The sequence below is a fragment of the Cololabis saira genome, chromosome 10 (genome assembly GCF_033807715.1).
Source record: "Cololabis saira isolate AMF1-May2022 chromosome 10, fColSai1.1, whole genome shotgun sequence".
Lineage (NCBI taxonomy): Eukaryota > Metazoa > Chordata > Actinopteri > Beloniformes > Belonidae > Cololabis > Cololabis saira.
In genome coordinates this window covers 47,148,668-47,220,756 of record NC_084596.1, presented here as the reverse complement: position 1 = coordinate 47,220,756, position 72,089 = coordinate 47,148,668, and the positions used below count along the sequence as shown (strand labels likewise).

General features: G+C 44.4%; 1 protein-coding gene across 1 annotated transcript; it reads left to right on the top strand.

The window, feature by feature from the left end:
* The first annotated feature begins 14,766 nt into the window (after positions 1-14,766).
* On the top strand, positions 14,767-42,135 carry LOC133453162 (dnaJ homolog subfamily B member 6-like). The gene is made up of 8 exons (XM_061733056.1): positions 14,767-14,966; positions 16,609-16,711; positions 17,642-17,751; positions 22,843-22,908; positions 27,357-27,467; positions 37,095-37,235; positions 37,307-37,589; positions 41,067-42,135. Exons 2-8 carry the CDS (start codon positions 16,647-16,649, stop codon positions 41,170-41,172), a joined length of 882 nt encoding a protein of 293 aa, XP_061589040.1. The 5' UTR covers positions 14,767-14,966; positions 16,609-16,646; the 3' UTR covers positions 41,173-42,135.
* The last annotated feature ends 29,954 nt before the right edge of the window (positions 42,136-72,089 follow it).

The window sequence follows — 72,089 nt, the reverse complement described above, 5'->3', positions numbered from 1 at the left end:
CAGAGACCAGAGTCCTCACTGAGACCAGAGTCCTCACTGAGACCAGAGTCCTCACTGAGACCAGAGTCCTAATGAGACCAGAGTCCTCACTGAGACCAGAGTCCTCACTGAGACCAGAGTCCTCACTGAGACCAGAGTCCTCACTGAGACCAGAGTCCTCACTGAGACCAGAGTCCTCACTGAGACCAGGAGACCAGAGTCCTCACTGAGACCAGAGTCCTCACTGAGACCAGAGTCCTCACTGAGACCAGAGTCCTCACTGAGACCAGAGTCCTCACTGAGACCAGAGACCAGAGTCCTCACTGAGACCAGAGTCCTCACTGAGACCAGAGTCCTCACTGAGACCAGGAGACCAGAGTCCTCACTGAGACCAGAGTCCTCACTGAGACCAGGAGACTGGACCACATAAGTCCAGGTCTTAGATCTAAAGGCTCAGTTATGCTTCTGCGTCAAAATGACGCCGTGCCTACGGCGTGTGGTTTGGATCGACGCAGAGGACACGCCGTCACCTGCGCCGTCAGTGACGTGCACCTCCCGAAAATTGTAACTGCGCGTCGAGGAGACGCCGTCCACTCGCAGACCGAGAGGGCTGTGATTGGTTCGTTTGAAAGCGAAGCATTTCCGGTTTCCGGTTTGAATCAGTAGTGAACTTCCAGGGCTCTTTTCTTCATTTATATGTGATTTTTTTTGTTTTTGTTTTTTGCACAATAGTTGTCCTTATTTCTTTGATTTACTGTGACCGGAAAAAGTCGGATAAACCATTCAGAAAAAGATCGCTAACTAGTGGCCGCGGGGGGTACTGCACCGCGACCAAACGGAGAGACGGAGAAGTCAGAAGGGTTCAGCACGGCGTCACGGCTGCGGCGTGTGCTCTGCGTTGGTGTGACGCAGAACCATGCCTCAGCCTTTAGGCTTCCTGTCTCTCCCAGAACAGATGCTAAAGTCCATCTGCTGGTTTATAAATGTCTGAATGGTCTCGGGCCTAAACCCATCTCTGATCTGGTCCCTGATGACCCGACCAGAACCTTCAGGTGGTCTGGGCCACGCCCACTTCCTGTCCCCGACCAGAACCTTCAGGTCATCCGGGCCACGCCCACTTCCTGTCCCCGACCAGAACCTTCAGGTCGCCTGGGCCACGCCCACTTCCTGTCCCCGACCAGAACCTTCAGGTGGTCTGGGCCACGCCCACTTCCTGTCCCCGACCAGAACCTTCAGGTCATCCGGGCCACGCCCACTTCCTGTCCCCGACCAGAACCTTCAGGTCATCCGGGCCACGCCCACTTCCTGTCCCTGACCAGAACCTTCAGGTGGTCTGGGCCACGCCCACTTCCTGTCCCCAGAGCTGGAACCAGAACCAGAACCTGAAGACCAAAGCGTTCAGCTTTTCTGCTCCTCAAAAGCAATAATGTTCATGAACAACCACACGAGTGTTAACATTAATATTAGTAGTGTAACAGCAGTAATAGATAATCACATTATCACCTTAATTGTGATTACTTAAGTACAGGGATATTTAGCGCGTTATGTTTTTAAATCGCTAAATCTATTTTTTAATCACTAACTTTACTTTTTCTGTTTGCGAGTTGCATTTATTATGAAATCTGTATTTGTACGATGGACTTCTTGTGCTTGGGTTGTTGTGGGTGGAAAACAACGGTCAGTCCCTTGAAGTGGACACTGATTGTCCCTGAGTTTGGCTTGTTTAACTACACTGGTAGTTCCTGCTGTAAAACCTGATCAGTTAGTTGAACTCAAACTGTTGGAGGAAACCGATCGCCTAAAACCATTTAAGTTTATTAACTCAAACAATTCAAGTGTAAAAAAATATTCCATTTCCTATTCCATAGGTTCAAGTAACTCAAATATTTATTGTTAAGGTAACTTGGTTAAATACATTTGATAGTACCATTTCATTCAGTAAACTGAACTTAAAACTAATACATATTATACACTCATATGTAGTATTTCCTTCAGACGTATTTAAAAAGTGTTGATTGTATTCATTTGCCTCAAGCCAGACTAATTTAATTGAATCTTCTTTACATAAATATTAGCACTTAAAGGAGCTGTATGTAAGAGCAATAATAAAACGAATCATAAAATGACCCCGATATGTCAACAGACATTTAAAAATCATGTTCATTTCAAATACTTATGTCACTGACAACAGCACTCAAGCCAGGATATTCCAGTTTAAAAAGAGGAGTTGCAGCCCTCAACTGATGTTTATGTTGAAGCTCCACCCTCCACCTATCTCCCAATCACCAAGTCAGTATTGTTTCTGAAGCTCCACCCTCCACCTATCTCCCAATCACCAAGTCAGTATTGTTTCTGAAGCTCCACCCTCCACCTATCTCCCAATCACGAAGTCAGTATTGTTTCTGAAGCTCCACCCTCCACCTATCTCCCAATCACCAAGTCAGTATTGTTTCTGAAGCTCCACCCTCCACCTATCTCCCAATCACCAAGTCAGTATTGTTTCTGAAGCTCCACCCTCCACCTATCTCCCAATCACGAAGTCAGTATTGTTTCTGAAGCTCCACCCTCCACCTATCTCCCAATCACCAAGTCAGTATTGTTTCTGAAGCTCCACCCTCCACCTATCTCCCAATCACCAAGTCAGTATTGTTTCTGAAGCTCCACCCTCCACCTATCTCCCAATCACCAAGTCAGTATTGTTTCTGAAGCTCCACCCTCCACCTATCTCCCAATCACCAAGTCAGTATTGTTTCTGAAGCTCCACCCTCCACCTATCTCCCAATCACCAAGTCAGTATTGTTTCTGAAGCTCCACCCTCCACCTATCTCCCAATCACGAAGTCAGTATTGTTTCTGAAGCTCCACCCTCCACCTATCTCCCAATCACCAAGTCAGTATTGTTTCTGAAGCTCCACCCTCCACCTATCTCCCAATCACCAAGTCAGTATTGTTTCTGAAGCTCCACCCTCCACCTATCTCCCAATCACGAAGTCAGTATTGTTTCTGAAGCTCCACCCTCCACCTATCTCCCAATCACCAAGTCAGTATTGTTTCTGAAGCTCCACCCTCCACCTATCTCCCAATCACCAAGTCAGTATTGTTTCTGAAGCTCCACCCTCCACCTATCTCCCAATCACCAAGTCAGTATTGTTTCTGAAGCTCCACCCTCCACCTATCTCCCAATCACCAAGTCAGTATTGTTTCTGAAGCTCCACCCTCCACCTATCTCCCAATCACCAAGTCAGTATTGTTTCTGAAGCTCCACCCTCCACCTATCTCCCAATCACCAAGTCAGTATTGTTTCTGAAGCTCCACCCTCCACCTATCTCCCAATCACCAAGTCAGTATTGTTTCTGAAGCTCCACCCTCCACCTATCTCCCAATCACCAAGTCAGTATTGTTTCGGCATTGCCAGCTCGGCTCTAATTATGGCAGCCATGGCAGCCTACGTTCCTGCTGCATTCTGCAGCCTACCTGGCAACCTCTGGTCGGGGGGAGGAGGGGGAGGGTACACGCCGCTCAACAATATTTGGAAAGTGACTGCAGTACCAGTTTTGGACATTTCTTACAGACGGCTCCTTTAAGTTCAAGTTACTCAGTTTTATTCCTCTAAATTAAATTATCACATTCTAGTGGGCACAACTTCTAGCTCCTCAATTCATTTTAGGAAACCGATTGCCTTAAACCATTTTAGTTGTCATAACTTAAATAACTCAACTTTAGGATGCTTTAACACAGTACAAAAACAGACATCTTATACCAGCTTCAAACATGTATTTAATTCATTTTTGAGTTATCTTAACTGATGGCAATGAGTGACCACAAGTTTTTCCAAAGTTCAAGTTATTTCAACTTACTTCTGTTATTAAAATGTACTGTTAGGTTTTACAGGGACTGTAGCTGCACAGACTGAATTTACATTTCTAAAACTCAACATTGATAAAGGTATGTGTCTTTCTGGAAGGGAATTTGCTCACCACCGAACCGAACCAGTTCAGCCTACCACATAAATCCAAAGCACAACCCTACCTAACGTTAGCAGCAAAGATGTTACCACAGCAACGCTCTTCCCCAAACTAAACTCCAGGAGAGCATGAGACTGCACACGTCCACGGCCCAGAGGCTGAAATCCCCTGCCAAGTGGAGGTACATGGCTAGGACTGCATCTGTTCAAGTCTGTTAAAAAATAATAATAAATGACTTTATAAGGCCACTTTTTTGTTATATACCAATCTTTTGATCTGCCACAATAATGTGATGAATTTAAAGGAAATCACCTCAACTTGAGGGCTTTTCTCACCAATTCTTTGGTGAGATTAAAAAAGAAATGAATTATATTAATTAATCAGAGATCTTCATTAATTAATCTCTCAATTTTTTAAATCGCTTGACAGCACTAGTTTTAGTAGTTGTTGTAGAAAGTCAAACAGAATATTCTTCTGACATTATGGAGATTTTTCCCCTAAACCCGTAAAACAGATTAGTAATCAACCTCCTCCAACAGTGATGGTTCTATTCTCTCTTTCTTTTTTTAAAAGTATAACATACTGTTACTGACCTCTTGTGTGGCGTCGCGACCAGAGGTGGTAGTAACCAGTTACATTTACTCCGTTACATTTACTTGAGTACGTTTTGGGAAATGTTGTACTTTTAGGAGTAGTTTTGAATCACTATACTTTTTACTTTTACTTGAGTAGATTTGTGAAGAAGAAACTGTTCCTCTTACTCCGCTACATTAGGCTACGTTGAGCTGTTACTTTTCTTTTATCCCTTTTATCCGCGTACGCGTCAATCTCATGACATCACTGAGTGATTCTTTGGGAAAAATGTTAGTTTTTGCATGTTTTGTCACATTTACACAGACTCAAACACACACAGAGTTTCTATGAGTTCATGTTTGTTCTAGTTCTGCCTGGTTAAAAAAGAAAAGTACAAAGGCTGGAAATGTTGTGCTACTTGTGCTTAATTAATTTTTTTATTCTGTTATTATTTTATTTATTTTATTATTTATTAAAGTACTTGAATTTACTTTAAGATTATTTTAATTGAATCTATTTTATATATTTTATTAATTTTAATTTATTTTATTATTTTATTGATTTAATTTGCCTGAAGATGATTATTTTGTACTTTTGTCTGTTTGAATGGTTGTGTTAAAAAAATAAATCAGACGTTACTCAACAGTTACTCAGTACTTGAGTAGTTTTTTCACCACGTACTTTTTTACTTTTACTCAAGTAATTATTAGGATGACTACTTTTTACTTCTACTTGAGTCACATTATTCTGAAGTAACAGTACTTTTACTGGGGTACAATTTTTGGCTACTCTACCAGCTCTGGTGGCGGCGCCACGTCTTTGAACATTGCGTGTCTTTGAGCGCCCTCTCCTGGAAACTTTGGAGCAACGCATCACTCCCTGCTTCCTCTGTCACCTCTCTGGGGTCTCCACCAGGGTTTCCCAGTCCTGGTCCTGCATGTCTCAGATCAGGGCTCACCAGTCCTGGTCCTGCATGTCTCAGATCAGGGCTCACCAGTCCTGGTCCTGCATGTCTCAGATCAGGGCTCACCAGTCCTGGTCCTGCATGGTTCACCAGTCCTGGTCCTGCATGTCTCAGATCAGCGTTCACCAGTCCTGGTCCTGCATGTCTCAGATCAGCGTTCACCAGTCCTGGTCCTGCATGTCTCAGATCAGGGCTCACCAGTCCTGGTCCTGCATGTCTCAGATCAGGGCTCACCAGTCCTGGTCCTGCATGTCTCAGATCAGGGCTCACCAGTCCTGGTCCTGCATGTCTCAGATCAGGGCTCACCAGTCCTGGTCCTGCATGTCTCAGATCAGGGCTCACCAGTCCTGGTCCTGCATGTCTCAGATCAGGGCTCACCAGTCCTGGTCCTGCATGTCTCAGATCAGGGCTCACCAGTCCTGGTCCTGCATGTCTCAGATCAGGGCTCACCAGTCCTGGTCCTGCATGTCTCAGATCAGGGCTCACCAACCCCGGTCCTCGTGTTTAGATCTGTCCCTGCTGCAGCAGGGTCATACAAGGAGCTGTGGCATCAACAACACAGTGCAGACCTTGATTTTCATTTCATTTATTGATTAATTCCAGACATATGAAAACCACTGTAGAGCAAGCCAATGTTAACACCAGTAGGAATCTATCTATCTATATACAAATAGATATACATATACACATGGGCAAACACACACATTTGGAACATATAGAACCCCTTGTAAATAAATCTACAGGACTGTCTCAGAAAATTAGAATATTGTGATTTTCTGTAATGCAATTACAAAAACAAAAATGTCATACATTCTGGATTCATTACAAATCAACTGAAATATTGCAAGCCTTTTATTATTTTAATATTGCTGATCATGGCTCACAGCTTAAGAAAACTTAAATATCCTATCTCAAAAAATTAGAATAGTCTGGGAATTTTAATCTTAAACTGTAAGCCATAACCAGCAATATTAAAATAATAAAAGGCTTGCAATATTTCAGTTGATTTGTAATGAATCCAGAATGTACGAGATTTTTGTTTTTTAATTGCATTACAGAAAATAAAGAACTTTATCACAATATTCTAATTTTCTGAGACAGTCTTGTATATCAATAAGTGAATCTGTTTTCGATATTCAATAAATAAATATTTACCCAACGTGCACACACGGATGACAATGAATGATTTCATATTAAATTAAATGTGAGGTTACTGGCTACTATCTATCTATCTATCTATCTATCTATCTATCTATCTATCTATCTATCTATCTATCTATCTATCTATCTATCTATCTATCTATCTATCTATCTATCTATCTATCTATCTATCTATCTATCTATCTATCTATCTATCTATCTATCTATCTATCTATCTATCTATCTATCTATCTATCTATCTATGTATGTGGTTTTGTTGTAAAACAGAGACTTATTGAGGCTGCTTCAGGCCCCGCTGGCTGAGAACAATAGGCCATCTGTGAGCAGAACAATTGTAATGTCAGCCTGGTTTAGGGAGATGGACACATGCACACATGCACACTGGCACCGTCACCACGGTTTCATTGTGCTTCCCCGGCAGCAGCATCAGTCCACAGCACCAACATCTCTGTTTCAGACCAGAGCGGGAGCCTGACATTCTGCACCTGCATAGAATATGACATGAAATCATTTGTCATAAATTGAGTGACTTTAAAAGAAGTTGGGGCATATTGTAAATGACCTTTACAGTTTTTTTACAATTGTTTAAACACATTTCCTGATAGACTACCTCACTTTCTCAAAACTCTAAATACAAATTACAAAACTCACACACAAAATGCAAAATCCTACACTTTTCTTGCAAAAGCACACTCTACCCTCAAAACAGTGTTAACTCTTCACTAAATGGTATTTCCTTCTCAAATGCCAAACACATACATCATTTGAGTAGACATTTCTAAGCACCCACTGAACACTGATGTGCAGAATGGAACACACTATAGTATGAATGGAAAACACTATATGAATGCTCAGTAGAATCCTGCATTTGTATGTTCAGTGTTACACCTTCAGCTGTTGGATGTAATTTATCACCATATAGTATTCTTATCTATAGGCTACTCAAATAGAAAACAACACACAATTCTTTACTGTAAGAACAAATACGGAATATTTTACAGTATGAGTAGGAATTGTTTATGTAATAACTGCTCGGGGGTCATGTTCTGGGTATGGGTCTCTGGAAAGCGTTTAGAGACAACTCTGTTGTATTAGACGCTGTATAAATAAAAATTGAATTGAATTGAATTGAATGCTAGAAGAAGTGCAGTGTTGTAGGGGCCAAGGTGATGGAGGACGCCGTGGTGATTGAGTCCAGTTTGTATATGAGTCCAATATGTGTATGTATATATATTTTTCTTCTCATGTAGTTGTTTTGTTTTTTCAAATCTTGCACTATAGTGGTTACATTGTGTTATTGTAAACGGGTAGACAAAATAAGCTTTGGCTTCAGTCTACACCTTTTGGTCCTTGTTTGATATACATGCAAAAAAAACAACTTTGTATTGACTACTGACTTCTATAACGTGACCAAATAAACATATCAAATCAAATCAATCAAATTGATGGCAGCACACATTGTTATGTTCCCTCCACGTTGACCAGGGATCTCTATAATGGCACGCTGGCCAATGATATTCCTCCCTCAGCGCCTTCTTTTTACAAGGTTGAACCCGCTTCATCAATGAATATGAATTCAATGGCAAATTGCTGATTGCATATTGCACAACAGCCTTTGGAGTTTAGAAATGTGATTGACTGTGTGTTCTGTGTGAACAGCAAGAGAGGGAATTCAGGAAGAGTGTGCAGAGTATTGGGAATTGTGTGTAGTGTTGTGAGAAATGTGTGGTATGGAATGTGAATTTGAGTCTAGAGCAGTAAATGTGCTTGGAGTTCAGCAGGATTGGTTCAGCCAACTGAAACATGAGTTTCAGGTTGTGCACATTGTGTCTGATGTTCCAATAAAACTGTTTAAACAATTGTGAAAAACTGTAATATGAGCAGAATATTTCTATAAATGTGTTTTTACCGGTATGTTTGTTTTCTCATTAAAGTTCTTTAAAGCCAGGCTTTTATTTTATTTGTTATATATTAAGCAGATATTTTGCTTTTAATTTGAAGGCGTCTCGCCGAGACCTCGTAAACATCCAGCGCTTCGGACTTTAACGGTAAAGGTTTACCGGCAGCAGCAAAGTGGCCATGGTTACATTCAATTCAATTCAATTCAATTCAATTTTATTTATATAGCGTCTAATACAACAGAGTTGTCTCCAGACGCTTTACAGAGACCCATACCCAGAACATGATGTTTTTTAATTCGGAATTAATTAATCCGAATTAGATAATTCAGAATTAAACTATTTTCCTTCGAGTTTACATGGAAATAGTAATTCTTTACAAGGTTTACATGGAAAACACGTTTGATGGTCTTTCTCCAATTCCTCTACAGGTCTGGGGGTTGGGAAGGTTCTGATTGGATAGGGGGGCGGACGAAGAAAAACTAACTTAGCCGCTACAACTTTGAAAAGATCACAATTTTGATGTTTCCTGTTTCCATCTGTTCTTTTAATGATTTCTATGTATTAAATAAATGGTCTCTGCTCTTGACCAGCGTTTACTGCTGCTGCATCTTGAAACTTTGTTAGGAAAACCAGCCCAGCGCGGAGTATAAGCGTCATGGAGACAGACGGGCGAGGGAACGAGCAGAAAGAAAGACCAGGATTAATTTAATGCTGTGGAGTCACAATATAAGCTGCAAATCACTTCAGCAAATCTCTCGTTATAGTCCGACTCATGGTTGCTCTTTAAGGGAATGTCCGGAGGGAGGGTGCCCATATTTACAGTTTTTGAGTTTTTCTCGATCGTTTTGGCCCATTTTTCCATTCACAGTTTACTTTTTCAAAACAGCTCACACAAAGCCCTTAACAGAAGCTGAAATAACCAAAACACTTTATGATGTTTGCAGAATGACACCACTTTCTCAAAACTTGTCACACATCCATCAAAACCAAACTTTTGCATCAAAACCTAGAATTTTTTCTCAATTGAACATGTGTGTTTTCTCATTTATTTAACAATGGATAACAAAATTGAAACCACAGCTATCAATATCAACTTTTGTTCAACACCCTCATAGTATTGACTATTTTACAACTGAGAACATACTACAATTTGGGTTTTGTATTGAGCACTCTAACTTAGTTATATAACTTAGAAATATACTGTCACAGAGTATTTACAGTAAAATCCGAAAATGTGTATACAGTAAAATATTGTAGATCTGTTTTTGTATTGCTGAAGTTCCTGTCAACACCATTGATTTACATTTGTTCTACTGTGTACAAAATGGCAAGATTCTGACAGAAAAATATTTATTGCAGTACTTATCACATGCACATACTGTAAGCAATCAAAATGACAGGGTTCAATATGCACTACAACAAAGGTCATCTCTCAAAGAAAGTACTGTAAATGAAACACAATGAAATGAAACCCTGTAAATATGAAAAAAAATAAAAATACAGGAAAATTATGCATTGTCGACACGGGCCTGACGATCAGGCCACATGTTCTCGTCCACGTCCTCCTCCATCCATGCTTGGTGTCAACTTCAAGCTATTGACCTCTTTGATAGGTTGAGGACTACTTGCTTTGTTTTGCAAAGAGAGTTCACACAGGTGCTGATATTTTTAGAATTGAGAGAGCAGTTCCAATCGGCTGCTACAAAGTGTCTGCAATGTGTTGCCATGGTAAATCAGTTATGTTTTGTGTCTCTTTGTGAGAAGTGTGTTAACTGTTTTGAAAAGTGTATTAAAAGTCAAAGAAAATTGTGTGAAAGCAATGAGAAATAGTTAACTGATTCGCCAGAGAGGACTCTTGCTGTGCAAAGAAGGTGTGAGCATTAGATAAAGTTGACCCATGATGTGCAAAATGTGTCAAAGCAATCGAGAAAAACTGTCATTCTTTTTTCCTTTGTTGCATCCCTCTCTGTTTATGTCTCTGACTCTGTTTGTCCTTCATTATGTTTTTTCTGTTTTTCCATCATATTTTTCTTAAATGATAGTTTATACTTGTAAATCATTATTCTTCCATTATTTTGTCATGGCCTTTAAACAGTTGACAAGTTGTTAAACTTTTGGTGCACCTGTCTCCAAAACACAACCAGTTCATTGTTATGTCCTGATGGTGTGCATATATTTACAGAATGTTTAGTAGTGATAATATGACAAAATAGTTGTTCTTAAATTGCATATCTTTATTTCTAATCAAAGTTGTTTAATGTGATTGAGCAAACTCCTGTGTTATTGTAATTGCTGTGTAATTGCTGTTTATGGTGATGCAATTATTAGAGATATGTCAGGTGATTGTCACCCTTTCACATCTTTTCCATTAGAATCTCTGATGTCAAAATAATAAAACATATTCAATTATAAACCTGACTGAGAGTAGTTTCAGAGAGGAATCATAAGCATTTACAGTTTTTCACAATTGTTTAAACACATTCATTGGAACATCAGGCACAATGTGCACAACCTGAAACTCATGTTTCAGTTGGCTGAACCAATCCTGCTGAACTCCAAGCACATTTACTGCTCTAGACTCAAATTCCCATTCCATACCACACATTTCTCACAACACTACACACAATTCCCAATACACTGCACACTGTTCCTGAATTCCCTCTCTTGCTGTTCACACAGAACATACAGTCAATCACATTTCTAAACTCCAAAGGCTGTTGTGCAATATGCAATCAGCAATTTGCCATTGAATTCATATTCATTGATGAAGCGGGGTTCAACCTTGTAAAAAGAAGGCGCCGAGGGAGGAATATCAATGTGTCAATATCAACAATGTGTGCTGCCATCAATTTGTTATTTTTTTTTTGCATGTATATCAAACAAGGACCAAAAGGTGTAGACCGAGCAAAGCGGTTCAGCAACTTTAGCCATGAAGCTGACAGTACTGTTAATTATGAAGAAGTTGTCATACACTAACATTGCTACTGGTATTTTGATGAGGCAGTTGATGGTTTTGAGATGGAAACAAACAATGCGTGTGTGTGTGTGTGTGTGTGTGTGTGTGTGTGTGTGTGTGTGTGTGTGTGTGTGTGTGTGTGTGTGTGTGTGTGTGCCTGCGTGTGAAAAAATCTGACAGTGGAACAAGATTTTTTTGCTTGTAATGACAAGATAAATCTTGTCCCACTGGCAGATTTTTCTACTTATTTCAAGTGAAAATGTACTGGAAACAGGTGAAAATTGTCAAATAAGTTATTTTTTTTGGTAAATACTCTTGTTTTGAGTGTAATGAGATTTTTTGACTAAAAATGAGACATTTTAACTATAAATAAGACAAATATTCCTGGTAAGATTTTGAGTTTTTGCAGTGCAACATAAATATAATGCAATTTGGCAGGCTGTTGTGATGATTGCGTGTGTGTGAGTACAATGTACAACACAAACACAAATGGTACAATTTTTACCATTGTGATGTTTGTAGTGAGATGACTCTATGCCTGCATTAATTTTGCTCCATCCATGTTTTCTCATCCCCTTTTTAGACGGTCCTGATGAAACCAGTCAGCCTGCCTGAGGCCGAGCCTGCTACACAAGTGATGTTGTTCATTAAATAAAGATAAACAACAAATACTGTATGCATTGTATTTTTTAATATTATATATGAATAGTTTTTATAGTGATGTAATTGTGTGGGATGCTTTTGTATTTTACTATGAGATAAGGGAACTGTTAATTGAATTTGTGCACATAAATCAAATGTGTGCATATTCTACAGTTGTGCATAAATAAATAGAAATGTAAACATTTAAGTCAAATCATACATATAATATGTAGTGTATTTTCTCTGTGAGAATACAACTCAAAGTTACAACTTTACAAGATTATGAACACGGATTACAGAGAAAATACACACTATATGTATGATTTGACTTAAACAAATATTAGATTTTTTTATTTATGCATAACTGTAGAATAATATGCACACATTTGATTTATGTGCACAAATTCGATTGACAGTTCCCTTACCCCATATTTTACTTTTTTATTCCTGTTAAGATGAAGCAAGGCAGAAAGATAAAACTGATTCTATAAAAGTACAATAAAACAAGATCAGCATGGTCCTGGCAATGTTAAAAGTAGAAGGTTTTCTCAGACAAAATAGGTGCTGGTGTCCCTTTTTGTACACCGCTTGACAGTTTGCCTCAAAGTTCAGTTTGTTGTCGATGACAGTTCCCAGATATTTCTATGTGCTGACACACTCCACTGTCTGACCTTTTAAAACTGTAGCCTCTTGGTTGGGAGCACTGTTTTTTGCGAAAGTCAATGATCATGTCTTTTGTTTTAGAAATATTCATTTCAAGAAAAGACCAGTCAAGGAAATCATTGACAACTGGGCCGTGGCTCGTCTCATTGTTTTTCAGCAGGCTGACAATAACCGTATTGTTAGCATACTTTAAAATAGTTCTATCCTCTCTGCTGCTACGGCACATATCCGTATAGAGGATGAACAAGAGAGGAGAGAGCACACATCCTTGTGGGGAGCCAGTGGAGGATGAAACCTGCTCTGAAACAGTTCCATTCACTCTCACATTCTGTGTCCTGTCGGTTAAAAAGTTCAGAATCCAGCCCACAAGATTGTTGCTTATGTTAAAATGTTCTAAAAGCCTCAAAGCTAAAACATGGGGTTGAATTGTATTAAAAGCAGATGAAAAATCAATAAATAACAGTCTCGCAAGTGTTCCTTTCCCCTACAGATGTTTAAAAAGCTAATTTAATAAATTTCTGATCTTACAAGTTTCTCAAAAGATTTCATTACAATCGATGTCAGTGCGATTGGTCTGAAGTCATTGAGGCTTTTGGGAGAGCTGATTTTTGGGGCAGGGATAACCACAGCATTCTTCCAGACTACTGGCACGTGCTGCATCTTTAGAGACTGATTTAAAATAAAGTGAAAAATAGAGCTCAGCTCTACTGCACAAGATTTTAGCAAGCAGCCACAGATGTTATCAGGACCATGGCTTTTATTTGGTTTAAGGGAACAGAAAGATTTTTCAACGTCCTTCCTGGAGATAAAAAAGTTCTGATCGTCAATCACTATCTGATTCACTTCCTGTGTTTCCTGACTAAAATCAAAAGCATCAAAGCGAGTATAAAAACAGTTAAGAGCATTCGCAAGTTCAATGATTTCCACGTCCTTAGTGGCTGTGTGCAGCTCGGAGGCTGCTCCATGTTTAAAAGCAAGTCTCTTATTCTGTATGCAGGTCTTAACTGACCTAGTGACCCAAGGCTTATTGGGAAATATTTTTACACACCTACAAGGAATGATCATGTCCCTGCAGAAAGCGACATATGAACAAGAAACATCAGCAAGTTCATCAAGATCATCAGCACACGCTTCTTTAAACATGTCCCAATCCGTGCAGTCGTAGCACTCCTGCAAGCAAAGCCCCGCCTCCTCTGTCCAGTCCTTAATGTCTCTTGTGTGGACCTTTTCCCTCTTTAACACAGTTGTGTATGTCGGCAGGAGATGCACACAGTTGTGATCCCTGAGCCCAGGGGAGGTAATGGGAGGGATTTATATGCATCCTTAACGGACCCATAGCAGAGATCAATCATTTTATCCCGTCTAGTTGGACAGGTTACATATTGATGAAAGTCAGGGAGTAAAAGAAAGTTGTAGCCTACTGTAAATCCCTCAAGAATATGAACTTCAAATCTGCGAACAAACTGCTGAATTATATTCAGTGTTATAAATTAAAAGATTCTGATTGAAATTATGTATAACCCTACCAGAAGGAAATTACAGCTGCAAAATTTATTTTGTTCTCGTTTTCTTTTAAGCTACATTTATCTATTTTATCTGTCATTATTTTGTCATAACATTTATGATGTTTAGAAAATGTATTTGTTTAATTTAAAGGGGACCTATTATGGCATCTAATACCTATTTTAAACAGGCCTTGAATGTCTTAAAAACAAGCTCGAGTTCGGCAGTCTTCGGCAGTGTTCGGCAGTGTTCGGCAGTGCTCGGTAGTGTTCGGCAGTGCTCGGCAGTGTTCGGCAGTATTCGGCAGTATTCGGCTATACTCGGCAGTGTTCGGCTATACTCGGCAGTGTTCGGCAGTGTTCGGCCATGTTCGGCTATACTCGGCAGTGTTCGGCTCTGCTCGGGTCAGCACTCCTCCCTGAGGCCACCAGGCGGCGCTGCGGCGCCTGTGAGCTGCAGTAGCTGCTGTCAGGATGAGCGTGAAGAAGACGCCATGGAGACGGTAGCTGCGTTTGAGGGGGATCTGCGGTTAATATAAAACATCCATGGATCTGCGGGCGGTCGGGGACGAATAAAGCTTTCTAGCTGCTGCCAGGACCGCTGTCTGCCTGCGCGCCTGTCCTGCGCATCTCCCGAGACCACGGACGGGGACGGAGCTGGGTAAGACCCGCCGCATGAGCGTAATGTCCGGAACATTTCCTGCCGAGTCAAGCTGCCGCCGCAGCCGCCTCACCGGGCTCTTCCTCCAGAACCGGGATCTGGCGGGGATCTTCCTCCAGAACCGGGATCTGGCGGGGATCTTCCTCCAGAACCTGCGGGGATCTTCCTCCCCGTCATGATGGTGCTGGTAATCAATAGTACTGGTTCCAGCTCTGGTCCGTTTCTGTCAGCAGGTACAAGTTTTCACCAGGGCTTCATTAGCTCATTAGCTCGGGATTAGACACGAATCTACAGCAGTGGCGCCCCCTGGGGGGAGCCAGGGGCAGCCAGGGCCCCCCCAGTGGCGCCCCCTGGGGGGGGCAGGGGTGGCCAGGGCCCCCACCAGAGGGGGCGGCAGGGGTGGCCAGGGCCCCCACCAGAGGGGGCGGCAGGGGTGGCCAGGGCCCCCACCAGGGGGGGAGGCCAGTTGGGGCCCCAGAGAAAAAAAAACAACAAACAGTCACATGGTTTCATCCCAAATAATTTGGACAAAATGCATATCAGTAGGTGTTTCTTTAAGTATTTCTGAGCCTAAATATATACACAAAAAAACACACACACAGACACACACACAGGACTGTCTCAGAAAATTAGAATATTTTGATAAATATTGTGTCTTTACCTTTATTTTGATAAAGTTCTTTATTTTCTGTAATGCAATTAAAAAAACAAAAATGTCATACATTCTGGATTCATTACAAATCAACCAAAATATTGCAAGCCTTTTATTATTTTAATATTGCTGATTATGGTTTACAGTTTAAGATTAAGATTCCCAGAATATTCTAATTTTTTGAGATAGGATATTTGAATTTCTTAAGCTTCTTCTATAAAATTTGATGGCAGTAACGTGGCTTAAAGACACATAGTAAGGCTGCTGTTAAACTCTGCACCACAAACGTCTAAACTGAAGACGGCGCCAGAGTTTTAAAAAGACTTCGCAACAACGGGAAAGCAAGTGATAATATACATTCACTGAGTGAATATTATGAAAGTAAGATATATATTTCTCGCTAAAAATGTAATCAAAATGCATTTTTATGCAGAAACTAACTCAAAATATTGATTTTATTCACAAAAAAATAAGAAATGTCCGCCATGTTTTTTTTTTGATTCAGTCCGCAAATGACGACGAAAAGCATTCTGGGAAATTCTGGGAACAGCCAATCACAGAGTGAGCTGTTTGACCGACCGCCAACGCCGATTTGACATGTCGAACCGGCTGAAAAGCTGGCGACGGGCGCCCGACCTGTGGCGCGTGCGACACACCGGGGAAACTAGGCCGACAGACGCGCTTCGACGGCCCGACGGCCGACAGTCGGCTTGGTGTGTCAGGGCCTTAACACTGAGGCCATGGTAGATTTAGGTGATGCAGCACTGTGACTTGTTTTCCCTGCCGGCTCTGCTTTTCCCGCTCTGCTCACTCGCACATTACGTGACCAGATCACGTGACTGGTCAAATCGCAGCCTTTGCCGTTAGAAAATCTCATTTTTTCACATTGCGATATTATCGCAAATGCAATAAATGGTTCAGCCCTAGTCAGTAGTGTGTTGGTGCTCGGTGGTGGTTCCCACGTGTCAGCAGCTCTCTCTCCTCCTCCAGGCGGATTGAGTTTCCTGAAGCGTCTCCATCCACTGATCATGGTGGACTACTACCAGATTCTGGGAGTACGGAGGGATGCGGCCGCCGACGACATCAAGAAAGCGTGAGTAGATGTTTTAAAATATTCCCACACTTGGAAAATATGTTTACATCATTTGAAAACGTAGAGCATCAGCTCTACGCTCACTGCTGCAACAAGGAAGCCTTCGGAGAAGAGAGCGCACTGGAATGTGGAGGGGGCTCGGTTCTGCTCTTGAGCTGCTCTGCTGCGTCGGGTACCAGGGGTCCTGAATCTGTGCTGCTACCTCCTGCAAAGGCTGAAATACTCCCCAACAGCTCCAAATCACCCCAAACCAAAAGCTATTCATTATTTCCAATTCTGATTCTGAGGAAGTACTTGTTCCATTCATTCCACATGAACTTGTTGTCTGAGTCAGATATTTGAATCCTGCAGGCAGGTTATTCACTCAGCCTTTATATTCTTTAGAATGAGGATATGTCATAAAGAGCTCAAATCTAGCAGAGTCTAACAGTCAACTCTTTTTAAAGCATAGATCGGCAGTAGCTCAGGTGGTAAAGCGGGTCGTCCAATGATCGGAAGGTCGCCGGTTCGAATCCCGCTCTGTCCCAGTTTGCTGTCGTAGTGTCCTTGGGCAAGACACCTTACCCACCTTGCCCCGTGTGAATGTGTGTGAATGTGTATGAATGTTGGTGGTGGTCGGAAACGTAGCAGCCGTGGCTACAGACGTAGCAGCCGTGGCTACAGACGTAGCAGCCGTGGCTACAGACGTAGCAGCCGTGGCTCCAAGCGTAGCAGCCGTGGCTCCAAGCGTAGCAGCCGTGGCTACAAACGTAGCTACTACCACCGGTTAGAATGTGTATGAATGAATAATGATCTCTGTAAAGCTCTGGGTGCCTTCAAGGACGCTATATAAAAGTCATTATTATTATTATTATTATTATTATTATTATTATTATTATTATTATTATTATTATTATTATTATTATTATCATCATCTTCTCCCTGCTGCAGATACAGAAAGCTGGCTCTGCGGTGGCACCCGGACAAAAATCCCGACAACAAGGAGGACGCTGAGAGGAAGTTCAAGGAGCTGTCGGAGGCTTATGAAGTCCTATCTGACGGTTCGTATGACGACTAGGGCTGCAGATATCCAATACTTTAGTAATCCAGTATTCTACTGTATTCTACTGAAAATTCCATCCATTCATCGGATAAAACATTTTTTTTCTTAGTTAAAAAGCAATTATAAATATACATAAGAAAATAAGACATTTCACCTAATAATGAACCACTGGTTTCCTTTTTTTAGACAAACCATGTCTTTATTTTTAGATGCACATTGTTTAAAAAAGCCAACAGCAATTGCATCTCAGGAAATGTGACTAGATAAAATAAATAAATCAAACACAACTGTTTTCTTGTAAGTACCAAAAACATTTGGCATTAATAAAAAAAATAAATAAATACTTTGGCCACAAGTAACAGAATTTACAGGCATAGCAGTCTTCTTCTCTGGGATTCTTTGCGGCATATAGGAGGCAAAAACATCTGAACTAGAACGAGTCCATGCATCAGTAGTTGTTTAAAATGCTTTTTGTAAGCTCAGCTGCTCGGGGCTGCATAATGGAGCTTTGGAGATGAATTTGCGACACTGTGAGGATTTACTGAAAAAGAAGAAAAATAATAATTTGTTAATTGACATTACTAAGACTAAATGATATAATCCAGTAGGTTCATGGCTGTGCATTTAAAAACCCTGAACTTACACCAGTCGACCAAATTCACTGCCTTCACTCAAAAAACTAAGGATCTTACCAAGAAATCTTATTTCTAACCTAAAAATGCCATTACACCTGATAACACACATCACTTTAAAGGTTAGGTGTTTTTCCCACGTGTTTCAATTAAACTTTCATTTGTGTCAAGCACATTTTAAGTTCTCGTTAAGTTTTAAGTTAAAGTCTTGATAGGATTTTGAGTTTTGGCAGTGTTCAAAATATAATTCTGAGACCTGCTGTATTGGAGCAGATTAGGCTCCAGTGCTACTTGATGTTTTATCCATCAATGCTTAGAGATAAAACTGAAAACTACCCAGTTAGTTTTATTACGTTTTTATTTTTCACCCTCATCTCTCTACAGCTCTGTGTTTTTACAGATTAAATGCGTTAGCCGCATGGACAGTCGTCATAATGAATAGAAACCTGTTAGCAAGGTACCGTAACGTTAGTGTCATTAATTAGTGCTACGTTAACTTAATTTTCCCGTGTCTGGGTGCCGGTCCTCCCTCTGGGAGTAACAGGGTGTTGGTGGAGAAGCTGCAGCGTTGAGGACGTACTGTTGTATCAGCTCTGTCTTACAGTGAAACAGCAACAGTGTTGCCTTGGTGTCCAGCTGGAAATGACCCACACTTTTGACATTTTCTGCTTTTCTTTTAGTTAAAACCAAACATATCCGCCGCCTCTTCTACCTTTACGTGCGTCGCGTCAGAGCATTGTGCTTTGAGCTGCAAAATGAAACGATTCCTCGACAATTTTAAGGGAATTAAAGAAACAGCAACATAAGACTGTAATAACCAGTGACTTATTTTGTAATAATAATTGATGTTGCTGTGATTGTGACAGTCATGTGGTGTTCTAACTAATCATGACGGTGTCAGAGGTCTGTCAGAGTTCTGTCAGAGTTCTGTCAGAGTTCTGTCAGAGTTCTGTCAGAGTTCTGTCAGAGTTCTGTCGGAGGTCTGTCGGAGTTCTGTCGGAGTTCTGTCGGAGTTCTGTCGGAGGTCTGTCGGAGTTCTGTCGGAGTTCTGTCGGAGGTCTGTCGGAGGTCTGTCGGAGGTCTGTCGGAGGTCTGTCGGAGGTCTGTCGGAGGTCTGTCGGAGGTCTGTCGGAGTTCTGTCGGAGTTCTGTCGGAGTTCTGTCGGAGTTCTGTCGGAGTTCTGTCGGAGTTCTGTCGGAGGTCTGTCGGAGGTCTGTCGGAGGTCTGTCGGAGGTCTGTCGGAGGTCTGTCGGAGGTCTGTCGGAGGTCTGTCAGAGGTCTGTCAGAGGTCTGTCAGAGGTCTGTCATACCCCTTTTACACCAAGCTGGTTCCAGGGCTGGTTCTGGTTCCAGGGCTGGTTCTGGTTCCAGGGCTGGTTCTGGTTCCAGGGCTGGTTCTGGGCTAGAGCCAGACTTAGCACCAGTTCTTTGGTTTTACACAGCCTAAGCACCGGCTCCTGGCTCTCAAAACGGGTGCTACGCCAGCCCCTTTGAGCTGCTGGGCCAGCTCAAAGAACCGCTTTACGTCGGGGGCTGGGGGCGGTGTTACTGAACAACCAAAGCAGAATAAACACGGAAACGCGCCGTTTTTAAACAACGGAGCGTGGAAAGACGGTGGTTAAGCAGACTCTTTTATTACTACATCCATTTATTTAATAATGGATGTAAAACAGAAGCAGCAGTGGTCTATGGTACAATCCACCAACAGTAACGTCAGCCTCGCGTCCAAGCCCCCGGGGGAGCGTTCCAGCCCTGGCTGGGACGCTTCCCCGGGGGCTTGGACGCGATGCTGCCGCTGCCTCGGCGGGCTCCGTGCCCGCCGAGGCAGCGCAGCTCGATCCATTTATTTAATAAAAATGCCTGGCCCGCGGGGACGCCTCCCAGCCCGCGGTTCTGGTACACCAACGCAGAGCCTACGGCGTATGTTACGTAGGAGGAGAGGAGAGGAGAGGAGCTCCTGTCCCCCGGGGCTGCCGGCTGTGACGATCGACGCAGAGCCTACGGCGTAAGTTACGCGGCGACGGGCGCCGTACGCCGTACCCTACGCCGTAGTCTCTGCGTCGATTTAACGCGGAACCATAAATCAGCTCCGGAGCCGGCAGGCAGGCAGAAATCCAGAAATTTTCAGAGCAAATTTCTTAACAGGCGTTATTTGGATAAACTGAGCCCAGGTTGGGGATCTTAAAGGTTACTTTACCTGAAAAAATATTACCGTATTTTCGCGACCATAAGGCGCACATTTTTTTTTTTTTTTTTTTTTTTTTTAATGTGCCGGGCGCCTTAAGAAACGGTGCGCCGTGTCTATTACCTGAATTACGGTAATGTGAGGCCGGCCACCATGAGAACGGTAAAGGGAGAAGGGGGCGGGTGAATGAGACTCCACTGAGCTGTTTAATGCGTAAACAGATGATAAAGACTTTTAAGGATTTGCTTGATGTGTAAAGTGAAATAAAATACAATCAAACTAAGTTTTGCTCCGCTCTATTTAAATAAGCACACGTTAAAGGTTAAAGCCTCGTGATGGGCGCTGCTGCAGCCGACTTCCTGGTTCCCAAAGCGGTCCGATCGACCTGGTTCCCGGCAGCTTTGCGAGCAGAGATTTCTGGGGTCTGTCTCAGGTCAGATCAGCTTCACACTCCGAGATTTGCAGCCAAATCTGTCGGTTACAAACCCGGTACCGGATCCCGACATGCGCGGGTGTGTATTCGCGGCGCGACACACAGATTCTCATGTATGTGGTGCTGGACTGGCGCAGCTGATGGACAGAAACCTATGGGGATTTTTAAAATAAAAACTTTGCATAAGACGTTTCCAGCCGGAGTCATTATAAGGACGAATGAAAAGGGGGGGCTGGATGAAGGGATGATGATCAAGAAGCTGATTCCAGGTCTGGAAATTCGGACTGGCGCAGCTGAATCAGCGGAGCTCGTGTCGGATACAAACCCCGGTACCGGCTCCCCGACAGTGCGTGTGTGAGCGGGTCCAGCGCGGCGGAGCGGAGGAGGACCAGCGCGGCGGTCCCGGGACGCGGGACCCGGGACCGCCGCGGGACCAGCGCGGGGTAGGGGGGGCGGACCGGGGCCGGGACCGGGAGCCGGTCCAGCGCGAGGGAGAAGACGGGGAGCGGACCTGGTCCAGCGCGGGGGGGGGGGGACGGAGCGGAGCGGGACCGGGGACCCGGGACCGCCGCGGTCGGGATCCGCAGCACAACGGGGTATGAAAAGTTTATTTAGTCTTGTGCTTGGCTGCCACGCTGATGGACAGAAACTGCCGGCTATGGTGATTTTTAAAAGAAAGGCATTGCCTAAACAGACTTTTCCAGCCAGAGTGAAATGAAAAGGGCTGGATGGATGAGGAGATGATCGGGTGGCTGAGACAGGTTTATGTGCAGCAACCCGGTGTTTTTTTTTAATTCTTTAATGCAGAAACAGAATATGAACCTTTGAAGGGTTTGATTGATGTGAAAAGTGAAATAAAATATCAAACTAAGTTTTGCTTCCGCTCTGTTTTTAGCGCGTGTGTGTTCTGCAGCGCGCGTGTGTGCAGCTCCGTCTACAGAGACGGCGCCTTTTGGGTCGGTGCGCCGTATGTGTGTTTTAAAACCAAAAATGACACACAAAACTGAGGGTGCGCCTTTCCACACAGTGCGCCATATGGTCGCGAAAATACGGTAAAACTTAATAAAGTGCCATATTAACAGCGCTACAGCTGAAATTAAAACAGCTTTTGGCTCTCAGCTTCCTGATCAGGGTGGGGATGGAAACGAGGGGGAGTGGTGACGTGGTGACGTGATGACGTGGCTCTCTGGCCAGCTGCTGGCTAGCACCAGCTGTGTAAAAGCAAACGGTTCTTACTTAGAACCAACCGCGAACCGGCTCTAGCACTAGCACCAGCCCTGGAACCAGCTTGGTGTAAAAGGGGTATCAGAGGTCTGTCAGAGGTCTGTCAGAGGTCTGTCAGAGGTCTGTCAGAGGTCTGTCAGAGGTCTGTCAGAGGTCTGTCAGAGGTCTGTCAGAGGTCTGTCAGAGGTCTGTCAGAGGTCTGTCAGAGGTCTGTGAGTGTGAACAGTCGTAGGGCAAACGTAAAAGATAAACCAGTACCATGATCGATATATACAGCAGGAACATTCATCACGGACCTTGTTGCTGCTTTGGTGTAACAACAAGAGTGTTAACTACAACAACCAAACAAAAACAGACTTTTACTTTGAAAGGGTCTGAGTATGAGTGGAAGGGGAAAAAACCGGAGGGATGGGAGTCGAGGGTTGATCCAGGCCACGCCTTAGTGGTGAACAGCAAAATAGAGCTTTTCATCTTTTTTAAGAACAATTCAGTTTTTTTTTACAGTTTTATCAATCATAGCTCCAGGGAAACGCTGAACCCTTGTTCAGAATTTCAAAGTAACCAGTCACTGTCATCTTGATTTATTCTCATAGACATGTCACTTTCACCCTCCAGCCAGCAAGAGGAGCATCTACGACCGCTATGGCAAGGAGGGGCTGACGGCGGGCAGCGCAGGGCGAGGTAGGTCCAGACCGGTTCCTGACTTAAGGCAACACGCGCTTTTTACGAGCAAAGTAACCCCCGAAATGTGAAGCACAGCACTCTTATGCTGGATTCACACTGATTCATGCAGGCAAGAATCGCCTGCATCACGCTGCTTGGTGGATTCACACTGAAGCCTGCAGTGGGTGGGGCCTGCAGTGGGTGGGGCCTGTAATGGGCGGGGCCTGCAGGGACGGGGCTTTCAAGCTGCGCTGCAGAACTGGAGGAACAAAGTGCATATAGTCTACATATATCTATATATAGCTGCTAGGGATGGGAATCGAGAACCGGTTCTTTTTGAGAACCGGTTCCCAGTGTTTCAATTCCTTGGAATCGTTTGCCTTTTTCCCAAACGATTACCTTATCGATTCCAGTGGGCGTGAATGACGTCACCAAGCACGTTGCGCCACGTGCGCATTCGCGCCCAGCAGGAAAACACGGGGACAAAGCGGCATAAACGCTCGAAAGTTTGGTTACATTTGACCAAAAAGGATGACAACAGGGCGACAATTCTTGCAATGTGGACATTTCAACAAAGGGGGGAAACTGTTAGGACTCGGCCGGCTGATACACTGGGAGCGCGGAGTCAGCCGGCGTGCGGTAAGGCTGATTTATGGTTCCGCGTTACACCTACGCAGAGCCTACGGCGTAGGCTACGTGGCACACGCACCGTACGGCGCGCGTCGATTTAACGCGGAACCATGCGCGTCGCCACCATATATTTTAGGGGGGACGCGTCCCCCCCACTCTTGAAAAAAAGTCGTTCGGACCCCCCACATTTGCTAGTCCAGCGTGTTTTCATTGCTTCATAATCAAATCCGTTCCACTTTATGAGTAGGAGATTACCCATATCTACAGAAATCCACTCCGCGTTTTACTTCTGTTTTTAACACGGCAGCAGCAGCAGCAGCATTCAAAACATTCAGTCAGTCTGAGGCAAGCCGATGTGGAGATGCCGAGATGGACATAAGACATTCAGTAAGTTACCAAGTTTTACCTTGAGTGGCCAAACAGCAAAATTGCGTTGTTCCATGGTCAAACACAGCCAGCTTATATATATATATCGACGCAGAGCCTACGGCGTAGGGTACGGCGTACGTTGCGCGTCACCGCGTAGGTGTAACGCAGGACCATAAATCAGCTCCGGAGCCGGCAGCAGACAGAAATCAGCCTTTATTCTGGCGAGGTTGCAAAAAACGTGCAAAAAAGTGATTATGTACATTCACTGAGTGAATATTATGAAAGTAAAATATATATTTCTCGCTGTATGACGACTAAAAGCATTCTGGGAATTTTTTTTGTCCCTAGAAAACTAGTTTTTTCTTTTTAAATCAGGGGGTGTTGTGTAAAATTCCCACTGTGATGTTCTGGGTGCCTTCACAGGTGTTGAAAACTGGCCTGCTTCTTGTTACACCTCACATCCTTGATAAATACTGTAGTAGGCCTGTATGGTTCATCTGGAAACAACAGAATTGAATAAAATGATGTTGTTGTTAAGAAATCTTGTAAGCCATTCTTTTACTTTTTGTTGAATATAAGAAAATAGGGATAAGTAGTCAACTAATATAAAATAACATGACGCCGTGGGTTGGTTTTCCTCCCAACCTCCCCAATTTTTTCAGTCACCAGCCGCCACTGATATATAAAGTGTTAATAACTGGAAAGGTGGAGGATGTGGATGTGGTCAGTTCGTACCCAGAACTAAACCGCCATTCGTTGGAGGTACAGCTGGCCATGTTCAAACTTCAGTATCCCTGCAGCACAGTCAGTGAAGTGGTGGATACATTGAGAGCTATGCTGCCAGAGGTTCCAGGTCTGTTCACTCAAGTAGAAGTGTTGGTCAGGCTTCTTCTTGTTGTGCCATGCTCCTCAGCAGAGGCAGAGATAAGTTTTAGTGCCTTAAGAAGGCTCAAGACCTGGCTGCGCTCTTCAATGACTCAAAAGCGCTTGAACAATGTGGCTGTTTGCCACATCCACCAAGAGCATCTTGACAAACTCGACTAGAGGAGATTTGCCAGTCATTTGTGTCTGCAAATGACAAAAGAGGTCACACTTTTGGAGCCTTTGTATGATGGTTATGTTCTATTTGTAGAAATCCTAATGTAAGCATGTACAGATAAAAGAGGAGATGGGTGAAGATATGGAACATTTAACAGGTTGTATTGAGTATTGAGTTATAGTTGTATGTTCTGCAGGTCACTGAATATTTTGTATTTCCTCATTACTTTTTTTTCAAGAGATTTTTTGTTGCATGACATTAATCCTCATTTAGTAAAGTGCCTAAAAAGTGCCAAAAAAGTTGTCAGTGTCAGTCCTCTATGAATTAAACCAAAACATAATAGTAGTCAGTAATTGCAGACCATGCCAGCTCCAAGGAAAAACAAAGAGAGAGGGAGATTATTTTGAGTGTAAAATGCACCAGAATGCGGGAAATTGAATCTACTATTTTCAAAATTTTCTGGGGGAGGACCCCCAGACCCCCCCCCAAAAAGTGTCCCCCCCACATTACAAAAGCTGCTGACGCCCATGCGCGGAACCATAAATCATGCTTTAGAAGAGCTGCGCCACGCGGATGAGCCGGGCGCTCCGGCGGACAGCGGAGCTCTCCTGACACAGCTGCAGCTCGTCAGCTCATCTATGGAGAAGTTAAAGAGCATCTACCACTAGCTTCTCCTTTCATCAGCAGGGAAGAGTATCAGGCCAGAATAGATGAATGTCACCAGCAGTGACTAAGTTTGTAGTCTACAAACTTAGTCACTGCTGGTGACATTCATCTATTAATTACTAACTACAATGTAGTGTTGAACATGTTACTGGACATTCTTGTGTAATTGCTACAAAATAATTTGTTGTTTTTCGTTAATTTCTACAGAAGAATATTTATTTTATTATTATTATTTTATATTAAATACATATTTTACTGTATATTACAAATCATTTTGTGGGGACCCCCTGGCACCATGGAGGAGCCCAAGGCTGGGGGCATCTTAAGACCTCATTATATTTTTTTTGTTCAAAGATATAAAGGTTTTATATCTTTGAACAAAAAAGATCGGAGAAACAAAGAAATTGAAACAAAGAAACAATTTTAGTATCAACTTTGTTTTATTAAAACAAAGTTGATACTAAAATTGTTTCTTTTTAGTATTTTAGTATCAACTTTGTTTTATTAAAACAAAGTTGATACTAAAATTGTTTCTTTTTAGTATTTTAGTATCAACTTTGTTTTATTAAAACAAAGTTGATACTAAAATTGTTTCTTCTCCTTTTTTCCAAATGAGAATCGATAAGAGAATCGATAAAAAATCGAATCGATAAGAGAATCGGAATCGAAAAAATCTTATCAATTCCCATCCCTAATAGCTGCACATCTTCAGTTTCCTATTTCACCGTAGATCACACTTTGGGAAGCCTTCTTCATATTTCAGCGTTATTTTCGCATAAATAAGAGTGAGTTTGATGCTCCTTAACAAGGTTGGTCCTGGATCAACAGCAACCAGTCCATGGTCCCGTTGAAGCTGCAGTCTGTCTGTGGTGAACACTGACACACCGGGTCGGAGCAGATTTGGTCATATTGTTTAAACTGTGTTTTGTGATTAATAAGCACGGTTTTTAATCAATTTGCGTTGGATCGATGTAGCAAATAAAATCGTTGGGACCATCCAGCTCCTCAACCATCAGTTACGTGTTTCACAGGAGCAGTTAAAAACGGCAGTTAAATCAGCAAAAATGTCAGTTTGCTGGATGAAATATATTAATTCCTGATAAAATAACTTGTTAGTGCACAGCTCTGCTCATGTGTGCATGTGACTGAGTGTACGTTTGTGTGAACCTGAAAGTACAATCTGCATTGAGGGTTCTCGCTTCGGGAATCCCGGTCTGTGATTGGACGCTGCCTCGGCATCGCCGCTGCTCATTTGTATAAAGTTGAGATTTTTCAACTTCAAATTGACGCTCTGGACGCTCTGGACGCTCTGCTCCCGACGGCTCCGACGCCTCTCGCAGTGAGCATTCATAGAAAATGATTGGCAGTCTGTGACGCCTGTGAAGCCTGTGACGCTTTCAGTGTGAATGCAGGGTTAATGAGCCGGCGCCGGTCCGGCGCCCGTGAGACTGGTGGCGGTCAGACTTCCTGCTGTTCCCCTTTCATCCCAGGTATCAGCTGGTAACTACCGTACGTTCTTGGGCAGGTCCGTGGGCTCCACTTCTGGAGCTGGAGCTGTATTCTTTGTCCTGCACTAACTTGGACTTGAGCCCACTTTGTCTGCGTGTGAAAGTTCTCATGTCAACAGTGGCTGGTAAACGGGGGCCGGTCTGTTCCTGTTCCTGCGGTTTATCATCGCAGGGTCAGGCTCGTTCAGGACAGCACAGTGTTGTGGCTTTGGTCTGGGTTTGCAGCGCTAACGTCGGGTTTCATTCTGTTTCAGGGGGACATTACCACAACGGAAACCATTTCCATGAACCATTCACATTCCGTAACCCAGAGGATGTTTTCCGGGAATTCTTCGATGGCAGAGATCCATTTGCAGATTTTTTTGGTAAGACGTACCGGCAAGGTAAGGAAACGGGTACAGCGTTGTAGCTGGCAGGGGGGTCTCCCTGTGCTTGGATGGGCCTGAGTTTCAGTCTGCACTACCATTTTCCTCACCCCTTCCATGTTCCACCATGTTACATGTTCACCACAGATAACAAGACGAAACTTAATTGATCCCACAAGGGGAAATGTATGCCTTACCACGGCTCAGAAGAGTTAGCAAAAACGTATACACAGTATGTATTATGGATGGAGGGTTTAGTGAAATGCAAATAATATCCAGCTCTAAATAGGACTTGCATATACAGGACTCTCTCAGAAAATTAGAATATTGTGATTTTCACAGCAATATTAAAATAATAAAAGGCTTGCAATATTTCAGTTGATTTGTAATGAATCCAGAATGTATGACATTTTTGTTTTTGTAATTGCATTACAGTCCAAGGACGGTTATTATCCAATCAGAACCTTCCCAACCCCCAGACCTTAAGAGGAATTGGATAAAGCCGAACGCGTTTTCCATGTAAACCTCAATCCGGAATTACTATTTCCATTATTTCCATGTAAACTCGAAGGAAATTTATTTATTTTTTTTAACCTTGTCTGCACACATATTAATGATTGATACCATGACGGTAGAAACCAAAGGCATATATATGTGCATTATTACTATATTTAATATATATACATATATATACGCATACATATGCGTACACATACATAGATATACACATACAAACCCAGTGTTTTTTTTTTTGGGGGGGGGGCGGGGGGTGACGACATCCAGCGCCAATCCAGGAAGCAGGAACACACGGAGACACACGTCAAGCACTGGAAATCTGCAACAAAAAAAACCACAAACAAAACATGAAACCGGTTACCGCTACCTAACCCCAAAAAGTACAGAGCGTGTGCGTGTGTGCGTGTGTGCGTGTGCGTGTGCGTGTGCGTGTGCGTGTGCGTGTGTGCGTGTGCGTGTGCGTGTGCGCGTGTGCGTGTGTGTGCGTGTGTGTGCGTGTGTGTGCGTGCGTGTGCGTGCGCGTGCGTGTGCGTGCGTGTGCGTGCGTGTGCGTGCGTGCGCGTGCGTGCGCGTGCGTGCGCGTGCGTGCGCGTGTGTGCGCGTGTGTGTGTGTGTGTGTGTGCGTGCGTGCGTGCGTGCGTGCGTGCGCGCGCGTGCGTTAAACCAAACAAAGCTCCACCTGAAGTGTATCTATAGTGGGGGAGGGGGGGGAGCACCCGCGAGACCAGAGGCCGACAAGGACCCAGGCCACCAGCAACCCCACAGGCGCGGGAAGAAGCAGCCAGAGATCCCGCGGCGGACCGCGACCCAGGCAATCCCCGGCCGTCCGGGCCGGACACGTGGCCAGGAGGCCCTCACCCTCCAGGCCAACGACCCCCTACCGGCAGGGGGCCAGCCTGCCCGGAGAGACAGAGCCGCCCTGGACCGCTGACGCGGGCAGGTGCACCCGCCCCCACGAAAGTGGCCCTCCAAGACCAGAGGGGCGCCCCGCCGCGGGGGGGCCCGGAGACGGGCCCGGAGAGAGGAAACCCGACAACAGGCCGACACCCGCGGGGGCCCGACAACGGACCCTAACCACCCAGGCAGGGCCGGGCCCTCCGAGCGGGACCCCCATGCCCACGGCCCAGCCCCCCCCCGGGAAAACCCCCCATAGGCCCCCAAGGCCCCCACCGGCTAGGGACAGGGCCCCACGGCCCCAACCACCGCCCCCCAGGGGCCACCAAAGGCCCACGCCCCAGAACCCCCAAGCCGACCCCCAACCCCAAGGGCTACGAGATCACCACCCCCCCGCCCCCACTAGGTAATGAAGCCAATAATCGAGGACCAGAGAGAGTGCAATTCAGCCGAATGTTGTTCAGTGGAGGCAGACATTATCTCACTACTAATATGATCTGATAAAAGATTCCTAAAGTGGTTGATACATAAACTGGACTTTTGTTTCCAATTTACTTGAATAGTTTTCTTTGCGATACATAAGGCAGTGAGAACCCGGTGTGTCCAGTTAGGTTCCATTTGAATGTTTCCCAGGTGACCTAATATACATATCGTGGGGCACACTGGGATTCTGTAGTTGATCCATGTGGATAAATCCTCACAAATCTCCTTCCAGAACCTCTGTACCGGTGTACAGAACCATAAAGCATGCATATAATTATCTGGGGTGTTCTCTGTGCACTGTGAACAGATATTAGAGGTGACAAAGCCCATCTGGAACATCCTTTGTCCAGTATAGTGTATTCTATGAAGAACTTTGTACTGTATAAGTTGTAAGTTTGGGTTCTTAGTCATAGTAAACGTATTTAAGCATATTTGTGACCAAGAAAACTGGTCGGTGTTAAGAGAGAGATCCGCCTCCCACTTGGAGATCGGAAAAGAGACTGAATTGTCCAGTTTAGACACTAACCTGTAGAGTTTTGATAACAGCTTTAAAGTGCTTGGATTCAATAAATCTATTATCCTAGCGGGAAGTTGTGAGTCTAATTGGCTAATTTTATATGTTTTATTTATTATGGCCTTAAGTTGTTGGTACTCTAAAAATGTATTACTGCTAACTCCATATTGAACAATAAATGTATTGAAAGGTACAAACTGTCCTCCTACAATTACGTGCTGTAAATACCGTATTCCTTGATCTCTCCATTGAACAAAGTTTACCATCTTTTTATCATTTTTCAGGATGTCTGGGTTGTTCCAAATGGGTGTACGGTCACATGGAAAAAGTGAAATTTTAGCTACTTTAAGAAATTCCCACCAAGCTGATAAAGTTGTGCTAATATTAATGCTTTTAAAACATTGATGATGTTTGATGCTTTGACTAATAAATGGTAACTCTGAGATTTCTAGTTCGTTGCAAAACACTTGCTCTGAGTCCAGCCATGGACTAAAGGATCATCTAAAGGATGATCTTTTGACCATTTTACAATATACTCTAATCTATTGGCTATGAAGTAATACTGAAAATTAGGTAACTCTAGACCTCCATATTCTTTTGATTTTTGCAATGTCTTTAAACTAATACGTGGTGTTTTATTTTTCCACAGAAATTTTGATACATATGAGTCCAATGATTTAAACCAGGAAAGAGGGGGTTTGAGTGGTATCATTGAGAAAAAATAATTTACTTTTGGTAAAACCATAATTTTAATGGTGGCAATTCTACCCATGAGTGAAATGGGGAGAGAGCTCCATCTGGAAAGATCATCTTCTATTTTCTTTATAAGCTGAACATAATTTTATTTTATTAAATCTGACAGCCTAGGGGAGATGTTTATGCCTAAATATCTAATGTTCCCTGATTGTAATTGAGTATTGGTTATATTCCTAAAATTGCAGTTAACAAACAAAACAGTGGATTTAGACCAATTAATAGAAAAGTCAGACAGAGATGAAAATCCCTCTATAAGTGCAATTGTCTGTGATGGTGAAGATCGTGAGTTCTGGAGGAAGAGGAGTATGTCATCCGCATAAAGACTTATTTTGTGCTCTAATATTTTGCATTGTATACCTTTTAATATTCTGATTTTGTCTAATAGCTGCTGCTAAAGGTTCAATAAATATCGCAAATAATGAGGGAGAGAGAGGGCAACCCTGTCTAGTGCCTCTTTGCAAGTTAAAACTTGTAGAGATTTGATCATTTGTCCTTACACGTGCCTTGGGAGAGCTGTATAATATTTGTATCCAGTCAATGAAAGATTCGCCAAATCCAAATTTATGTAAAGTTGCCAATAGAAACTTGCAATTTACCCGATCGAATGCTTTTTCCGCGTCTAAGGATATAATAGTAGTTTCCTGTTTATTGATACTCGAATAGTCTATAATATTTAATAATCTGGGAATATTAGTAGAAGAATGTTTACCTTTAATGAAGCCTGTTGGATCCAGATGTATAATAGAAGGGGTGACTCTTTTCAGACGTTCAGTAAGGGCCTTGCTAATTATTTTAAGGTCTACATTTATCAATGAAATTGGGCGGTAGCTCGATGGGAGCAAGGGATCTTTATCCGGTTTTAATAAAAGATAAATATTAGCAGAGTTCATATTTAAGGGTAAGCTTTTATTCTCCCTAGCATTTAGGATCATTTTATAAAATGTTCGTGCTAATATGCTCCAGAATCCCTTATAAAATTCAGCTGGGAAACCATCTGGGCCCGGAGCTTTATTATTGGGCATATGTTGAAGAGCAGTGTTGGGGGTAACGCGTTACAAAAGTAACGCGATTACAGTAATGTATTACTATTTGCTGTAACGCAGTAATATAACGCATTACTAATAAATTTTCGGTAATATTTTACTCGTTACAATCTAAGTAACGCGCGTTACAACGCATTTTAACCCGTTTAGCTGTTGTTTTTTAAAGAATTCACCAACACCGCGTCCGCGAGACATCCCGACAACAGAAAAAAGCGTTGGGAACGCGGCGCGGCGGAACGTAGCGCCGCTGGACACTGTTTGTGTGGGGACTATTCAGTGAGCAGAGCCGGCAGGGAAAAGTCAACAGTGCGGCGTGTCCGCGTGTAACTTAAATCTACCATGGTCTCAGCGTTAGGGCTAGGCCAAGTGAGGCTTTATTAATATATGGGCTTTATACATTTATTAAATATATATGAGCGCGGAGTCGGCGAGGAGCTGCGCGCGGCGAGGAGCCCGAGCCGGGCTCACAGTCAGTCGCGCTGTGAGAGCGGATTTATGGTTCCGCGTTAAATCGACGCAGAGCTTTCGCCGTAGGGTACGCAGTAGTTCGCGTAACCCACGGCGTATGGCCTGCGTTGGTGTAACGCGGAACCATAAATCAGCCTTAAACCACACCTGCAGCCCATCAGGAGGAGAGGTTAAAACAGCTGCGAGTTGATGATTGCTGGTTCGTTTTGTTAACTCTGAGAGCTTTATTGGTTTGTTTGTTAGCTTGCTGGTGTTTTTTTCCTCTCTGGGAGTTATTTATGAAGAAGTTCTGAGTTCCGTGTGAGCAGTATTCGAGTTGAGGGGGGATGAGGGGTGATGTGATGGCACCCCCCCTGAAATTAAAACGGTCCAAATCATCCCCCCTGAAATAAAAACAGTCCAAATCACCCCCCTGAAATAAAAACGGTCCAAATCACCCCCCCCCCCTGAAATAAAAACGGTCCAAATCATCCCCCCTGAAATAAAAACAGTCCAAATCATCCCCCCTGAAATAAAAACAGTCCAAATCATCCCCCCTGAAATAAAAACGGTCCAAATCATCCCCCCTGAAATAAAAACAGTCCAAATCATCCCCCCTGAAATAAAAACGGTCCAAATCATCCCTGAAATAAAAACGGTCCAAATCATCCCCCCTGAAATAAAAACAGTCCAAATCATCCCCCCTGAAATAAAAACGGTCCAAATCATCCCCCCTGTAAAACTGCCATCCCTCCTTTCCATCCCTTATGTCATTTCATCAATGAATGTGGTTTTACTGCTATTTCAACATTTAGAGTCATCACCAGAAAAATAACACCAGAAAAATAACTTATTTGACAATTTTCACCTGTTTCAAGTAAATTTTCACTTGAAATAAGTAGAAAAATCTGCCAGTGGGACAAGATTTATCTTTTTTTGCTATTTTGTTGAAAGTAACTCAAAAGTAATACACAAGTAGTGCATTACAATTCAGATATAGTAATATTGTAATGTAACTAATTACTTTCAAATGACAGTAACTAGTAATATATAATGTATTATATTTTGGATGTAACTTGCCCAACACTGTTGAAGAGCTTCACGAAGTTCTCCTATTGAGAGCGGTGAGTCTAAATTCGTAACCTGTTCCTGATGTAACTTCGGCAGGTTAATTTCTCCAAGAAACTCATTAATGGATTGGTCAGATCGATCAATTTGTGACGAGTATAATTTATAGAAAAAGTCTCTAAAGACTGAATTTATTAAACAGGGATCATGTGTAACTTCCCCTGACTGGTCCTTAATAGATGTTATGGTTGTTTTTTCTTTATTTATTTTTAATTGATTGGCTAAATATTTTCCCGATCTGTTAGCATGTGCAAAATTTTCCAAGCGAAACCTTTGTACTAGAAACTGCGTTTTTGCGTCAATTATTTTATTTAATTCTATTTTAGTTTTCCTTAATCTGTTAAGGATACGTTTGTCTGCAGAGGTCTGGAAGGCCTCCTCTAGCGTTTTTATTTCACATTCTAATTCTTTTGTTTTTAGGTTGTCTGTCCTTTTCTTATTAGAGGAAAAGGAAATTATTTTGCCTCGCATTACTGCTTTTCCTGCTTCCCATAGAATGCTCGCTGATATTTCCGGCTGGTCGTTATTTTGAAAAAATATATCCCATTCTTTCTTAAAAAAAATTAGTAAAGTCGGGGTCTTTGAGCAATGATGTATTAAATCTCCAAATTTTGGAGGATGATACGCTCCCCCTCTTCCCCAGAGTGAAAGAAACGGGTGCGTGATCGCTGATATTGATTGGGTGAATTTGTGATTCTGAGATATCTCTCATCAGAGAGCTACTGACTAAAAAATAATCTAACCTAGAGTATGAGTGATGAACAGCTGAGAAAAAAGTGTAGTTCCTAAGGGTTGGGTGTAAAGAGCGCCATGTATCGCAAAGACCCAGATCATTCATGTATTGCTTAACAATACTTGCTGACTGCCAACTCCTGTGTCCAACGCCTGCATTACTGAGCCTGTCCACTCCAGGGTCCAGTACCATGTTGAGGTCTCCTCCGATGATGACTGTGTTGTCTAGGTGAGCAGAAAGTGAAAAAAGAGTGGAAAAAATGAGGAGTCATCAACATTTGGACCATATACATTAGAAATACATAAATTCAAGCTTTGAATTTGCAAGACTAAAATTAAATATCTACCCTCTGAGTCAATGTTTGTGTCCTTTACAGTGAAATTTATTCTTTTATGAATAAGAATGGCTACCCCTCTTTGTCTGGAGTTGTAACAGGCTGAGAAAACATGCAGAAATATGCCGTGGCCAATGCATCTGCTGAAGCTTTAATTCAATTCAATTTTTCAATTCAATTTTATTTATATAGCGTCTAATACAACAGAGTTGTCTCTAGACGCTTTCCAGAGACCCATACCCAGAACATGACCCCCGAGCAGTTATTACATAAACAATGGCAGGTAAAAACTCCCCTAGTGGGAGAAAAACCTTAAGCCAAACAGTGGCAAGGAAAAACTCCCCTTCAGGAGGGAAGAAACCTTGAGCAGGACCAGGCTCATAAGGGGGGACCCTCCTGCCGAGGGCCAGACTGGTGGGTCAGGGACGGCAACAGCACAGCAGGCAGGTGGAAGCAGCAACGGGATGACCAGGGGTGGGGACCGCAGGCCAGCACGCAGCTCCCGAAGCTCCGGCCCAATCAGCAAGTCCCAGGTTGGGGTGCAGGGTCAGGGAAAGACTTGTGCTCCGTAATGCAAGCTACAAGCCACCCACGACCACCTGCAGAGAGAGAAAAGGGAGGAGAAGGGGGGCCAGCAACGGGATGACCAGGGGTGGGGACCGCAGGCCAGCACGCAGCTCCCGAAGCTCCGGCCCAATCAGCAAGTCCCAGGTTGGGGTGCAGGGTCAGGGAAAGACTTGTGCTCCGTAATGCAAGCTACAAGCCACCCACGACCACCTGCAGAGAGAGAAAAGGGAGGAGAAGGGGGGCCAGCAATGGGATGACCAGGGGTGGGGACCGCAGGCCAGCACGCAGCTCCCGAAGCTCCGGCCCAATCAGCAAGTCCCAGGTTGGGGTGCAGGGTCAGGGAAAGACTTGTGCTCCGTAATGCAAGCTACAAGCCACCCACGACCACCTGCAGGTTCCGGTGTCCGGCAAAGGATGCTGCAACATGGACAAAAGAGAGAAAAGGGAGGAGAAGGGGGGGCCAGCACAAGAAACTACAGGAGCGACTCTGACACACTAAAGTTTACACTACCTAGAGATTTACCAACACCAGCTAGAGGTTTACTAAACACTAACTATAGGCTTTACTAAACAGAAAGGTTTTAAGTTTAGTTTTAAAGGTGGAGGTGGTGTCAGCCTCCTTAACCCAGATTGGAAGTTGGTTCCATAGTAGTGGTGCCTGATAGCAGAACGCCCGCCCTCCAAATCTACATTTAGATACTCTAGGAACTACGAGTAAACCTGCACTCTGAGAACGGAGAGCTCTGACAGGAACATAAGGCACTATCAGGTCTTGCAAATAATGCGGAGCCAAGCCGTTTTGGGCTTTATACGCAAGTAATAAAATTTTAAATTGGATTCTGAATTTTACGGGTAACCAATGGAGCGACGCTAACACTGGAGAGACGTGGTCTCTCCTGCTAATTCCTGTCAGTACTTGTGCTGCTGCATTTTGGATCAGCTGGAGCCTATTCAGCAAATTACTTGGACATCCTGCTATAAACACATTACAGTAGTCTAGTCTAGAAGATACAAACGCATGAACTAGTTTTTCTGCATCACTCTGCGAGAGGATTTTCCTAATCTTTGCAATATTACGGAGATGGAAAAAGGCTATTTTACAAACCTGATTGACATATGGTTTAAACGACAAATCCTGATCGAAAATAACACCAAGGTTTCTCACAGTTGCACTGGAAGCCATCGCAACACCATCTAATCCCTTCCTAAGATGCTCTGGACCAAGAATGATAAACTCTGTTTTATCTGAATTTAGAAGCAGGAAATTTCTGGACATCCCGTCCCTGATGTCCCTAAGACATGCCTGAAGTTTAACTAACGGTTCTATTTCATCCGGCTTCATAGACAAGTAGAGCTGCGTATCATCAGCATAACAATGAAAGTGTATGCCGTGATTCTGGATTATACTTCCCAACGGCTGCATGTATAAACTGAACAAGATTGGCCCTAGCACTGAACCCTGCGGAACACCATAACAGACCCTTGACTGTTCTTTAACTAAGTGTGTTTCTTGTAGTAGGACAATGTCTGCCTGCAGGGTTTGTATCTGGTTAAGAAGTTTTAATCTCTTTAATCTGTTCCCGGCTCTGTTTACATTCCAGGTGACAAACTTTAATTTATCCATAATCCAATAATTGAAAGTAACATTTTATGTAAATGGTAATGTTGCATGAGAAACTGTTGTATATGTGTGTGCCATGTTATTCTAAATGTGTGATATGTGTATTCGTACCAGTTTACCAAACCGAAACCGAAAGTGCAGCAGGGTGGGACATAGAGGGAAAAAAGGAAAAAAAAGGGGAAAGGAAGTGAGGTGGGGGGGAGGGAGATAATTCTAATCATAAAAAAAATAGAGAAAAGAAAGAAAGAGGCAATCACCAGTGTGAGCCTATAACTTACAGAGCAAAAATTATTAATACATTAATATGTACCGAAAATGTTTTATGTAGCTATATCTAATCTATATCTAATCTAATCACCAAGTGTTTATGTAGCTATATCTAATCTAATCACCATTTAGTGAGAAAGAAAGAGAGGAGAAGAAAATAAATTTGTACTCATCCTTTCGAAGGAAAAAAGTTTAATTCGGAATAATTAATTCCAAATTAGAAACCATCATGTAACCGTGGCCACTGAATGTTTCTGGTAGAGCGCTGCTGAGTTTCTCCCACTAACCCCGTTTGGTCCCATTTTTTTTGTTTTTTGTTTTCAGGACCAGATCCATTTAGTGAACCATTTTTTGGCAATAACCGACGTCACCAAAATCGGGCGAGTCGCAGCCGCGTGGGCACTTCCTTCTTCGGAGGGTTCGGCTTTCCTCCGTTTGGTGCCGGCTTCACACCTTTTGACCCCAGTAAGTAAACGGAGCAATTTCTGAACATCTGTTGTCTTTGTTTGTGTCTCACTCTGTCCTGTTGATCTCAGGATTCGGTTCTTTTGGCTCACTGAGTGCCATGGGCCACATGGGCCACATGGGTCAGATGGGCCACATGGGTCAGATGGGCCACATGGGTCAGATGGGCCACATGGGTCAGATGGGCCACATGGGTCACATGGGTCAGATGACAACCATGGGCAGTCTGGATGGAGGTTTCACCTCCTTCTCATCTTCCTCCTTCGGAGGAGGCGGAGGAGGGAGCATGGGCAACTTCCGCTCCGTGTCCACCTCCACCAAGATAGTCAACGGCAGAAAGATCACCACCAAAAGGTACCGACCCAGTTTATTTTTCCTCTTCATTTTCTCTGTTGGTTGCAGTGTAACCTCATCCCAGTCCGTCCTCACAGTTCTTGACCGTCAGTAAGAGTGGGTTCATAGGTGTTCCGGGTCCGTGTTCTGTAAGGGTCACTGCTGAGCTTCCAGCATTCCCCCAGCATGTTGGGACCTCCGGTTCTCCATGAGGTGGTGCCGTGGCTTCTTCCACACCCGCTAGGGGTGGGGAAAAATATTGAAAAATGGATGCATCGCAATTCTCCCTGCCCAAATTCAATATGGATTAAGCAAAGCCTCTTAATCGATTCACCTCTTGGCCAGTGCGGGCACTCTGCGCAACATTTTCTTATGATTCGCGTTTTGTAGACGGTGGCTGCACGCGACCAAACAAGAATAAAATGGCGACAATGGCAAGCGGAAAATCTTTCAGACCAGACGTTTGGACTCATTTTGAATTCCCACTTAAAGTACGGTGGTGTGTAAAGCCCCTTTCACAGAGAAGGCGCAGACCGCCGCCAGCCATCCCATTCATTGCGTATGTGCTGCCGCAAGAGTGGAAAAAAATTCCCCTAGTGGGAGAAAAGCCTTAAGCCAAACAGTGGCAAGGAAAAACTCCCCTTTAGGAGGGAAGAAACCTTGAGCAGGATCATAAGGGGGGACCCTCCTGCTGAAGGCCAGACTGGGGGGGTCGGGGACGTCAACAGCACACAGCAGGCAGGTGGAAGCAGCAGCGGGATAACCGGGGGGGGTTCTGGGACTGCAGGCCAGCACGCAAACATGCACAAAAGAGAAAAAGGGGGCCGGACGTGAAAGTCATGCCGGTTGGGGCTCTGTTGTAATGTCTGACCAGAACCCATGTTGATCTGCACTTCTCCCACTTTCAGAATAAAACCAGAAGCTTACATCGTTCTAGACTTCCCCGCATCTCTGCAATCCGCCTCCTTGTGTCCGCCGTCAACCGCTGTCAACCTTTCCTATAGAGGGTCTGCATTGACGTCACTTCCCCACTGGACCCTTACTGGCACTGAGTGGCAAAACATCAGCAAAAACAGCTGCAACTAGTGGAGAAGACGGGATAACAACCGATTATGGGCTTAAATTAGTGTCAGTTGACAGTGACCTGTACAGTTACCCCAAGAACCAGTGGTCCATGGACATTAATATTTGGTATAGTGTTGGATCCCTAAATCAACATAACATAAATTCGTAATGAGGAAAGACACAGAGACTGTTAGAATGATTTTTAACAGAGGAGTGCAGGGCCCGCAGGCCCTCACAGAGAACTCCCAAGCTCTTCTCCCAAAATCTTCTTGCAGCATGACCTTTTTATTGAGAATTTGTGACAGGAACATGACCATTTTAAGACAGCCAATAGTAGACAGTTGAATGGACAATGGGAGGAAACAGACGGAGGAACAGACATCGAGGTTAAAAGGTCACACATGTGACATTTCAGTTAAAGATGAACTAATCTGTGGTATGCAGAAACAAACAGTTATTTTTGCTTTCTTAAGTTTCTCTTTTTTGACAGTTTGGTTTTAGCCTGATCTTTTAGTGAACAATTTAAATTTTGCTTCACAATTGTGGAAACCCCCAACATTGAACATAGACAGTTTCCTGTCATAAACATTAGACAAGAACATTAGACACGACATTAGACAATACAAACATTAAACAAACCCATTAACAAAACACTCAACAAACAAAACAAAACACTCCTAAGAAACCTCTTCTCGCTATACTAGCCCCAGTCAATAGTGTCTTTTAAAAGTCCCTGACTTAAAAAATGGCCCCAGACCTCGGCCAACACCTTTTTTCGCTAACCCCAGGTTAGTATACACAGAATTTCACTCGTATTTTGCACAAAAATACTTCAATACCCTAAGTATTTGTAAGAAGAGGTCTCTCACCAGTCTCTCAGTGTGCTTCCTGGCTCGGGGACCTGTCACTGGACTTCTGAACCAGCGCAGGATCAACTTGGCCCCGTTCCTGAAATCGGAACGGCTGTCGACAGTTTTAGATGGCCTGTTGGATCCTACCTCCAACGTCACAGATGTATGAGGTCCCGGGTTTCGGCACCAAATGTTGGATCCCTAAATCAACATAACATAAATTCGTAACGAGGAAACACACGGAGACATCGAGGTTAAAAGGTCACACATGTGACATTTCAGTTAAAGATGAACTAATCTGTGGTATGCAGAAACAAACAGACATCTTTAGCTTAAAGTCTTTAAAAGCAACGGGTCACATAGGTCAAATGCCTTCCTGACTAAAAACAGGAACTTCATGGGGGTCTTTAACAGATGGTCCAGGCTAACAATGAGACAGTTGTGGGACAGTCGACCCCCCTGACAGAACTCAGGAAGGGCTGCCCTGTCATCTGTTAACATGTGATAGTTTCATGAGGACTAACTAGTTCAGAAGTTTGATTAACTTCACAACAGTTACCCCAAGAACCAGTGGTCCATGGACATTCATATTTGGCCACGAATCCAGTTTCCTGATATTTATATGTACTTAATTTCTACGCCGGGGAAATACACGAAGCAAAGCTTGAAGGCATACAAAAGTCTTAACGAAATCAAAGTGATGAGGACACCAAACTTTATGATTTTACATTTTAACGTTAGCTACCCAAAAATTCAACATTACCTGATACAAAATGGGAACCGCAAATCCATGTTTCAGTGCCTGGAATCCAGTTGTTTCTGTGAATTGCAGCGATCCATTTGTCTCTCTTAAGCTTATTTTTCGGCAGTCTGTAAAACGATAACTCAGATTTCTTGCTAAATCTATGAGTACAGTCGATCGCACAACAGCTCTTTCCCATTTTAGATGTTTTCCAGTTGCTCAAACTGAAAGTTTACGCTGCCGCTCAGTCTTTCTGACACTAACCCTCTCTGAAGTCTCATCTGTGACGTCATGTGCATTCCCTCTATATGTGATCATTTATCTGTGATAATGTGATCCTCCTGAAACATAAAGCTGTTATAAAACTATAGAATGACGGATCCCTTGAGTGGGACACGCCGTAACTACATGTTGTTACATTCTCCATAAAAACAGAGAAATGGGTTCTTCTTGTCAAGGGGGAGTTATAGAAGTTCTCTGAGTTCAATAAGTTCTCTTTTTTTTGTCTGCATATATATTAATGGTTAATACCAATTTTGGTAAACCTAAAGTATATGTATGCATTTTCATATATAATCTACACTCAAACCCCAGGAACTGGTCTCTTAAGTTCTCAGATGTATATTGTTAAAAGACGAGAGGATGATCGACATTCCTGTGTCCCTCCTTTGTCAATATGTGGCACGGCTGTCAAATATGAAGTGTTTAATTCTTTTCTTTCCGGAAGCTGACCAGTTTCCTCAGCCCAATCATTCGATACATTCCTCTGTTCTCTGTGTATACGATGAGTTCTTGATACTTGCACTTGGGTGAACCCCGCTTGTCTTGCTGCCCCCCCAGGATCCTGGAGAACGGGCAGGAGCGCGTGGAGGTGGAGGAGGACGGCCAGCTGCGCTCCCTCACCGTCAACGGGAAGGAGCAACTCCTGCGGCTGGAGCACAAGTGAAGAATATTACCTCACAAACCCCTGACACCTGAACCCAATCAGAACTGTTTCCTCATCGTGCTCCACTGGTCCTGCGATGTCCATACTGGTCCTGCGATGTCCATACTGGTCCTGCGATGTCCATACTGGTCCTGCGATGTCCATACTGGTCCTGCGATGTCCATACTGGTCCTGCGATGTCCATACTGGTCCTGACGTCCCCCTCGTTTGCTCCCAGGCTGAGTCTCTTCTTCACGACTCAGATCACATTATTTGAATGCAAACCCTCCTATGCATCTTGTGCTGTGTTTTCTGGACTGAGCCGTCCTGCAGCTCGGTCCAGTCCTTCAGCTCGGTCCAGTCCTGCAGCTCGGTCCAGTCCTGCAGCTCGGTCCAGTCCTGCAGCTCGGTTCAGTCCTGCAGCTCGGTTCAGTCCTGCAGCTCGGTTCAGTCCTGCAGCTCGGTTCAGTCCTGCAGCTCGGTTCAGTCCTGCAGCTCGGTTCAGTCCTGCAGCTCGGTTCAGTCCTGCAGCTCGGTTCAGGGCCGGCCGTATTTCTCTGACTGGGACCACGTGTGATTCTGACGTGACCGGGCCGATCTGTCGGTACTTCCTGTCAGCACTCCGCCGCGCCGGCCCGCGTCCAGCACCACACTTTTTTTCAGAAAACAAAGCACGACTGCTTTTTCATCTGAAATAAAAAGGTTTGCTTTTGACTCAAACAAAATAAAGGTTGGGAATGACTGAGGTGTATCTCTGCCCTCCACCCCTATCCATCACTTCTTTAGACTGCTTTTAGTCAGTATTTTGTATTAAAAAATAAAGTGCAAAGCTGGATTGAATTACACAATTTTATGTTCTTATTTATTTAATGTGTGCATGTACACTTGAAGATGTTGTCTTAATGTTAAAACTGTGTTAAGATGTACGGATGACAGAACGCTTTCTGTAAATCATGGATGAATAAAATAAGAGTTTTGCACCAATATTTGTTGTGAGCTGGCCAGTTTATTTATTTTTACTCTGTAGTCCAGATCTAGTACTCTACAGAGTATTAGGGCCAAACTAAGACCAAAAAAAAATTGGAAATTATGAGAATACAGTCATAATTTTATGAGAATAAAGTCATAATATTGCGAGAATAAAGTGGTAATTTATGAGAACTCTAACAGGAAGAGCTTCTTCTCCCTGTGTTAAAATTAGGAATATCGAGCATCTTGTGAAGTTATATTTTGGTATCAGTTTCACAAATAAGGACTTTTGGCACATCAGTATGGAATTATTATCAGTATAAGGACTTTCAAACGACTGTGTCTATTTCGAAGAAGGAACCGCACAGACTTGGAAGAAATTGCATCTTTTGTGGAAGAGGAAAATCAGATGTAACCACTGCTAGCCTTGCAGTCCACCACTATTCAATTCAATTTTATTTATATAGCGTCTAATACAACAGATGTTGTCTCTAGACGCTTTCCAGAGATCCAGAACATGAACATAAACATAAACATAAACCCCCGAGCAATTATTATATAAACAGTGGCAAGGAAAAACTCCCCTTTAGGAGGGAAGAAACCTTGAGCAGGACCAGGCTCATAAGGGGGGACCCTCCTGCCGAGGGCCAGACTGGGGGAGTCAGGGACGTCAGCAGCACACAGCAGACAGGTGGAAGCAGCAGCGGGATGACCAGAGGTGGGGGGGGGGGCGTCAGCAGCACACAACAGTCATGTGGAAGCAGCAGCGGGATGACCAGAGGGGGGGGGGGGGGGGTGCAGGTAGGCGGAAGCAGCAACAGCAGACATCCACGTAGGCAGGTGGAAGCAGCAACGGGATGACCAGGGATGGGGGGGGGGTGGGAACACAGGCTCCAGCCTGCAAACATGGACAAAAGAGAAAAAAGGGGGGCCGGCACAAGAAACTACAGGTACGATGGACAAAAATGATAGCTATGAGATATTTATAATAGATAAAAATGGTAATGGAGAAGAGAGGCAGGGAAAAGGAGAGGAGAAGGGTGAGAGGCACCGCCCAGTGGATCATGTCGGTGCCCCCCTGCAGCATAAGCCTATAGCAGCATATCTACCACCAAGCTATATTTGAGACTAACTATTATAGTCTTGTTCTATAGCTGCAACTATGACTACTGACTCTAACACACTAGAGTTTACACTACCTAGAGATTTACCAACACCAGCTAGAGGTTTACTAAACACTAACTATAGGCTTTACTAAACAGAAAGGTTTTAAGTTTAGTTTTAAAGGTGGAGGTGGTGTCAGTCTCCTTAACCCAGATTGGAAGTTGGTTCCAAAGTAATGGTGCCTGATAGCAGAACGCCCGCCCTCCAAATCTACATTTAGATATTCTAGGAACTACGAGTAAGCCTGCACCCTGGGAGCGGAGAGCTCGGCCAGGAACATAAGGCACTATCAAATCTTGTAAATACTGCGGAGCTAAGCCGTTTTGGGCTTTATATGCAAGTAAAGATTCGTGGACTGGTGCCAGCGGAACCGCCTCCAGATTAACTCTGGAAAAACGAAGGAGCTGGTGGCGGACTTCCGCCGGCGCAAAGTCCCCCCCTCGCCGGTGAACATCCAGGGAACGGACATAGAGATTGTGGACTCTTATAAGTACCTGGGTGTTCACCTGAACAATAAACTGGACTGGACTGTTACAGTTTTTTTCGATTGCTTACACACTAAAATTAAAAGTAGTACACTATTAGCAAAACCTTACACTCAAGAAGCAAAACATCAGCCCATATTTGCACAACTATAAGCACATTGTCAACCTCACACTTGTTGCAAAACTCTACACACAGTGATTTTCAAAACACTAAACACACTAAACGTACATTAGACACAAAAATCTATCATAAAGTCACTTCTTTGCAATACCAAAGCACTGACTGTCAAATTAGCACACCGTCCAACCAGTTGGTTCAACACAGTCATCAGGTGTGCAAACACTTGTTTGCTTAAATGTAGACACACCATTCAGGTGTATCTACACTATAGAAAGCAGCAGGTGAGCTCATTGGTCTCCAAGCACAAGAGTCAGAGAAAGACTACAGTTTTTTTTTTTTTTTTACCTTGTCTGCACACATATTATTGATTGATACCATGACGGTAGAAACCAAAAGTGTATATATGTGCATTATTACTATATGTAATATATACATATATATACGCACACATATGCGTACACATACATAAATATACACATACAAACCCAGTGTTTTTTTTTTTTTTTTGGGGGGGAGGGGGTGGGGGGGGGGTGGTGACGACATCCACTGCCAATCCAGGAAGCAGGAACACACGGAGACACACGTCAAGCACTGGAAATCTGCAACAAAAAAACCACAAACAAAGCACGAAACCGGCACGGAGCCATCCAAAACAGCAATCGACCTAAATCTTGAGATCTGATCGCAGTCTGAGCTAAGCTATCGCTACCGCTACCTAAACCCAAAAACTAGAGAGCCAGCATGCAGGTGAACAAGCCAGTGTGTATGTCTATGTGTGTGTGTGTGTATGTATATGATCATGCATGTGTGTGTGTGTGTGTGTGTGTGTGTGTGTGTGTGTGTGTGTGTGTGTGTGTGTGTATGCGTGTGACTAAATTACTATATGTGTGTGTGTGTGTGTGTGTGTGTGTGTGTGTGTGTGTGTGTGTGTGTGTGTAATAAACCAAACAAAGCTCCACCTGAAGTGTATCTATAGTGGGGGAGGGGGGGGAGCAACCCCGCCACCCGTGAGACCAGAGGCCGACAAGGAAGAGCCCGGAACCCAGGCCACCGGCAACCCCACAGAGGGGAGAAGTAGGAGGGAGGCAACCCACCGCCTGCGAGGCCCCCCCCCCCACCCGGCGGCGGCCGAGGGGGCCCGCGGGCGGGGCCCCCACGGCGCGGAAAGAAGCAGCCAGGGATCCCGCGGCGGCGGACCGCGACCCAGGCAATCCCCGGCCACCCGGTCCGGGCCGGACACGCGGCCAGGAGGCCCTCACCCTTCAGGCCAACGACCCCCACCCGGCAGGGGGCCAGCCCGCCCGGAGAGACAGAGCCGCCCCGGCCGCCGACGCGGGCAGGCGCACCCGTCCCCCACGAAAGTGGCCCTCCAAGACCAGAGGGGCGCCCCGCCGTAGAGGCAGCGGGGGGGACCGGAGACGGGCCCGGAGAGAGGGAACCCCCCAACAAGGCGACACCCGCGCAGGCCCGACAACGGAGGGCCCCAGACGCAGGCATCCCATTCATTCATCCATTCACCTATCCGATACCTATACTAATAATAATATAATATACTATACATAATAATAATAATAATACTAATAATAATACTAATAATAATAATACTAATAATAATAATAATAATAATAATAACCATCTTTGTATAATATAATATTGATAAATTATTAAGTTTTTGATGTCCTGCCAATGGAGGCTCAAATCCTCCATGGCAGGACCCTTCCATACCGCATTCTCACCGACACAGACATACAATCACGCACCGTTTCCCCCTCCCCGGGGGGATCCAGCACCGCCAGAAGGCACCCCAGGCTGCACGGCGGGCCCCGCCAGGCCCGGGTAACCCGACCCACCCGTCCCAGGCCCAGGCCGGTGAGGGAACGCGGGTGATGTGGGACCCCCTCCCGCCCCTTGTGTTGAGTGCATGTGATTAATGCCATAAAAACAGGGAGGAGGGAGGGCCAAGCATCGATTGACACAGACCCCCCCCCCCTCCCGAACTACGTGTCCTTGTCAAATGTATTTATTAAGTGTTGAATGTGCAGTGTCTATTTTGCTGTTAAAACCGTGAGGCGGGGAGTGCCAGGCCCTAAAAAGACTACAGTTTTTCTCGATTGCTTTGACACATTTTGCACATCATGGGTCAACTTTATCTAATGCTCACACCTTCTTTGCACAGCAAGAGTCCTCTCTGGCGAATCGGTTAACTATTTCTCATTGCTTTCACACAATTTTCTTTGACTTTTACTGTAATACACTTTTCAAAACAGTTAACACACTTCTCACAAAGATACACAAAACAAAACTGATTTACCATGGCAACACATTGCAGACACTTTGTAGCAGCTATTTGGAACTGCTCTCTCAATTCTAAAAATTATCAGCACCTGTGTGAACTCTCTTTGCAAAACAAAGCAAGTAGTCCTCAACCTATCAAAGAGGTCAATAGCTTGAAGTTGACACCAAGCATGGATGGAGGAGGACGTGGACGAGGACATGTGGCCTGATCGTCAGGCCCGTGTCGACAATGCGTAATTTTCCTGTATTTTTATTTTTTTCATATTTACAGGGTTTCATTTGATTGTGTTTCATTTACAGTACTTTCTTTGAGAATTGACCTTTGTTGTAGTGCATATTGAACCCTGTCATTTTGATTGCTTACAGTATGTGCATATGACAAGTACTGCAATAAATATTTTTCTGTCAGAATCTTGCCATTTTGTACACAGTAGAACAAATGTAAATCAATGGTGTTGACAGGAACTTCAGCAATACAAAAACAGATCTACAATATTTTACTGTATACACATTTTCTGATTTTACTGTAAATACTCTGTGACAGTATATTTCTAAGTTATATAACTAAGTTAGAGTGCTCAATACAAAACCCAAATTGTAGTATGTTGTCAGTTGTAAAATAGTCAATACGATGAGGGTGTTGAACAAAAGTTGATATTGATAGCTGTGGTTTCAATGTTGTTATCCATCGTTACAGTAAATAAATGAGAAAACACACATGTTCAATTGAGAAAAAATTCTAGGTTTTGATGGAAAAGTTTGGTTTTGATGGATGTGTGACAAGTTTTGAGAAAGTGGTGTCATTCTGCAAACATCATAAAGTGTTTTGGTTATTTCAGCTTCTGTTAAGGGCTTTGTGTGAGCTGTTTTGAAAAAGTAAACTGTGAATGGAAAGATGGGCCAAAACGATCAAGAAAAAGTGTATATTTGTACTTTGTTGATAGTAGCCTACTCTAATCATAGGGACGTAGAAGTGCTAAAAGTGTTTTAGGTTTATCACAGCAGAGTGTAACTCGTGCAAACAGAGTATAGTAATGTGAAACGTGTTTGTTTCATATGGTAACAAAGTGTGGTTTTTAAAAAGAAGTGTATAGTTTTTACAAGCGTGTTTAATTTTGCAAAGGATCTGTAGTGTTTTGCTAATTTGGTGTGTTGTTGTGCTAATTGTGTGTAGTGTTTTGAAACCACGGGCCCTGTTTTGAAAATCATGCTTAGGCAATCAAGAAAAACTGTAACACTCAGGCCCTATACAAAAAGGGCCAAAGCCGACTCCACCTGCTGCGCAGACTGAGGTCCTTCGGAGTGAGGGACGGCCTCCTGAGGACCTTTTATGACTCTGTGGTGGCGTCGGCCATCTTTTATGGGGGGTCTGCTGGAGCAGCAGCATCACTGCAGCAGAGAGGAAGAGACTGGACAGGGTGGTGAGGAAAGCCGGCTCTGTCCTGGGCTGCAGTCTGGACCGGGTGGAGGTGGTGGGGGAGAGGAGGATGGTGGCTAAGCTGTCCTCCATCATGGACAATGTCTCCCACCCCCTTCATGAGACTGTCAGAGCCCTGGAGAGCTCCATCAGTGACCGGCTTCGTCACCCACGATGCACCACTGAGAGGCATCGCAGGTCCTTCCTCCCCGCTGCCATCAGACTATATAACCACGCCTGCTCTCAGTAGCCAACAGACAATAATATGACAATAATATGTGCAATAACTTAAAATGTGCAATATCTGCCAATCTACCTCAAAACACTCCACCTGCTTTTCTGCACTGTTTAACTGTATATACTGTTCATATCCTGTTTATACATATTTTATACGTATTGAAAGATTCGTGTTCTTTTGTCTGGTGTTCCAAAATAAAACTAGTGGAAAGAGTCACAGGTTAATACAACTTTTAATCATGTCAAGCACAAGGTTTTTCCGGCCGGAGGAGACTTCTCTCAGACCACGTAGGTACAAGAGAAAATCACAACGTTTTCATGAGTCCAGTTGAATTTATACTGAAAAGGAGGATGTTCTTTGCAAATGATTTTCATTGGTTGAGCCTTACAGTTTTTTACGATTGTTTACACACTAAAATAAAAATTTCCACACAATTTGCGAAATTCTACTCCAAGGAGCAAAACATCTCCACAGATTTGCACAACATTACACACAATATCTGCTTCACCCTTTTTGCAAAACATTACACACAGTGATTTGTAAAACTCTACACACATTTTCACACCTTAGACACAGATAAGGATTGTGAGGTTACTTTCTTGTCATTACAAAGCCCTGGATTGCCAATGACCACACTCATGAACAAATTGGATAATCACATCCACCAGGTGTGGAAGCACACATGTGCTTATTTGAAAACGCAGCACTCAGGTGTGCTATAAAAGACAGCAGGTGAGTTGTCTTCAACAAAAATGGAAGGAGCTATAAGAAGAAGAAGAAGAAGAGTGAGAATGAGAGGGGGAGCTCAAAGAGGAGATGAAGGAGGTAGAGGAAGAGGAGAAGGAGGTAGAGGAGAAGAAGGTAGAGGAAGAGGAGAAGAAGGACTTGAAGAGTTGATAGAACCTGAACAAAGAAGACGAGGACCAAATTTGACTCAAGAAATCCGTGCAACACTTATTGACCATGTCATCAACTATGGACTGACACTGATGGAAGCTGGACAAAGAGTTCAACCTAATCTCAGCAAAAATACTGTTGCATCAGTAATTCGGACATTTCGTTGAGAAAACAGGTAAGCTAACCACACTGTACATTGAAACTGAATCTTGCTATACTTATCATCAATATTGTTTACTATGACATTTGACAGTAGGCTGCATGTGTATTTTTTTAGATTTAAATTTTTTTTTACATAGGATTGAGGGTCGAGGACACCAAGGTGGAAGGCGCCCTATGTTCACTCTGTACAAGAGGCTGCCATTGTGAACATGGTTTTGACCAATAATTGTATTGTAATTGTATTGTGCCTTGCCAATGAAGACATAGCCTGTGATGTGGATGAAATCTTATGGCCTCATCCAGCCAGACGGAGAGATGATGAATAGTTACAGTATTCTTTTTGCTTTTGCAGTAGTTTTTTTTTTAGAGTCAAAGTGTATGTACTTCATGCAGTAATTTTTATTTGTTTACGGATTGTATTTGTTTCATTGATTTCATTGTTGGTTGATTACTGTAACTGATTATGGTAAGAAATACTGTAAGTATTGAAATAAATACCGGTACTTGAAAAATTCAGTCTGCAGCATCAGTGTTGTGCAGTGCTTGGTAAGTTTATAGTAGGCCTATTTGTGTACATTCTCCCTATATCTCAAACTAATCATGAAGAATGTTGTGGGTTTGTCACTATTTTTTTTTGACATCTAAATTATCCCTTACATAACAATGTCTGGCCAAAAATCTAGCACATGCTATTTCTTAAAATTAGTTTTTTTACAAATGTGTTTTTTATTTATCACAGCAGTGTGAAACTGGCTGCAATAGTGTCTGATCATTGAGGACTGTGTTGGTTAAATGAAAACGAATAACATTTTCACAAATATGTGTATATGTTTTGACTGAAGTGTGTATGTTTTGACTAAAGTGTGTCATTTTGCAAACAATCTAGGACTTATACAAATTGAGTGTTGTGTTTGGATAATTGTGATTATATTTTGAAAAAAAGATCCCAGTTTTCAAAATAGCGTGTAAACAATTGAAAAAAACTGTAAGAGACGTGTCACTCCCATCTTCCTTTTCCCTGGGGTGTCAAGCCTAGCTCACAGGTGAGACTCCCCACACCTAAGCGTCTGTTTATTCCCCCATGGCATGTGTATTAGAAATTAATTTCATTAGGAGTCAGATCAAGGAGAAATCGCCTTAAGGTGTCACCTGTCCCCCGTGTCCTCTCCAACAATGTGTATTTGTATTTAACTTCTAATCTAATTTTTGTCTACCCTTGGCTCTTAATCAGAATGAGATTACTTGGAAGAGAGAGCTTAGACAGTTTTGAGCTTCAATAATTTCATTAAATCCTAACAACTTCCACTCAAAACATGATTAATTCATGTTTTTCAAACCAACCATGTAAAACTGTCCACTGGGATATATAAATATATGTGTTGTTTTTGTACCCCCTTTCTTATAAAATAGAACACCCTGCTTAGCTGTATAGACAAAACAGTCCCAATCCTCCAATATTACACATGACCACCAGATGTGAAGATACAAGCAGAGCAACAAAAGAGAAAACCCACAAATGTCAAGAACCATACATACAGATTAATATACAAATACATTCAACAACAATCATAAATTTAAAGCTGTGGAAGTCTGAATATTCATATTGTAAACAATTGTACATCTCATAATGGATGAGCATTTCACAAATAAACCAAATAAATCAGTATAACCATGTGTCAAGTCCGTTATACATCCCAGTCAAAAATGGGGAAGTCCAGGGGCCTCATGTACTAAGAGTGCGGCGCACAAAAAACGTGCGTACGCCACTTTCAACGCTCACGGTCGGATGTACAAAGAATGACGTGAACGTAGAAAGCTGCGGTCCGTCACTCACACATTAAGGCAGTTGTACGCACTTTTCTGAGGTTCTGTCCGTTGGCGACACTCACTGGTGATGCAGTGAAGTGCAGAATATGAGGGAAACGTAACGTCAACAATAAGTTCATGACCACGTGAAGGACATGACAATCCCGACATCATCAGATAAATTACACAAGAGTGGAGCTGCAACAATCTCACAATCAACCACATGATCTGAACAAACAACTAAAGGAGCTCAAGAACCCGCAAATCCCGATGGAGCTTTGGCTCCGTTAGAGGAACCTGCTGATGCAGGATCAGGAGCGAGTCCTCAGGCACCAAACCGATCTACTGGTCCAGGACTAACACTGGACCATCAGCTGGTTTAGGTACCAAGAGGATCCTCCTGGATCTCTGCCTGAACTGGACCAGCTGCTCCGGTTCAGACCAACGTGATGCTTCAGCTGGACCTGCTGACAGGTCGGACATCTCTGTCACCATGACGACCGTATGGGACGAATACTCGAGATAAAAGCCAGATCCTAAAACATCCCATAACTGTGTCTGGACAGAAAAACATTAAAATGCATTTTGCAGCAAAAACCGGTTCTGTAAAGATGTCTTAAATAAAAAAAAAGGTGTCACGGAAAGGTTGGTTGCGAACTGATGTGATTCAGCATGAAATAGTTTTTATTGAATGTTTAGGCAACTTTCAGAGTCTGATATGGAGTCAGCTGCAGGTTCTGCAGGATCCAGAAAGTGTTTCTCCCGTGATGGACCGGTGTTGTGCCAAAAAGTGATTGCCTGTCAGAATCTGATTTCTTCTGATTTCTGGCCGCGGGAGCGCGCACAGCAGCCCGCTGAGCGAGAGCGCTAAAACGTCAGAGTTTCAGATTATGAAACTCAAGAATGAGATCAAGTCAGATTTAGGCAGAAACAACTAGACCGGTCTCTCCTCCTGCGGATGCAACACTCCGAGTTACAGCAACTTTGCTCTTTATTTCCCACGTTTGCACCTCCATAATCCCGTCGGCACAAATTGTCTTTATTTCTGCAGCAGAGGAATCAGATCATGATGCTTCATGTTTTAAATATAAATTAATGTTGTTCACATTGTTATACTTATGAGAGTGGTGATCGCGGACATCCATAATGTGTAAGACTAAATAAACGTGTACATTGGTCTTAATCCGTTATATAATATGCGTGACAATAAAGCGGAACGAGGAGCCGTTTTTCATCCACCAAAAATTCTGGTGTCGGTTCTTAAAATACAAACAAGAAAAGCAGAGTGTAATGATGCACTAACGCTGCCCATAAACTTTCAAAAACCCGTACGATCATAATAAAACCACAACTCTTCACGGAACGCAACGCAAAGCAAAGAACACCATGTAGGTGTCAAAGTGAATCCCAGAAGGGCCGGTGTCCTGCATGTTTTAGATGTTTCCCTGCTTTAACACACCTGATTCTAATTAATTATCGTCACCAACTTGTCATCAAAGTCTGGATAGTTCTGTTGATGACACAGTCACTTGTATCATGGTGCAATGAAGCAGGGAAACATCTAAAACCTGCAGGGACACCGGCCCTCGAGGACTGGAGTCCGACACCAGCTGAAATCGGAAGAAATGCCCCAAAATGAATTATTTATTCCAGCTCAGTTAGGATGAGCGGTTTTTAATGGATAATTATCTTCATATCATATTCAAACATATATTTGAGGGAGGAGACAAGGCGGAGTGTTGTGCTCCCGCATGTGCGCTCAAATCCACGCTGATTGGGATGTACAGAGAAACCTGCGTGGATTTGGGCGCACGCACAGTTTTGTACATCTGAATTTTTGCGTTCTTGTTAATTCCACGCACGGATTCACGTTGAAATCCACGCACTCTTAGTACATAAGGCCCCAGGTGTCCAGGTTTACGACAACAAAAAAAAATAATCCATTGTTCTTCTGGAGACGAAAGCACACCCACTTCATGATCCCTGTATGTCTCAAAAAACAGAACGGACAGGTTGTACAGTAATATCTGTCTATAATCTTAGTTGAGCCTTGCCCCTTTGTAACAACTTTAAACAACAGATGTTAGTTATTAGAAAAATGGCATGCAAGTAGTGGACAGTATTCCTCTGACGTATTAACATTGTCTACTATCCACTATGGGGAGTGGTAGCCTAGTGGTTACAGAAGTGGACTGGAGTCTGGAGGACCAGGTTCAAGCCCCCAGAATGCAACCCAGGTCAACCACCCTGGGCCCCTGAGCAAGGCCCTCAACCCCAACCGCTCCCCGGGCGCCGTTCATATGGCAGACCACTGCTCTCTAGTCTCTAGAGATGGGTTAAATGCAGAGATCTGCAATTTCCCCTCTGTGGGACTATTAAAGGTTTATCTTATCTTATCTTATCATTGTCTACTATCCCCCCTTTTTTTTTTTTTTTTTTCTTATTCTTTCAACAGGCATGGGCACACTTTGGACAGATAACCATCTTTTCAAACTAATCCCCCGAAAAACATAAAATAAAATATAAAAATCGTAAAATAATATCCAACCAGCTCTATGAAAAAGTATGTAAAACCGATGACCCATTGGAACAAAACAGTAGGAAATGAGTGTGTGCAGTATACCCATAATCACCCCAATATTGCAACACCAGGCATCCGCAGAAAACCTCGGCCTTTCAGCACCACCGGCCGTTCCCTCAGACATCACCAGAGCCGTAAGCAGATGGTCCTTTTGCCCAAGCATAGTTTCGACAGATGCAGTTGCATATTTTGAAGAAGATCCTGTCGTTATTTTTCTCTGTTGTGACCACAAAGTCTTATTGTCGCACCCCACGATCAGTGGTAATGATATGTCGCTGGCAGCTTTGGAAGGCTCTTCCATCAGTCTTAAGACGAACAGTGCTGCACATTGGAGCAGCGTAGGAGATGGATCTGAAGTTGATTTCTGTAAGTGGTTCTGTACCAGGGGTAACTTTCCAGTCAAGGTCCCACAGAAACCACTGCAGCCTTTAAGGGGAGCACCTAGTACACTGCACACACCACATCTCTCTCTGGGTCATCAATCCTCCACCCTCTCTTTTTTTTTTTTTTTTACTAAAATCAAAAAAAAAAACATATAACATCTGCATAAAATAAGAACAACCACAGCCATTACAATACAAATTGATACCACCACACCTTTCCATTTACTAAAACATTAAGAGAACAAATCTCCAAGAATATTCTGAATAACCAGACACACTGTAAGGAGGCTTCTCCTCCCTTTCTGGCCCCTTAAATTAGGGGGGGGGCTCTTGGGGGTCATTGTTTGTCACCTCTCTGGCTTTCTCAATGTTGGTGGGGGCGCCTCCCACCCACTGTGACGTTTCCCAAAACAAAACAAAAGAGGACTGATTGTCAGTCCTGAAGTAAAAAAAAAGGGGGGGGGGGCTCGCAGGGGGAGAGAGCGCAAATTAATAACAGATATACATTATACATGACAAGCAAAACAATAATAGACAACAAAATTCTGTTATTTGACATTTCTTTTCATTTAAGTGTGTCCTTATGTGTTCAAACTTTACTTATGATCTGAAGTAATCGAATCTCTGACTACTTTAAATACTTTTAACACAAGTAGAATGTTTTAAGACATGGGAGTCGCTTGTTACGGGTAGTTTAAGGCAATCCAATAATTAAGGCAGAAAACTGCTAATCTCTGTATATGGGCCCAGGATTGCTTAGACTCCCAGAAACAAAACCTCCTGTCTGCTCATCGGCGTGGTTAACCACTGCAAACGTCATCTTAGATGAGCTCCCAATATCATCTGAACTTCAGAATCATAAACAAAGTAAACCAGCCGTGCACGGACTTGACACACTATATTCATCAATACGTTAAGACATTAATATTATTATTCCCTATGGTATCACGTGTACACACATGTATATTTATATTCCGATTCCACTATAGTCTACTCCTACTGAGAAACCTACAGTGGAACCCTACTCCCATTAAGTTGACCAGCAAAGCGAGCTCCACATTGTCTCGCCCAGTGCCCCGACCGTCCACAACGGAAGCACAAGTTCCGACCAGACCGTGCATTGTTTGTCTGTCTTCCCTGTCCCCGGAAAGGTACACCACGTGTAAACGAATGTGGTCTCACCCCAGAGTGGGGGGAGTATGGTGGTGTCGGGGCAGAGGAGGAGGATGGGCCAGGGAGGTTGGGATCATAGTGGGGGGGGACTTGAGAGGGAGGGTGTAGGGGGGGGGGCAACTGAGGTGTCGGGGCAGAGGAGGAGGATGGGCCAGGGAGGTTGGGATCATAGTGGGGGGGGACTTGAGAGGGAGGGTGTAGGGGGGGGGGGGGGGGGGGGGGGCAACTGAGGTGTCGGGGCAGAGGAGGAGGATGGGCCAGGGAGGTTGGGATGGGGGTCTCTAGTTTGTAACATTTGTTTCTCAGATTTTTCATTATTGATCTTATCCCTAGATTCCTTTAGTTGACTTTTCACCAATTGAGTTTGGAGAGCAATTATTTCTGCCCCCTCCGCCATTCTCTTTTCCACCATGTTATCTATATAAGTGATTACATGACAGGCCCATCCACGGTATGGGAGCTCAGGCAGGCCCACGACATTCTTTAATCCACTTTGAATAACAGGAGGGACGGAAGCCTCTACTGCTCTTCTGAAAATAAGTTCAGTGTTTTCATCCAGAGCTGGGTCTGCACCTGTTATATTAAGCCATAACTCTCGTACTCTCAGGAGATAAGCTGTGCCCCTCTCCTCTTGTGATATCGTGAACTTTAACTCGCTCAAGAAACATTGACAATCTGAATAAAATTTCTCTGCCTTATTTACAGCCTTGACGGCCCCCCTTTTCTTTAAGATGGCTGCTTTCTCCTTTTCCAAACAAGCTGCCTTTAGGCTCTCTGCAGCTTGTCGAATAATTGATGTAAATGTGTCTACATCAACAGGCCCTCCTTCTGTGTCGGGGAACAGGCCACGCTTCTGCATTTCCTCAACCCATAATACAAATCTGCGTCGGGCATTGTTACGATCAGATTTGGGAACCTTTTCTAACCACCTGGTCAGAGTCGAATACAGAATCGATTCAAAAGAGCCGGATTCACACTTCGACCACACATCGATCATTTTAGTAGACAACATTCGTACACGCAAAATTATACACTAGGTATGTCCAGCTGCAAATGGATTAATTTCCCTGGATGGAGCTGTCCGATTAAGAAGCTTCTACAAGAAGTCACCATAAGTCACTCTGTGCGCTTAATCGTTGAGGGTAACCCGACTCTCCACCAGTTTTATTTAACAGCTGAACACATCACCCTACAAACTTTCCCTTTTAACTACACCAACCCCAAAAAAAAGAATCCAACAGAGTTTATCCGATGATCTGTTCAGGAGCAGGAATTCTGTTCTCACATAAAATGAGTTCATACACTGAACCATCAAATCAAATCGGATAAACAACCACCCACAAAAACAAACAATTATTTATTTATCTTACTAACTACTAACAGCTGACCGAATTAAACCCGGATTTTTAAGTGCTTTTTTGACTTCCCAAATTTAAACAGAAGAATTCACTCACACACAATCGCAGGCGCGCCAGCAATAACTTGCTGAGTTACATGTAATTTTCACACAGTTCAAACGATTTTCTAATTTCACACAGTACTGACCGAGCCCATCTCGGATTTAAGCAAGCCCAACTTGACCGAGCCCAACTCGGATTTAACCAAGCCCAACTTGGATTTTCTAATTTCACACAGTACTGACCGAGCCCAACTCGGATTTAAGCAAGCCGAACTTGACCGAGCCCAACTCGGATTTAACCAAGCCCAACTTGGATTTTCTAATTTCACACAGTACTGACCGAGCCCAACTCGGATTTAAGCAAGCCCAACTTGACCGAGCCCAACTCGGATTTAACCAAGCCCAACTTGGATTTTCTAATTACTTAAAAAAAATAAAAAATAAAAAATTAACATTGTGCATGACACACCAAAAGTCAAACCTGTCTATGTAACCTATTTTTAATCTTTATGAGCTTGAGAAAAATTCAATCAGACAACCACTATTAATTTGATAAATCCAAATGTGCAGAATTTCTACTCATCAGCGGTTTCTGCTTACCTTATTTTGAGTAGTCAGGTTTTGGTTGTCTGCATGAAAACTTCCAGAGCTCCTCTCCACAATTCCACAGTCAGGAAACAACCAGATCACGTCGGGGTCACCATTGAAAGATTCGTGTTCTTTTGTCTGGTGTTCCAAAATAAAACTAGTGGCAAGAGTCACAGGTTAATACAACTTTTAATCATGTCAAGCACAAGGTTTTTCCGGCCGGAGGAGACTTCTCTCAGACCACGTAGGTACAAGAGAAAATCACGACGTTTTCATGAGTCCAGTTGAATTTATACTGAAAAGGAGGATGTTCTTTGCAAATGATTTTCATTGGTTGAGCCTTAAGAGACGTGTCACTCCCATCTTCCTTTTCCCTGGGGTGTCAAGCCTAGCTCACAGGTGAGACTCCCCACACCTAAGCGTCTGTTTATTCCCCCATGGCATGTGTATTAGAAATTAATTTCATTAGGAGTCAGATCAAGGAGAAATCGCCTTAAGGTGTCACCTGTCCCCCGTGTCCTCTCCAACAATGTGTATTTGTATTTAACTTCTAATCTAATTTTTGTCTACCCTTGGCTCTTAATCAGAATGAGATTACTTGGAAGAGAGAGCTTAGACAGTTTTGAGCTTCAATAATTTCATAACAGTATCTTTTGTATTTTTTATATATTTTTTATTTCTGACTTTTCAGTCTTTTTACCCCTCCCCTATATGTGTGTACTGCTGTCAACAAATAAGTTTCCCCACTGAGGGAGAAAATAAAGGATATTCTATTCTATTCTATTCTAATAAAATTTTTAATTGAATTCTGAATTTTACAGGTAGCCAATGGAGCGATGCTAACACTGGAGAGACGTGGTCTCTCCTGCTAATTCCTGTCAGTACTCGTGCTGCTGCATTTTGGATCAGCTGGAGCCTATTCAGCAAATTACTTGGACATCCTGCTAACAGCACATTACAGTAATCCAGCCTAGAAGATACAAACGCATGAACTAGTTTTTCTGCATCACTCTGCGAGAGGATTTTCCTGATTTTGCAATATTACGGAGATGGAAAAACGCTATTTTACAAACCTGATTAACATATGGTTTAAAAGACAAATCCTGATCGAAAACAACACCAAGGTTTCTCACAGTTGCACTGGAAGCCATCGCAACACCATCTAATCCCTTCCTAAGATGCTCTGGACCAAGAATGATAACTTCTGTTTTATCTGAATTTAGAAGCAAGAAATTTCTGGACATCCAGTCCTTGATGTCCCTAAGACATGCCTGAAGTTTAACCAACGGTTCTGTCTCATCCGGCTTTATAGACAAATAGAGCTGCGTATCATCAGCATAACAATGAAAGTGTATGCCGTGATTCTGGATTATACTTCCCAACGGCTGCATGTATAAACTAAACAAGATTGGCCCTAGCACTGAACCCTGTGGAACACCATAACAGACCCTTGACTGTTCTGAAGAAACCTCATGTACATGAACAAACTGGAACCTGTCAGATAGATATGATTTAAACCAACGTAGAGCTCTCCCTTTAATCCCAACAACATGCTCTAACCTGTGCAGTAAAATGCCATGATCTATAGTGTCAAAAGCAGCACTGAGGTCCAGTAGAACCAATATGGACACTAGTCCCTTATCTGAGGTCCAGTAGAACCAGTATGGACCCTAATCCCTTATCTGAGGCCATAAGAAGGTCATTCGTAACTCGAACCAGTGCTGTCTCTGTGCTATGATGCATTCTGAACCCTGACTGAAAGACTTCAAACAGATCATTTCTATACAAATAGTCACATAACTGGCTTGAAACTGCCTTTTCCAGAATTTTAGATACAAATGGAAGGTTAGAAATTGGCCTATAATTAGCTAAGGTGTCTGGGTCAAGAGAAGGTTTTTTAAGTAAAGGTTTAATTACTGCGACTTTGAAAACCTGTGGTACATATCCTAAACTTAGGGATAGGTTAATTTGGTCCAGTATTGTCGTACCAATAAGAGAAAAAACATTTTTGAATAGTCGAGTCGGGATGGGGTCTGACATACATGTGGTAGACTTAGCTCTATTAACGAGTGAAGTCAGCTCAGGGAGGTCTATAGCAGGGGTTCCCAACCTTTTTTGTGCCGAGGACCAGCAGAAGTATAAACAAAAAGCTCAGGGACCGGTTGACAATTTATGTAAATTTTAATAAACATTTTAGAAAAATACAATGCATTTTAAAATGCAGGCTATTATTGTTTTACTAACTTTACAATGGTTTCAGGTGCATATATCCACCAACAGGTGGCGTCTCATTTTACGAAAATAACAGCCTATTTCAATTGCCAGACCGCTGCGACACTTTGCCAGCTGCTTTTTCCCCCAAAAGTTCGAGGCAGATGTCTTTTGCAGCGGGCAGTATTAGCTCCTCTCCAATTGTAAAGGGCTTTTTAGCTTTTGCAATCCGGTGAGCAACGAGATATGAAGCCCTCGTTGCAGCGACGTTAGCTGATGTTGTGGCCTTTAAAACTTGCTTCTGCAAATCTAACTCACGTTTTTTCCTTTCGAAAAAATCCACTGGTTTGTCTTTGAGAGAAGGATGTTTTGTATTTAAGTGTCTTTGAAGCTTGGATGGGTTCATTGCTTTGTTGCCGAGCGTTTCTCCACATAAAATACATAGTTGGTTTGGCGCCTCCAAATCGCCAATTGCAACAAATCCATATTTTATATACATAATGTCGTACTTGTGATTAAAGCTTTTGCTTTTCTTTTTGGTAGGATTTTCCACTTGTTCATTACCATTTCTTTTACTCGAACAACCAGTAAAGAAACGGCTCATGGAGGTTTGCTGAGGTCCGCTCATCTCTGCAGCTGACTGTACCTAACCTGCATACAGCACCTGTGCATTGCGCTGTTCAGTCCGGTCGGGTACCAGAACTTATTGTCCGCCAAGCCATGACAGGGCTGCCACTCAAGGAAACACATTTCGATTTATACAAGTTTTGGAGGAAAAAAAAATGCTTCAGGTGAAGAATATGGTGTAAAAGTTAACTTATTTCAATAATTCAACTAGAATATGGTGTAAAAGTTAATCTGTTTCAATAATTCAACTAGAATTTGGTGTAAAAGTTAATCTATTTCAATAATTCAACTTAAAAGGTGAAACTAATATATTACCTAGTCTTATTACATGCAAAGCATGATATTTGGAACCTTTGTTATCATTTTGATGATGGAAATGTTTATTGATTTCATAAAATATTCTCTAATTTATTTTTTATTTGGGGTTTTCATAAACTGTGAGCCATAATCAGAGAGCAGCGTCTTGCTGGCGCAGGAAACTGCTGCACGGAGATGAGTGACGGACACTGGCTGATTTATGGTTCCGCGTTGCACCAACGCAGAGTTTACGGGGTAGGATACGTGGGGACGCGAACGTACGGTGCGCGTCGCACGCGTACCCATCGCCGTAGCCATGCCGTCGATTTAACGCGGAACCATAAATCAGGCTTAACGCGGGCGCATTTGTCAGTTTTCTTTTCGTCTTTTCAACTGAGCACGCAAACACAAACTGAGGGTGCAATGCTTGCTTATGCACCATCGTAGAACCGGGCCTGGAATAATATATGTCCGTATTGGTTCAATACGGAACTTTTAATTCCCAATTTCCAACTCCTACCTGGAGGTGAAGCCCGAGTCCCCGCAGCGCTGTCTGGCACATAGAAAGATCTGGCACAGACGCAGCAGGTCCTGTTGTCCCGCCACAAAGATTTCGCTGGCCTTAATGTTTCCTGTGTTTTATTTTGTTATTATTGATCAATTTAGTGTTGATGTGTGTGTGTGACAGACGTGTGTATGGGGCGTTAATGAAAATACGGGACAAATCTCGTCCCGTATTAGTTCAATACGGGACGCAACATTTTTTTCTCAAATAAAGGACAATTCCGTATTTTACGGGACGGGTGGCAACCCTACTTGCAAGTCTTCTTTTATTCGCCGTATCCAGGCTAAAATGCTCCCGAACATTTGAAGTTTAGTTACCCGCAGCTGCACTGGGACGCAAAAAAAAAAAAAAAAAAGGCTGCGCTGAGACGTCCTGCAGCGCGGCTGTCGGCAGAGATTGTATGTGGTGAAGTGAAGTGAGATGCCTCACTCCATTGGAAAAGAAACGTCTGGTGACAATTTTGATAATCGCTTTTTTGTCGACAACGTCGGCGAATCGTTGCAGCCCTAATTATGACCGGAACACAGGCCATTCCACGGCCCGGTAGTAACGGCTCTACGGCCCGGTACCGGTCCGGGGACCGGGGGTTGGGAATCACGGGTCTATAGGATCAAAACAGTCTAGAGTCAAGTCAGAGCGTAGGGAAGTCGCTAAAGCTGAAGAAACGTCCACAACCGGCTGGTTGATTTCTTCTCTAATTCTCGTGATTTTACTGTTAAAGAAGCTCATAAAGTCCTCACTACTGAGAGCTGCAGGAATACACGGCTCCACAGAGCTGTGACTCTTTGTCAGCCTGGCTACAGTGCTGAACAGAAAACGTGGGTTACTTTTGTTATCCTCTATCAATGTTGAATAATAAGCTGTTCTTGCTTTGGCTTTTTTATATACTATTAGAATATCTTTCCATTCACGATAGAGGTCTACAGACTTACAAGAGTACCACTTCCTTTCCATTTTACGCACGCTTTGTTTCAACATGCGAATATCTGAATTGTACCAGGGAGTTAAGCTCCTGTGGCTAGAAACCCTCCTTTTCAAAGGAGCAACTTCATCTAAAGCTGAGTGCAACAGATCAGCAGTGTTACTAGCAAGAAAATCAACATCAACATCAGAGGTAGAACCCAGGTCACTGGCCTCTATTGCTTCAGTAGAGGCTTCACTATTTTCCACTGTCGCAAGATGAGCAATGGTCTCCTTAAATTTAGCAATAGCTTCATCAGACAAACATCTGCTAAAATAATACCTCCTGCCCTGCACTTCAACATCAACAACATTCAATTCAAACGTTATTAAATAATGGTCGGATAAAAGGGAGTTTACAGGTGACACCAACAGATCATCAGTTTCAACACCGTAGGTGAGAACGAGATCGAGAGTATGATCAAAACAATGCGCCGGCCCGTCCACTTTTTGTGAGATACCCATTGATTCTAGAAGAGAATTGAAAGCTAATTTAAGATTATCGCTTTTTTATCTGTACTGATCAATAATCCAGAAAGGAAATCTGAAAATTCAGACAAAAACTCTAGATAAGCGCCAGCAGGGGGCCGATACACTACCACTAACACAACTGCCTTCTCTGAGTTCCAGCTCGGAAATTTCAGACTAAGCGTGCGGCTTTCAAACGTATTATAATTGCACTTAGGTTAAATTTTTGTTTGGAGACTGGAGTTATAAATTGCCGCGACTCCTCCGCCTCGGCCCGTGTTTCTAGGAATGTGATGATTAAAGTAGCCGGGCGGAGTTGATTCATTCAAACTAACATACTCTTCCTTCTGTAACCATGTTTCTGTTAAGCAGAAAACATCACATCACAGATTTTATTTGAAAACTAGATTACTAGATCGCCGCTACTCCTCCGCCTCGGCCCATGCTTCGAGGAAACCACGTTTCTGTTAAACATAAAATATCACTCCTGGTCTCTGTAATTAAATCATTTACTAACACTTGGAGACTTGGAAACTTGGAGCTTAATAATCGTATATTTAGTAGTCCGCTTCTAATTTTTCGGTCTCTTATTGGTACGAAATGTGCATTGGTTTTCATTTTTACAAGATTATTTTGGTTAACGCCTCTATAACGCCGCACCTGGTGAACTTGTGGAGGGCGGGGAACTGCAACCACTTCTATTTTGCTAGGCACCTGGTTAGAGTTACCAGTTACATCATGTAATCTTATAGTTTTATTGGCAGGCGTTGGTCCTCGAGAAGCAGCAGAGAAGTGTGTTAAACTACAGCTCTGCATCCTGGCCTGGACCCTGTGATGTCAGGGAGAGGGTCTAATGAAACAGACCAAATTACTAGAGACAAGAGCAGCACCATCCCGGGTGGGATGAATGCCGTCTCTTCTAATCAGACCGGGCTTTCCCCAGAACGTTTCCCAATTGTCAATAAAGGCCACGTCGTTTTCTGAACACCACCGATACAACCAGCGACGGAGCGAGAGCATGCGACTAAACATGTCATCGCTGGTCAGATTGGGGAGGGGGCCAGAGAAACCTACGGAGTCCGACATGGTTTTGGCGTAGTTACACACCGAGACAATATTCATTTTGGTCACTTCCGACTGGCGAAGACGGGAGTCGTTAGCTCCGACATGGATGATAACTTTACCATATTTACGATTACCCTTTGCCAGTAGCTTCAAATTTGCTTCTATGTCGCCCGCTCTGGCCCCCGGGATACACCTAACTATGGTCTCTGGAGTCGGCTTCACATGTCTGACTATGGAGTCGCCAATCACCAGGGTCGGCTTCTCAGCGGGTGTGTCGCTGAGTGGGGAAAAACGGTTAGACACATGAAGCGGGTGGTGGTGTTCCGTGAGCCCTTTAAGACTACGCTTCCTCCGAACCGTCACCCACCGGTCCTGACTGGCCGGTTGCTCGGGAGCTGCAGGGGAGCGGCTACCCTCAGCTGCTATGGGCCGGTCCGCCGCTAGCTTAGCCTGGTTAGCTGAGGAGGCTATCGGACTATGGTCAAATTGGCGGTACCGGACCTCTAACTGACTGAGCCTCGCCTCCAGCCCTGTAAATAAACTACATTTTAAGCACTTACCGTCTTCACTAAAGGAGGCAGAGGAATAGCTAAACATTTCACACACTGAGCAGCAAAGAGGTGAAACGGTGGGAGACGGAGAGGCCATGCTAAGATGCTAACGGAGGCTAACGGACAGAAAATGTATCGGTGATTGGTGACAGTGAAAGTTACGGAAGAGAAAATGAGCGAGTGTTGAAATAAAGACAGTAATGTACCAGATATAGTGCTATTTTACCAGAAAACAGTCTAAGTTTAAGACAAAAAAGTCGGAAGAGATCTGAGCCTGCACGCCGTGCAGCAGCAACAGACCGCAACACCAGGAAGTGACGCGATGCGTGACGCAGTACGTTACCCAATCAGCAAGCACGCAAGAGCAGAGCCGCAAGAGCAGGGCCAACACTACTATACTATACTATACCAGACAGCTCCTCTTCCACAAAAGACGTATGTGCTCTTCCTGTTAGAGTTCTCATACTATTACGACTTTATTCTCAATATTACGACTTTATTCTCATAATTTTACGACTTTATTCTCGTAATTTCCAATTTTTTTTTGTCTTAGTTTGGCCCTAATACTCCGGGTCTTCTGTTACCGAGGTAGAAGTTTGAGACAACACTTGGTACGTGGGTGTGTTTGAGCCCACGTCTCACCAGTCCTTAGTGGACTTGCTTACAACTTCACCTCATCGCTGCTGCACTGGTACGGACAGTATTCAGACCCCTTTACATTTTTCCCTCTTTGATTCATTGCAGCCATTTGCTAAAATCAAAAATGTTCATTTTATTTCTCATTAATGTACACTCAGCACCCCATCTTGACAGAAAAAAACTGAAATGTAGAAATTTTTGCACAATTATTAAAAATAGAAAAACTGCAAAGCCTGACTGCAGAGACAGGGCCACCGGCGTGGACAGTGGGGGGGACAGGGACAATCTTTCTCTCACCGCTCCCATCTCCCCCCAGGCAGCACGGCCAGCTCATGCCCGGATCCGGCCATTATTTGATTGTGGTTATTAGGGCCCGAGCACTGACAGTGCGAAGGCCCTATTGTATCTGTAAGAATTATAATTGTCCTTCTTCCGACGAAATGAGGGCCTTTTTTACCCCTAAACGTGCCCCAAAAGTCACCAAATTTTGTACGCAAGCCAGACCTGGCGAAAAATGTTATATTTAATGGTTTGCATTAATGGGTGTGGCCTAATGGCTCAACAGCGCCACTAGAAAACTTTGTGCCTCAAGCCCCACAATACGGTTTGACATACATGCACAAAAATCGGTACACACCTGTATCATGTTACAACTTAAAGAAAAGTCTCTTGGCGCCATGGCCGAAACCAAACAGGAAGTCGGCCATTTTGAATTAATCGTGTAATTTTAGCGAAATTTATGCCATTTCTTCGCCCGCTTCTTCGCCCGAACCGTAACGTGCACCCAGGTGTGTTATACATCAAAATGTGCATCTCCATCCTGCGACGACGCGCATTACTTTTCTCAATCAAAAGCGTTACCGTGGCGACGATAGACGCCAAAAAGCGCGCCCACTCTTCATCTGATTGGTCCATATGTGATAGTTCCTATTTTCTGCAATAACTTTTTAATGGTTTGACATAAAGACTCATGGGTGGTGTCATCAGAATTAGTAGGTCCTTGACCTTTATTGGTGAAAATTGCACGCACGAGGGCCCGTTCATCGCTGCTTGCAGCTTTTATTGTTATTATTTTACAGAAATAGATTACTCTGAGACTCTATAGCCCCAGATATACTTGCAGTTCAGAACGCGGACGCATCATGGCCGCCACGTGTATCCTGCGTTCATTTGACGCGTCGACGTGCACGTTCTCAAGAAGACACTGAACGTGTAGCAACCTGCAGTTCTGGCTCTGGACGCGAGTGGCGCTGGTCCCAGCTGATACCAGCTGGTCCCAGTACCATCTGATCCAGGTCTCATAGCAGCTGGTCCCGGTACCATCTGATCCAGGTCTCATACCAGCTGGTCCCAGTACCATCTGATCCAGGTCTCATACCAGCTGGTCCCGGTCAGATACCAGCTGGTCTCGGTCAGATACCAGCTGGTCCCGGTCAGATACCAGCTGGTCCCGGTCTGATACCAGCTGGTCCCGGTCTGATACCAGCTGGTCCCGGTCTGATACCAGCTGGTCCAGGTCAGATACCAGCTGGTCCCGGTCTGATACCAGCTGGTATCAGACCAGGACCGGCTGGTCCCGGTCTGATACCGGCTGGTCCCGGTCAGATACCGGCTGGTCCCGGTCAGATACCGGCTGGTCCCGGTCTGGTACCGGCTGGTCCCGGTCTGGTACCGGCTGGTCCCGGTCTGGTACCGGCTGGTCCCGGTCTGGTACCGGCTGGTCCCGGTCTGATACCGGCTGGTCCCGGTCTGATACCGGCTGGTCCCGGTCTGGTACCGGCTGGTCCCGGTCTGATACCAGCTGACCACAAGTGACGACCCGGAGGTTGCTGGCACTGTTTCCTTTGCCGAGATCGCAACCAAAGCAATGTTATAATCTCCTCTTCATCCAATGGTGTCATGTATACTTGTTCATTGTTCTAATCTGCTACTAGTAGGGGTGGGTATTGGGAAGGACCTCACGATACGATACGCATCACGATACTTGAGCCACGATACGATACAAATTGCAATATCCCGATTATGCGATATATCCCGATATATCGCAATATTCTACATAGTTCACCGAAAAATTAAAAAATGCATTACACATCTTAAAATCCAAGTTGTATATATGTACAGTACATCAGATGATAGTGATAAGGCATTGGACAGACTGAGTCAAAACAATGTAATTCAAACTTTCCATTTTAATTATGCAACATATTAGCATGAAAAAATACACTGAAACACAATGAAAAGTGCAGTGTGTGCATTATTCTTCGATACAAAATACTCAAAATAAAATGCAGTGTCTCACACACACTAAAATTGAAATCACAAAAATACAGTACAGCTACTTGACCCTGACTTAAAATGACAAAAATAAAATGCAGTGTCTCACCCACACTGAAATCACAAAATAAAGAGCTAGGGGTGGGCAAAAATATTGATACGGCAATATATCGCGATACATACATTGAATATCGATATCGTATCGGGAGACTATGTATCGCGATATATTGCCGTATCAATATTTTTGCCCACCCCTAGCTACTAGTGCTGCTACTACCTCTACTACTAAATATTTAATCACTTTTCCAACTGTTGCTCTGCTTACTGCCCCCTATCGGTCACCGCCGGTACGACGTGCTCTGCTCGCATACTACGCGAGCGACGTTGCAGTTGGTGCTGCACTCGAACGGACGTGAACGCAAGCACCAACAGCAAGTATATCTGGGCTCTATGAGTGATCAGAGTTCATCAGAGCAACAGCTTGGGGGAAGAAACTGTCCTTGTGTCTGGAGGTTTTAGCGTACAGGGCTCTGTAGCGCCGTCCAGAGGGGAGGAGTTGGAACAGTCTGTGTCCTGTCCGTGTGATGGGTCTGGTCCTGGACCTGGTCCTGGACCTGGTCCTGGACCGGTACAGCCGACACACCTCCTCTTCACAGACTACATTTACATGCTGTCAAAATTTGGGTTAAGGTCAATATTCCGGTTACTGAAACATTGGGAATAAACAGGGTTATCCCTGTATACATGGTAATTAATCATTTGGGATATCTGGATCAAACCAGCGACGCACGGAGAACGTCATAGCGCAATTGCCGTCATTTCCGCTTCTTCTTCCTGTATCCGAATCCAAAACAACAACAATAACAGCAGCACGGCGGATAATCGGACCTGCTGTTACCGTTTTGTTTCTTGGCCCTATAGTACGTTTTCAGCGTCTTCCAGCGGTGCTTGATCTGGTCTGGCGTTTATACAAATCCTGCTTCACGCAGCTTTCGCCTTGTTTATAAGAACTTCCTGGACTCAAAAGACCAAGATTTCTTGTGAAAAGAACATGCGCAGAAAACAAATTCCTGTTCCTTTTGATGGGGATTTCCCGTTACGCTTTACATGACCAAATATTCGGGTTAAAAAAGGAGTTAACCAGGGGTCATATTCGGGTTTAAAAAAACCGGAATATGAGGGGTAGACAGAGATAGTGTGGGTTGGCTGTGGTGAGGTGTGAATATGCGGGCAGCTGGGGGAGGTGTTGGGTTGATGGTGGTGCAGCTGGGGGGTGATGGTGGTGTGCTGCTGGCCTGATCATCCAACCTGCAGCCTGAGGCTGCCTGCAGGGCGTGGAGCTGTTCTTCTGAACCTGCAGACCTCTCCACACAGAGGAGGGGTCAGGGTTGGCCGAGAGGAGACTCTCCAGTCTTTCTGAGTGTGTGTTGGTGTGACTAATGCGGTAAAAACAGGGAGGAGCAGGTCAAGGCACCACATTTGAGACCCGGGGTATGTGAGACATTGCCCCCCACGCTCTGGACCCCCCCAGCCCCTCGGACGTCCCAGACCCCCCCAACCCCTCGGACCTAAGTGAATGTGTGCGTGAGTCGTGTAGGGGGGCAGGAGGATAAGAGCACAAAGCCAGGAGGCCGGGCCAAAGGTACTGGCCAGATTGGCACCCCAAAGGCCACTCTGGGGCGGGGGGGGGCCCGGTCCATCAAGCCCGGTCGGCACCACACCGCATCCCCAGGAGTGGGCCCCCCGCTGTCAGAGCCCCCAGTGTGGAGTGGGGTACACTCCATTCACACCCACGATAAAGAACATAAACCTGGGAATGAGTCCCCCAGCTGCCGCGCCCCCCGGATAGCCCCCCGCTGGGGGAGACCTGCCCCCCGAAACCCAACCCCCCTCTCCCCCCTCGCCCCCACGCAGCGGAAACCCCAGAAGCCCCCACAGATGCCGAAGCACTGCCCCCCGCCACCCACCACCCTGGCAGAGGCCAGCCCCCCGATGCAGAAGCTCCAGGCCCACACCCCAGCCCACACCGGAATGTTCCAAAGAACCGCTCAAGGCAAGTGGCCGCCACCCAGGCCCTTCCCAACCACCCCACTGACCACCAAAAGGTAACACCCCCCCATAGACCACCAAAGTCCCCACCAGGCCAGGGACAGAGCTTCACCGTGATGACCCCCATACCTCCACTCCCTGCCCCAAGGGCTTCTAAAAGCCCATATCCCTGCGCCCCAAGTCCACCCCCAATTCTAAGAGTTACAGGATCACCACCCACCGAAACCATGAAGAGAGCATCCTTATTGACCATGATTCGAAAGGCCACACATCAAGAGAAAGCAATTCGGAACAAAGATCTTAATTTTTGTAGAACCGTCCTGTGTTTTGTTGAAAACAATCAGAGTGTTTGATCTCAATGATAATTGGTATGTGTAGCAAGGCTAGTGCTACGGGGGTCACCCGACAGGACAGAGGACACAGGGTTTAGTGCAGGAACTCCTTTATTCCACCCAGACACACGTGCACCAGCAGAACCGTCAGCAGAGCCCTCTCCCAGCATCCCTCTTGCTGGTGTGCAGCTGCTCTCTAAGGCAGGCAGGGTGGAGAGGCTGATTGCCCAATCAGCTGAGTGGCTGCTCCTCCACCCTGCCACACACCCCCATCGCCCAACTCAGGCCGGGGACCATGGACCATGGCCTAGCCAACCCCCCCCCCCCCCCCCCCCCCCGGAGCAGGAGAGGAAGCCAGGAACCGCCGTCTGAACCTCCGGGCCTTCCAGGTTTGGCCGACCGGTCGGGAGGGCGCCCTCGGCGTCGGGCCGACCACCGAGACCGGTCGGGAGGTCGCCCTCTTCGACGGGACGACCAGCGAGACCGGTAGGGAGGTCGCCCTCGGCGTCGGGCCGACCACCGAGACCGGTCAGGAGGTCGCCGTCGGGCCGACTGGCGAGAGGGCCGCTCTCAGGACTGGGCCCAGGCCGGGCCAGACGGCATCTGCGGCCCTGGCTGGGGTGCGCCCAGGACCACCCCCTCCCCGACGCAGCACTGCTCCAGCAGCTGGTCCGCCTCTGGAGCCGGCGCGTCCAGGACCGCCTCGGCGACCTCCGCCTCTGCCTCGGCGACCTCTGCCTTGGCGACCGCCGCCTCCAGCACCGCCGCCTCCAGCACCGCCGCCTCCAGCACCGCCGCCTCCAGCACCGCCGCCTCCAACAACGCCGCCTCCAGCAACGCCGCCTCCAGCACCGCCGCCTCCAGCACCGCCGCCTCCAGCACCGCCGCCTCCAGCACCGCTGCTCCAGCACCGCCTCCGGAACCGCTGCGTCCAGGACCACCTCAGGAACCGGCACCTGCAGGACTGCCGTGACGAACCTCCGGCGTTGCGCCGGGGTGGGTTGCGGTGCGGGTCCCGCCGCCACTGGGGCCGCCTCAGGAGCCGTCGCTTGGCGGCCTGCAGCCTCTGCCTCACGGCCTGCCGGCTGCTGCGCCACCAGCGCCTCCAGCGCTGCGAGCTGCTGCTCCCCCTGGCCCTGGAGCAGGGCCGCCAGGTCTGCCAGCACCTGTGCCAGCGCTTTCAGGGTCCGCTCCCCGCATTCCTCCTGCATCCTGTCGGGCCCCACGTTGGGCGCCAGTGTAGCAAGGCTAGTGCTACGGGGGTCACCCGACAGGACAGAGGACACAGGGTTTAGTGCAGGAACTCCTTTATTCCACCCAGACACACGTGCACCAGCAGAACCTTCAGCAGAGCCCTCTCCCAGAATCCCTCTTGCTGGTGTGCAGCTGCTCTTTATGAAGGCAGGCAGGGTGGAGAGGCTGATTGGGCACAGGTGTGCCCAATCAGCTGAGTGGCTGCTCCTCCACCCTGCCACAGTATGCAAGGAGGAAAAATACAGAATCTTGTAGGCCCAGGAAGACTATCTCAACCATCTGCTGAAACCAGTCTGGAAACATCAGAGAGGTAATCCTCAGACCACCAGAATTAACCCCATCTGCCTACTGGCTATACATGAAAATTCTGTCCATCACGCTAATAAACAGCATCTGTGAATAAAGGCGGTCCTGACAGAGTTCGGCTGCCACATAGAACAAATCCGTTTTGGAGGCGTTAACCAAAATAACCTTGTAAAAATTAAAACCAATGCACATTTGGTACCAATAAGAGACCGAAAAATTAGATGCGGACTATTAAATATACGATCGTTAAGCTCCAAGTACTCTTCTGTGAGGAAGAGTACCGTAGATGACCATTTAGTAGCCCGGGCGTTTAATATGCTAAATCCACTTGGACCCCAGGCGTTTATAAGAACCAGGCGGGTATTTGTACCAGGCTACAATTTATTTTTGCAATGAGCAGCACCAGACCATTACTTACAAAGAACATATGAGATCACCATAGTACCACTGGAACTAAAATTGTACACACTGTACACAACACCTCACGAAGAGCTCCCGATCACGAATCGTGAGGTCGCAAGAAAATCAAGCGTGTTTGAAATCCTGGTCGCTCCTTGTGAAGGAATCACAGTTGAAGCAGCTGCGACCCGATTTGACTCATCTTTTCACAGAGAGCATGCACAATCTCTGATGTCACCTCAAAAACTATTATTTGTAGTTTAAGTTTTGCAAATTCACATTACAAATCATGTTTTAATAGCAAAAAAAAAAACGCATTTCCACGTACGGTGCGGGTCGCCGCGTACCCTACGCCGTAGGCTCTGCGTTGGTGTAACGTAATGCCCATTTTTTGTTGTAATGCTCCTTTAAAAGAATTTCAAGTTGTCCTGTGAGCTCTAGTATTTATATATGAAGCTCAAGGATGAGATCAAGTCATATTTAGGCAGAAACAACTTTTCATCAACTATATTTTGCCTTCCATCAATTTTTGGCAGGTAAAAACTGTCCGTTTTTTTATAGTAGGCATAAACAATAATATTAGATGTACAAAGCACATCCAAACATGGGAGGAAATACTATGTAGAGCCCAGATCAGATTAAAAAAAAATGCAGACATATTGCAAAAGTGATCAATTCTTTATTGAAAACACACCCATAAATCACATTCATTATAGTCTAATTTCCAAAGACAGGGCTAAACAAAGGCATCAGACATACCAAGCACATAGAGACATGTCTATCACGTCATTGTCACGGCTGATTTCGCTACAAACTACACTTCTTTTGGGCACAGATGTGATAATTACGTAACAACAAACGTTACACTTTGTGAGACACATACCTTTGCTATAATTGCGGACGTACAGGTGTGTGTATCTGCATATTACGACCGTTTAATCCGCGCTCAATGGGCTGTTATCCCTCAACGGGCTGCTGTGCGCGCTCCCGCGGCCGCAATCAGATTCTGGCAGGCAATCACTTTTTGGCACAACACGGGAACACGTGTGCTTCTTTTGCAGAAAGGAGTCCATGGTGGCTCTTCATCGGTCTGCATGCATTTAATTTAAAATACTTTTGTCAGGCACAGTCAGGCATAACATTAAAGCTCTCTTTTAAAGCCAAAATACGCTTAATATCTTACCAAGGCGAGTCCGTTTCGTTCGAGGTGCTTTTTCTCTTCAAATGCTCATGCATTACAAACATGCTCCGGTGATAAGCAAG

Bases quoted from the DNA above. Each gene is read 5' to 3' on its own strand.
- LOC133453162 (XM_061733056.1), top strand. From the start codon at position 16,647: ATGGTGGACTACTACCAGATTCTGGGAGTACGGAGGGATGCGGCCGCC. The intron at 16,712-17,641 runs GTGAGTAGATGT...TCCCTGCTGCAG, and splicing joins GCCGACGACATCAAGAAAGC to ATACAGAAAGCTGGCTCTGC. The intron at 17,752-22,842 runs GTTCGTATGACG...TTCACCCTCCAG, and splicing joins TTATGAAGTCCTATCTGACG to CCAGCAAGAGGAGCATCTAC.